Source organism: Odocoileus virginianus, unplaced genomic scaffold (assembly GCF_023699985.2).
Source record: "Odocoileus virginianus isolate 20LAN1187 ecotype Illinois unplaced genomic scaffold, Ovbor_1.2 Unplaced_Scaffold_35, whole genome shotgun sequence".
Taxonomy (NCBI): domain Eukaryota; kingdom Metazoa; phylum Chordata; class Mammalia; order Artiodactyla; family Cervidae; genus Odocoileus; species Odocoileus virginianus.
The window spans coordinates 262,026-323,231 of record NW_027224297.1 but is presented as its reverse complement, the minus strand read 5'-3'; the positions used below and the strand labels follow the sequence as shown (position 1 = coordinate 323,231).

At 42.2% G+C, this 61,206-nt stretch overlaps 1 protein-coding gene, 1 long non-coding RNA gene and 1 other non-coding gene across 3 annotated transcripts; 2 read left to right on the top strand and 1 right to left on the bottom strand.

Moving 5' to 3' along the window:
• Positions 1-8,704: 8,704 nt before the first annotated feature.
• LOC110151246 (serine/threonine-protein kinase DCLK1-like) lies at positions 8,705-36,441 on the bottom strand. Its single transcript, XM_020914571.2, has 3 exons — positions 35,943-36,441; positions 30,043-30,438; positions 8,705-9,780 (listed from the first exon to the last, which is right to left on the bottom strand). The coding sequence occupies exons 1-3, from the start codon at positions 36,424-36,426 to the stop codon at positions 9,236-9,238; spliced, it is 1,425 nt and encodes a 474-aa protein (XP_020770230.2). The 5' UTR covers positions 36,427-36,441; the 3' UTR covers positions 8,705-9,235.
• LOC139033693 (uncharacterized) lies at positions 9,776-11,325 on the top strand. The gene is made up of 2 exons (XR_011486190.1): positions 9,776-10,815; positions 11,147-11,325. It is a non-coding gene; the product is annotated as an uncharacterized lncRNA (long non-coding RNA).
• Positions 33,305-33,378, top strand: TRNAE-UUC (transfer RNA glutamic acid (anticodon UUC)). The gene has a single exon. It is a non-coding gene; the product is annotated as a tRNA-Glu (tRNA).
• Positions 36,442-61,206: the final 24,765 nt, after the last annotated feature.

The window sequence follows — 61,206 nt, the reverse complement described above, 5'->3', positions numbered from 1 at the left end:
ATAAGCCACCACCAACCAGAAGAGTTTGGGAAAGGTCAAAAGGAGACACCGCGTGTCCGTCCACTTCCCAGAATCCCTCTCGCTAGCATCCATCTTGGCTGAGCGATGCGTGCGCCACCAGGAAAGACTCTGAATTAGAATGATTGGCCAAAGACCACCCGGAAACTAATCCCATCACCATAAAACCCAAGACTGCGAGCCACGCAGCAGAGCAGTTCTCCTGGGTTCCCTGTACCCTCCTGCTCTCCACCCGGGTGCCCTTTCCCAATAAAATCTCTTGCTTTGTCAGCACATGTGTCTCCTCGGACAATTCATTTCTGAGTGTTAGACAAGAGCCCAGTTTCAGGCCCTGGAAGGGGTCCCCCTTCCTGCAACACTTCTAGAAAAACCAAAGGATTCATTCCAACAAGTACCGGTCCCAATTAGAGTAAATGAAAGCAGCACTCAATGAGAAGCGTCTGGAATTAGTCAACAAAAAATGCATAATCTTCCATCAGGATAACCAAGACCGCATGTTTCTTTGACGACCAGGCAAAAACTGTCACAGCTTGGCTGGGAAGTTCTGATTCCTCCACCATATTCACCAGACATTGCACCTTTGGATTTCCATTTATTTCAGTCTTTACAGAATTCTCTTAATGGAAAAAAATTCAATTCCCTGGAAGACTGTAAAAGGCACCTGGAACAGTTCTTTGCTCAAAAAGATAAAAAGTTTTGGGAAGATGGAATTATGAAGTTGCCTGAAAAATGGCAGAAGGTAGTGGAACAAAACAGTGAATATGTTGTTCAATAAAGTTCTTGGTGAAAATGAAAAATGTGTCTTTTATTTTTACTTAAAAACCAAAGGAACTTTTTGGCCAAAACCATGGAGCATGTTCATGTGAACAGAAACATTTACAAAGGTAGATAGGATAAGTAATTATTAAAGGGTAATTTTTTATTTTTTTCATTTATTTTTATTAGTTGGAGGCTAATTACTTTACAATACTGTAGTGGTTTTTGCCATACATTGACATGAATCAGCCATGGATTTACATGTGTTCCCCATCCTGAACCCCCCTCCCATCTCCTTCCCCATCCCATCCCTCTGGGTCATCCCAGTGCACCAGCCCCGAGCACTTGTCTCATGCATCCAACCTGGGCTGGCGATCTGTTTCACACTTGATAATATACATGTTTTGATGCTATTCTCTCAGATCATTCCACCCTCGCCTTCTCCCATAAAGTCCAAAAGTCTGTTCTATACATCTGTGTCTCTTTTTCTGTCTTGCATATTAAAGGGTAATTTTAGTTTTTAAAGCAAGTTTTTCTTTGTTCTTTATTTCTCAAATATTTATTCACTCATTTGTTTATTTGGCAGCACCAGGTCCTAGCTGTGGCCTGCGGGACCTTTTTTAGTTGCAGTGCTTGAGCTCTCAGTTGTGGCATGTGGGGTCTAGTTCTCTGACCAAGGATTGAATCTGGGCCCCCTGCACGGAGTTGTAGCTACTGGACCACCAGGGAAGTCCCTAAAGGGTAATTTTAAACAGTGAGTTCCCGCAACACATTTAAAATGTAATTGTTTTTCAAAAACAAAAAACAATTTACCTTTAGCTTTTCAGGGATATAAACTACCAACAGAGGAGTGCCCAAGGCAATGCTAAATTTGCCACACATTGTTTTATTTAATCCTCACAATAACTTATACAGCAGGCATTACCATCAGTCCCGTGATGCAGATGAGAAAAATGGAGGAGTATCAGAGAATTAAACTTCCCAGTGGGAGAGCATATTTCACTGTAACCAGCAGTACTGGGCAGACTTGACCACAGACCACAGTTTAGAACTGTGTGTTTGATATGAGTTTATAAAAACTAATGTTTCTCTTCTATATTATATCACTGCATATATCTACACTTAATGACAACATATGTAAGCAAATTCCCTCATTACAAGTAAATTCAATATATACTACAGGATTTTTAACTAACCACTTAAGTTTCTCATCTAGGCCTGGAAGGAAGGTTTCCAGGCCTGCATGAGAAACTGGATCAAGCTGGATTTTTCAGACTGAAATCTGAGCTCAGGCCCAGCTGATGTGAAAATCTAAGTGCCTTCCCTCATTCCAACATGCTCCCTCAGGGCGAAGGAAGCTCACAGGCCAACTCAGACTCCCAGCCACTGCAAAAGCAGAAGTCAGCATAGGTGATCCCAAAGACCCCTCCCCGACTTGCCAGAGTGCCCCCAACATGCCCAGCACCCCCACCGAGGGAAGGCTTCAGCACATCTTCAGTTCAACAGGGGCCACTGGGGAACTCGGAATTCATTTGACAGCAAACTGGAATTCCATTTCCAGAAAACTGACTTTTGCCCAGACCAACTGAAGTCTTAAAATATACACCACAGCAAGCACCCGTAATTAATTATACACCATCAGAGGAGCTAAGACTGGAAGACAAGGACTTAACTCTTCCCAACTTGGGGGAACTAAAAGCTACACAAGGAGAGATGTAGCTTATAAATCCTGTGATGTAAGTGAAGTGAAAGTCATTCAGTCGTGTCCGACTCTTGCATACCCACGGATGGTAGCCCACCAGGCTCTTCTGTCCATGGGATTCTCCAGGCAAGAACACTGGAAAATCAACCAAAGGTATGGAGCCTAAAAAAAAGCACGCTCCATTTTGGACACTTTAATTCCCTAATGAAGCATCACAATGATTCTTAAGCTCCTTTTTCTGTGAAAACAGCTAAGATTTTCCAGCAGTTCAGACCTCTGCCAAGTCATAAGGATGTCTCAATGCATGCTCTGAGCTTTTATAGGAAATTTTAATTTGACATTAAAATAAGCTAAAATTGACATTGTAATAAGCTAAAATATTTGTATCAACTGTTTTTTTACATCATTTGCAAAAACAAAAAACTAAAAGGTATTACATTTACTTTCATACCACAGATAATATACCAAATCATAACAGTAAAACATCTATTATCAAGGATGAGGATTTAAATATGCTTAAGAAACTTAGAGCTGTCATAGAAGTTTTAATTTAAAAGAAAAAAAAGTTACTATTATCAACAGCATCAGATAAATCTCCGTTTCCAGTTCAACCAAATCCTTTCACATCCTAAATTTGTTGCTTTTCATTCAGAAACCTTTGGTTTTCACATCTTCTAGGCTCATTAGTTGCTACAGCAAGGTGAGATGTGGTAATAATGTATATTGCTTTTTTTACTAATAACTTGTACAGAGAAGAACTAATCTAAGCTCTCTAAACTCAAGAGTGAGCCAAATATTTTTTCCTTCAGATCAGAATTAGGTATTAAAAACCAAAAGGATAAAAAAAAAAAAAAAAACCCAAAAGGAAAAAAAAACAAAGACCACTTTGGAATTTCTGACTGATCAATTCTTATTGATGATATTACCATTTCCTGAATTCCAATAAACTCATATACCAACTACCTAATAAATGGCAGTGGATATTATGACTTTATAAGCATCTTTTGGGCTTTATGTTTGATCTTTCTGATCAAAAGATACAGAAAAGACACATTATTGACAGCAACTGGGATTTCCTTTATAAGGCAGCTGCTTTGGGCAGAATATTTGTGTCCACCCCCACCCCATTCAATTCATATATTGAAATTTAACCCCCAAGGTGACTGTACTGGGAGGGGAAATGCTTGGGGAAGTGATTAGGTCATGTGGCAGAAGCCCTCATGAACTGGGTTAGTGCCCTTTTATAAAAGGACCCCACCGAGTTCTCAGCCCCTTTTTAACATATGAGAACACTGCAAAACCGTAAAAAGTAGCTCCTATCAGACCAACCGTGCTGGCACCTTGATATTGGACTTTCAGCCTGCAAGACTGGGAGAAATAAACTTATTTTGCATATAAGTCATCCTGTCTGTGGTATTTTGTTATTACAGTCCTAATGGACTAAAAGAGGAGCTATGATGTCCGTTCTCAGTTTACCATCTAAATCCATTTATGAGTACCTCTACTTCAGCTGTTGGCCCAATGTTTTCCATGCTAGGAAGAAAATACATTCTTTGCTCACTCCAGCAACATTGGATTTTACAAAGTGCATGACCTATGTGAAATGCCTATAAGATAAAAATACAACATCCCTGAGTAAATTTTTCCTCTGATACTAAACTATATTGTTACTTTATGTAGATCTTCAATGTCAAAGAGTAATAAGATGGGAATGTGCATATATATTCTACTTAAAGAGCAATCTGGTTTCTCATGACTATATTTCAATGGGGAGAGGAGATCATTGGGAAGAGCCTTATCTATGATCTATACAGGATAAACTGCCTGCTTAGGCACTAGCTGTTCTAAGACTCTCAGTTGTTTATGTTTCTAAGCCAGAATCTAGTAATCACAGATGCCGAAGACTTAGCAGTTCAAGACAGCCTGATTAGCTGTTTCAAGAAAGGAATTGGGAGACATGCAAGTGCATCTTTTCAGCAAAGCATGTACGTTTCGGGCTTATTTTAATCATTTAAAAATTAGTCACACTCCAAACGACCTCTGGCTTCCCAGGTGGCGCTAGTGGTAAAGAACCCGCCTGCCAATGCAGGAGACATAAGAGACACGGGTTCAATCTCTGGGTTGGGAAGATCCCCTGGAGGAGGGCATGGCAACCCACTCCAGGATTCTTGCCTGGAGAATCCCATGGACAGGGGAGCCCGGTGGGCTACAGTTCCATCTGGTCACAAAGAGTCAGACACAACTGAAGCAACCTAGTACGCAGTACACAAATGACCTCTGGAAGGAGCTGCCCAGTAGGGTGAGAGAATAACCCACAGAAGAATTCCAACATCCAGACCCTGGACTGAGGCAAGACTCTTGCAGCCTGCACAGCCTCCCTTGAATATGGAGAAAAGGGATGTGATTTTAACCTTCAACTAGAAAATGCCCTCCGTCCTTCTTTGGGAGCCCTTAATCAGGGCCCAGATAAGTAAGGCATGACTGAAAGTAAGATGCAACATAATCTCTGACCTCCCCAGCTATGCCAGCAAAAGTGCCTGATCACCTGGTTAACAGAAGCCCCCTAAAAGGTGTGTGGAGGGGGTGGCAAGGTTGTGGGAACCTTTATTTGGAGCTTCTATGCCGCTGGATAAAGAATGGAGTTGGAATAATTAGAAAAGGTTCACTCACAAACAGGCTGCTCATGAACCACAACAGCCATCCAGGGAAACTGCAGCTTCCTGCAGAATGCCTTCTACACGGGACAGCATTTCCAATATGTTGATTTCCTGATCTCAGCCAAAAAACCTCAAAAAAGCACCACACTGCACAGTGAACTCATGAAAAATGAAAGTGTAAGTTGCTCAGCTGTGTTCAATTCTTTGCGACCCCACAGTCTGTAGCCCTCCAGGCTCCTTCGTCCATGGACTTCTCCAGGCAAGAATACTGGTATGGGTAGCCATTGCCTTCTCCGGGGGAGTCTTCCCAACCCAGGGATCGAACCCAGGTCTTCCACATTGTAGGCAGATTCTTTACTGTCTGAGCCAGTGAACTCATAGGCTAGGGCTTAAAGCAAAGCCAAGAGGCTGATGTGCAAGGAAGCCAAGTGAGAGGGGCATGCGCTCCACGCCTTTCAGTGCCCATCCCTGGGTACCAGCCGCACGGGCTCACCCTGTTCCACAGTCAGAAATCCCAGAGTCCCCAGTTTCCTCCCCACAAATTCATTTGTAGGCTGCCTGATGGCAATCTGAAAAGCCATTCCTGCTTGTATATCTTTCCTTCTACCCGTTTATCCAAAGCACTCAAAGTATTAATTATTTAAACAAATCTATTTCCTTGCTACAAAAAAAAAATTACCTTTAAAAGCTTTACTGGGCATTGGATTTTGATATAAGGGCTCAGATATACTATTTTTAAAAAAAAGGGCGGACAAGCTATCTTAAGGGTGATGTCCCACAGACAGCATGTGGTCCCCGATGCCATGGTGGGCAGGGTGAGACCCTGGCAGCACAGGGTGCCACCCTACTGTGTCAGAGCATCACGTCCTGGGAAGGCTTGGAGGGAAGTGCTTTTTTTCTCAGAGGCTTATCAAGCCCTGATCACAGCGGCATCTGCTGTTAAAGAATCCCTCCCACAAAAGGAGAGGGGAGATCTGCTTGCGGGGGCAGATTCTCTTTTGAACAAAAAGATTCTAAAGACTCCTAGGGTCCATGAGGAAGGAAGCTTTGTTCCTACTGAGAACCCAAGCACAAAGTCTTTATACTCTTTCACTCTTTCCACTTTATCATCCGATTCCTTTGCAGCTTTTCGCCGCTCCTGCTTTGAAGAGAGCATGCCTCAACAGAGGCAACACCACAATGGTGACCAGAATTAGCCCCGTGGGATGACTGGAGCAGGGAAAACTCATAGCAGAACACGTTCAGATGATATTCCTTGTACAGATTACTCACTTGGAAATTTGTTTTCAGTACATTTGCATCTCCGGTTTTACTATCATCTGCTGTGCTACAGTGGCCATGAGGGCAAGCTCTAGACAGAAACTAGTTCAAATCCCAGCTCTGTCATTTACATTTGTCTGGTCTTGGACCTGTTTTTTAATAACAAGCTTTGTGCCTTAATGGCCTTATCTGTTAAATCGGGATAATAACTGAGCTGTTAGCAGTAAACGTGACAAAAGCATGCAAAGCATTTAGAACAATGTTCAATAAAATTATGGTTGCTATTATGATGGGCTTCCCAGGTGGCCCAGTGGTAAAGAATCACCTGCAATGCACAGGAGATGTGGGTTCAATTCCTGGGTCAGGAAGATTCCCCTGGAGAAGGAAACAGCAACTCACTCCAGTATTCTTCCTGGAAAATCCCATGGACAGGAGCCTGGAGGGCTATAGTCCACAGGGTCGCAAAGAGTTGGACACGACGAGCATGCACGCATATTATTACTATAGTTCAAAATAGCTCTCACTTATTTATCAGAGTTGATTCCACCAGCACTCTGTGAAACAGAGGTGATCATTTTATCCATGTTTTATTGATGAATATAGTGGGGCTCAGTTAAGTGATTTGCTAAAAAATAAAAAAATAAAAAAAATCTGTGGCTGAACCAGGATTTGAATCCTGGTCTTTTAACATTAAACTTTGGATTCTTTCCCATTATTTACATGTAAACTACATCAAAAGCCAAAACCCAGCAGGACCCTGCAGGGACTTTTAGGAAGAGACCCCCATGTCCCCTGCCTCTTGCTTTTACAAAAGCTTTAGCCTCTTAGGTCTTCCCCAAGTTTCCAAAGAGAATTTAATCAGAGAAGTGAGAAAACGCAGAAACAAAGGAAAGCAGTCAAGAAAGACAAAATAAGAGTAATTTAGCCATAAAACAACGTCATAAACCTTTAATCCCTCTTCAAAGACTACAGATGATATCCTAAACCATGTTCCTAGAGTTTGTTTGCAGATACTAAAGCCCCCGCCTGGCTGAAGAAGTTACCTGCAAACTTACCACCAGCACATAGACGCCAGACCAGTTGCAATCAGAAAGTTGATGACATGAGCTCCTAAAACACCAACCTGTTACCTCACCACCAACCAATTAGAGGAGTGTACAGGAGCTGGTCCCACTGAGATTCTCTCCCTTACTGTGCCTTTAAAAACACATCCCTAAAAGCCATGGGGGCACTGGGGTCTTTCGAGCATGAGCTGCCCATTCTCCTCGCTTTGCCCTGAAATAAACGCTACACTTCCCTTCACCACAAGCTGGTGTCAGTAGATCGTTTTTGCTTCACATCAGATCAGATCTACATTTGGTGCATTGACAAAACAGCTATTACAAAATACAGACATCAGATAAAAATCCTAAAAAGATGAAAGCTATTCAGAATATCATGATATCTCTTCTAGGAATTCACTTTTGGAATAAATGCTCAGTTGACGGCAGAATTTAGCATAAGTAATTAAAGCTTATTTTTTTGATTCAGTGTGTAACAAATCAGAACCCCAAAGCTCTGAAGCAGGGGGAGAGGAGAAAGATTTATCAATTATGTATTCTTTGTTGTAAATTTTATTTTTATGAAAACAGGTAAACTCCCATGTTGAGAAAAATCACAAAAATGCAGAACTTCAAGACGGTTGAGTAATTCATCATGAAGGAAGGGATTAAATGTTTAAGTGTGAACCCTGCCATCTTACTGCTGCTATAGCTTACAAGGCAGCCACTGACTCTTTGATTCCTGATATATGGTGACATTCAGGCTACACCTTCCTAGATCTAGATGACTGGAGATTTTCTCACTAAGATTCCTTATCCACATGACACTTAGGGGAAGTTTTATGAGACAAGTAGAAGACTGGTGAATATAAATGAACAACTGGCAGATCTTCCTTTTTCTCCTAATGAATTTATAATTTAGAGCATTTAAATGGATCCCTAGGGGAGGAATTTTCTCATGACTAACACTCTCTAGTATTTGCATCTATTTCTAATTCATCAAGTTTGAATGTGTTAGCCTTCAAGAACTTGGAAGAGTCTTCTATTTAATAAGATCAATCTTTTAATTAATTAATCTAGTTTTGACTTTTACTATGTACTCTTTATACAAATCATTTTAATTATATCTCAAAATAATTTCTAAAACAGATGTGGGCAGATCCATGATTAAAAACTAAGTTTCAAGTAAAGACAGTGTACTGAAAATTGTAATCTGAAACAAAAAGACATTGGTAAACTTTGAACGGGCAACAAATTTCTCTGTACATATGTCATATGTCAGTGCTCTTTATTCAGCTCACCATCACAGTTCTGTCAAATCTTTGCAAAAGTCCACACAAGACTTCCTTTAAGTTTATCTCAGCAATGCACATTAACATGTCCACTCACCCAAATCGACCAATGTACATTCCACAGGTAAAGAAACCCCTCTTTCATTTGAATCCTGAAAGTATGTTTTCAATAAAAGATGGATAGTATTCTAGAAATATGCCTCTTAGAGCCATCCAGATGGAAATATTTCATTTCTTAGATATGTACTCAGAATTATAAACTGTAAATAAATCTTGCTTATGAACATTACTGAGACATAAAACTATGAAATATCATTGAGGTCAAAGAAAGGACTTGGGTTTTTCTCTACTGGTCAGAGTTCACCTCTACATGACATGACTATACAACCGAACTGAACACAGATGGCTGAAAAAGCAGCACTATGTTAGGCAATTAATAACAGGAAAAGTAGAAATCTCTGATTAATCATTTAAGCTTCAGGGGTCTATATTTGTACTTCATTACTAAGGTTAATCCTGTGTTAACTCTATCCTTGAACTGGTTGGAGGACAACAGCTATGTATCTGCTGACTGAATGACTCAAGTCCATCAACATCTGTAGAACGTACATCTCGAGTCCCCATTCGATGCCACACAAACCCCTCAACTCCCTGGTTCTTGCCCATAAAGTCAAGGCCATACCACGGTCGCCCCCCCCCCCCACCTACCTGCTTCCCATCCAGGGTGTAGAGACGTTTCACGACTCCCGAGTCCAGCTTGATGGCGTCAGTGATGTCGGTAAGAACCTGCTCAAAGGAGTGAGCGGTCTTCTTGTTGAGGAGAATCCGGACGGCTTTCCGTGGCTTCACCCCACTTCTGATGATGGTGACCAGCTTGGGCCGAATGAAATCCTTATTCTCCCGCACCTCCGAAGGGCTCCCTTTGGCAGTGGCCAGAGAGGACACCGCCCGCGAAGCTGAGGTGGTCTTGACGTTCACCGACCAGTTGGGGTTCACATTCTTGGTGTATTCCAGCTTCTTTAAGGGTTCAATTGAGCCACACACATAACTCTCTCCTAAGGAGGAGAGGGACATATTGAAATATACACTCAGCTAAACTCATTCCCTTTGTCTCAATCTCTGAATTTTCCTTTTCTCTTGATACTTGGAAGCAAGCATGAGTTGTGACTTTTTAAACAATGGGAGCGTGATTAATAATTAATGAAAAAGAAGGATTTCTGACTTCTAATCTAGCTCCCTCAGCAACAGATTGGTATTCAAGGGGGGGAAAATGATCTTTTCTCCCTTTCTTCATCTTCAGTTTGGTGACAGAAATATCAATATTGAACAGCCCTTGGAGACACATGAAATTGAATTCAAGATAGAAAGTATTTGGGGGGATTTAGGTATACTTATATTAGGAGAAAAGTTCAAAATCAGAGGCACCTACATTTTCCACCTGAGATAACTTAAAAACAGAAAATGAATCAGAAAACAGCTTCTAAAAATAGCTGTGTAATTTATAAGTTTGATTGGAGTGTTTGCTTAACATTTTGTAAACTTATGCAAAATTCCAATAACAAGCAGAATACCTCCATTCCTTTTTTTGTTTGTTTGTTTTTGTTTGTTTGTTTTAGAGTACTTTTTTTTTTTTCCTACCTCCATTCCTTTTCTTCCATCTTCACAGAGCCATGCACAGTGATCCACACACAATATCATACTTGTTTACAGATAAAACATTTTGAGGGTGGTCAACGTACAAGCTTTATAAACTGACCTTAAAATAACTATATAAGATGAAAAAGATCTGAGGATCTAATGTACAGCATGATGACTGCACTTGATAACACCTTGCAAACCCATGGACTATAAAGTCCATAGAATTCTTCAGGCCAGAATACTGGAGTGGGTAGCTGTTCCCTTCTCCAAGGGATTTTCCCAGCCCGGGGATCGAACCCAGGTCTCCTGCATTGCAGGCGGATTCTTTACCAGCCAAGGCACCAGGGAAGCCCAAGAACACTGGAGTGGGTAGCCAACCCCTTCTCCAGCGGATCTTCCCGACCCAGGAATCGAACCAGGATCTCCTGCATTGCAGGTGGATTCTTTACCAGGTGAGCTACCAGGGAAGCCCCAACACTGTAGAGTATAATCAAAATTCAATAAGAGAATAAAACTTCAAAGTTCACACTAAGAAAAATATTTGAGGTGACAAATGTGTCAATTAGATAGGAGGAATCCTTCATATACACACACACACACACACACACGTGTAAAACTGTCATAAAGTACACTATATATATCTTACAATTTTGTCAATCATAACCCAACAAAGCTGAAAAAATAAATGTATAAAGTTGAATTTTTATTAAAAATGATTCATTAACAGAGACTCATTTAATGAAGATACTCAGACTGTTGCTTTTTTTTTTTTTTTTTTGGCAGGGTCTTCTACTGCTTGTTCGCTGATATATGCCCAGCACACAGGACAGACCAGTGCCCGGCGCCTTGGGGTACCCAATGTTTGTTTAATGAATAAAAGAACTGGGAACACTCAGACTATTAAATAGATATGTATCACATAAAAAGGTAATACACATACCAAGCAATGACGAATTATAAAATGACTAATTCTACATATATTTTCATAAACTTAGGTCAAAGCATTTTGAAATTAAAGACTTCATAATGGCCTTTTTTCTGGGTAAGTCTTTGTAACTGGGAATATGTAAAAATGCTAAAAAGCCTTCCTAATTGCAGGTAAAGTAAGCTAGGACTAATCCTACACAGCCCATTTACTTTTATCTAAATCCTTGTCCTATTTTTAAATTAACAGTGCAAGCATCCAAGGCTATGGAATAGGTATTCACATAAAAATAACTGAACCAGGGTTCCAAAAATAGAAAAGCACAATTACGCATGTTATCAAACATTTACTTTGCCAATGTTTTTAAAACATACTCCAATGTGTGTTTATGCATTATGTCTCACTAGTAGTGGTACAAATAGTACAAATTTAGTAAACCACGTTTCTAGTCACTGAGCAGATTATTACTGGCTCCAACTATGCTTTCTCAAAATCTATGTGGATATCATGGAGAAGTAGACCGCAAACCAGTCCAGTATTGTCACCTGGGAAATCTCATGGACAGAGGAACCTGGCTGACTACAGTTCACTGGTGCACAGAGTCACATACAACTTAGCAACTAAAACAACAATGACGTGGATATCAACACCACCTCCATGGAGGCTGCAACTGGAGCACTGCTTCTGCACGCCTGGTGGAGAGACACTGTGAGTGTAATGGTGGGGAGGGAACTGGAACTCTAGGCTGGGGACCTGGCCTCTCAGCATGTGACTGGGGCATGTCTGTCCCCTAGTCTTCTCAGCGGGAACCTGTCCACCAGGCAGATGAAGGCTATGCTAGTGGCCACTTTCATCTCACCAGGTTTTAGTGACAATCAAGTTAGATAGGAAAGGTCAAAGCGACCTCAAACCAAGATTGCTACACAAGTGAGAATCACCCGAGGCTGCCTTACACTGACTGTGCCGGAAGCAGGTATTATATTGTTGCTATGGTCACCAGTAGACACAACTTGGGAGCCATCTCAATGTAACGATGCCCCAAGGGTACCCCAACAAGGCACACAGGCCTTAGCTTACAAAATCAGTCTTTGCCGGAATTCTGTGCTAATTGGAGATATGAAATTATCCGATTATTTGTAAGTTTACGTATTAAGCTAATAACTAAAATCAAAACAAAACGGGGCTTCCTTTGGTGGCTCCAGTGGTTAGGACTCCACTATTCCAATACAGAGGCTGCAGGTTTGATCCCCACCAGGGGAACTAAGACACATACCACACAGCACAGTCAAATTACAAAAACAAAAAATCGAAACAAAAATATGGAATGGTTTACATTTCAACAAAGGATAATTTTTAACTTTAGGAAAAAAAAATAATGTTAAAAGGGAGGAATTTTAAAGTATTCACATAATAGTATGGAATGGACATGTTGAAAGAGAAAATACTTTTTTTTTTAATATATCTTCTTAAACAAAACACTTCAAAAATTTCTGAAAGCATGGCACCTTTGAGAAGGTAATGCTGAAGGAAGGCAGATGCAGATGTAGAGAATGGATTTGTGGACACAGTCGGGGAGGGAGAGAGTGGGATGAATGGAGAAAGTAGCATCAACAAACACACTCTCGGGTGCAAGATGGACAGCTGGTGAGACACTGTTGTGTAGCACAGGGAGCCCAGTCTGTGATGACCGAGAGGGACAGAATGGGGAAGAGGAGGGAGGCTAGGAAGGAGAGGAAGTATGTAAAATTATGGCTGCCTTGTGCTGTTTTATGGAGGAAACCAACACAACATTGTAAAAAAAAAAGAATTTTTAAAGAAGGTAACACGGGCGTGGGTCAAGCAACAACAGGGAGAGGAAACCTGTGCTTAACCAGCTCTGTCACTCTGGGGCTTCTCTGGCTCATCAAAGACTGGAACAAAATCTTGGGAAAGCGTGTGAGACTCAAACAAAGATGAAAGAAGAAAGTGACAGCTAAAGGGAGAGAAAGGAGTGAGCACCAAACCCAAAGTCACACACTACCCAGCGATGTCATTTAGAACCTATTTCATGATTCAGGAATTCAGGAAACGCCAAGACGGTTTTCTGTATATTAATAAACTTCTATTAAATTATACAAATATATTTACATTAAATCTACTTGACTCACATTTTGACTCCTTTTATTTTAATCATAACTCCAAACTTCTCCCCAATAGAAGACGTAGTCTCTGTCACAATGCAGTTAAATTAAGTTTGATTGTGCCTTCTGATTTTGTAAAAAGAAAAAAAAAAAGCTTTTTACTTAATGTATTAATTAATGTATTAATATCATTGATAATGGGAAATTAACAAATGCAACTGTTCTGAATAGGTAAAACAGTCTTGATTTGATTAAATGGCTTTGGATAGACAGGGTTTAATCTCTTCCTTAACTGGGAATAGAGTCAAGAGAGAGATTATATTTCTTGATTAGTGAATCATCAACAGCTTTAGTTTAAGACTAACATAAAGTATGTGTGTTAAAGGCCATTCAAAAATAGCAAGATATTGGGGTGTATGTATCTTTTTGAATTATGGTTTTCTCTGACTATATCCCAGGAATGGGATACATACACCTCAACGTTCATGGCAGCACCATTTACAACAGCCAAGACAAGGAAGCAAACTAAATGTCCATCAACAAATGAATGAATAAAAAAAAAGTGGTATATTTACACAATGGGATACTACTCAGCCATAAAAAAGAATGAAATAATGCCATTTGCAGCAACATGAATGGACCTAGAGATTATCATACTAAGTAAGCCAGAGAGACAAAATGTTAGTTGCTCAGTCACGACCAACTCTTTGTGGCCCCATAGACTGTATCCTGCCAGGCTCCTCTGGCCAAGGAATTTTCCAGGAAGAAAATTGGAGTGGGTAGCCATTTCCTTCTCCAGGGAATCTTTCTGACCCAGGGATCAAACCTGGGTCTCCTGCACTACAGGTAGGTAAGTCACCAGGAAAGCTCCAGAGAGAAAAAGACAAATATCATATGATACCACTTATATATGAAATCTAAAAAAAAAAATTTTTTTAAATTACACAAATGAAGTTAAATACAAAACAGAAACAGAAGCACAAATATCAAAAAGAAACTTGTTATTATCAAGGGAGAAAGAAAGAAGGAAGGATAAATTAGGAGTTTGGGAATAACAAACACATACATTCAGTTCAGTCGTTCAGTTGTGTCTGACTCTTTGCGACCACATGGACTGTAGCACGCCAGGCATCCCTGTCCGTCACCAACTCCTGGACCTTGCTCAAACTCACGTCCATCAAGTCAGTGATGCTACAGAACCATCTCATCCTCTGTCGTCCCCTTCTCCTCCCACCTTCAATCTTTCCCAGCATCAGGGTCTTTTCCAATGAGTCAGTTCTTCGCATCAGGTGGCCAAAGTACTGGAGCTTCAGCTTTCAGCATTAGTCCTTCCAATGAATATTCAGGACTGATTTCCTTTAGGATTGACTGGTTTGACTTCCTTGCAGTCCAAGGGACTCTCAAGAGTCTCCTCCAACACCACAGTTCAAAAGCATCAATTCTTTGGCCCTCAGTTTTCTTTATAGTACAACTCTCACATTCATACATGACTACTGGAAAAACCATAGCTTTGACTAGACAGATCTTTGTTGGCAAAGTAATGTCTCTGCTTTTTAATATGCTCTCTAGGTTGTCATAGCTTTTCTTCCAAGGAGCAAGTGTCTTTTAATTTCATGGTGCAGTTACTATCTGCAGTGATATTGGAGCCCCCAAAAATAAAGTCTCTCACTGTTTCCACTTTTGCCCATCTATTTGTCATGAAGTGATGGGACCAGATTCCATGATCTTTGTTTTTTGAATGTTGAGTTTTAAGCCAGCTTTTTCACTCTCCTCTTTCATTTCATCAAGAGGCTTTTTAGTTCCTGTTTGCTTTCTGCTATAAGGGTGGTACTATCTGCATATCTGAGGTTACTGATATTTCTCCCAGCAATCTTTTTTGATTCCAGCTTGTGCTTCATCCAGCCTGGCATTCTGCATGATGTACTCTGCATAGAAGTTAAATAAGCAGGGTGACAATATACAGCTTTCACGTACTTCCTTCCCAATTTGGAACCAGTCTGCTGTTCCATGTCTGGTTCTAACTGTTGCTTCTTGACCTGCATACAGATTTCTCAGGAGGCAGGTCAGGTGGTCTGGTATTCCCATCTCTTTAAGAATTTTCCACAGTTTGTTGTGATCCACACAGTCAAAGGCTTTGATAATCAATAAAGCAGAAGTATATGTTTTTCTGGAATTCTGTTTTTTTTGTGATGTTGGCAATTTAATCTCTGGTTCATCTGCCTTTTCCAAATCCAGCTTGAACATCTGGAAGTTCACAGTTCACGTACTGTTGAAGCTGGACTTGGAGAATTTTGAGCATTACTTTCCTAGCGTGTGAAATGAGTGCAACTGTGCAATAGTTTGAACATTCTCTGGCATTGCCTTTCTTTGGGATTGGAATGAAAACTGACCTTTTTCAGTCCTGTGGCCACTGCTGAGTTTTCCAAATTTGCTGGCATATTGAGTGCAGCACTTTCACAGCATCATCTTTTAGGATTTGAAATAGCTCAGCTGGAATTCCATCACCTCCACTAGCTTTGTTCATAGTGATGCTTCCTAAGGCCCACTTGACTTTGCATTCCAGGATGTCTAGCTCTAAGAAAGCGATCATACCATTGTGGTTATCTGGGTCATGAAGATCTTTTTTGTATAGCTCTTCTGTATATTCTTGCCACCTCTTCTTAATATCTTTTACTTCTGTTAGGTCCATACCATTTCTGTCCTTTTTTTTTTTTTTTCATTTCTGTCCTTTATTGTGCCCATCTTTGCATGAAATGTTCCCTTGGTATCTCTTAATTTTCTTGAAGAGATCTCTAGTCTTTCCCATTCTGTTGTTTTCCTCTATTTCTTTGCACTGATCACTGAGGAAGACTTTCTTATCTCTCCTTACTATTCTTTGGAACTCTGCATTCAGATGGGTATATCTTTCCTTTTCTCCTTTGCCTTTCGCTTCTCTTTTCTCAGCTATTAGTAAGGCCTCCTCAGGAAACCATTTGGCCTTTTTGCATTTCTTTTTCTTGGGGATGATCTTGATCACTGCCTCCTGTACAATGTCATGAACCTCTGTCCGTAGTTCTTCAGGCACTGTCTATCACATATAATCCCTTGAATCTATTTGTTACTCCCACTGTATAATCATAAGGGATTTGATTCAGGTCATACCTGAATGGTCTAGTGGTTTTCCCTACTTTCTTCAATATAAGTATGAATTTGGCAATAAGGAGTTTATGATCTCAGCCGCAGTCAGCTCCCAGTCTTGTTTTTGCTGACTCTATAGACTTCTCCATCTTTGGCTACAAATAATATAATCAATCTGATTTCGGTGTTGACCATCTGGTGATGTCCATGTGTAGAGTCTTCTCTTGTGTTGTTGGAAGAGTGTGTTTGCTATGACCAGTGTGTTCTCTTGGCAAAACTCTATGAGCCTTTGCCCTGCTTCATTCTGTACTCCAAGGCCAAACTTGCCTGTTACTCTAGGTATTTCTTGACTTCCTACTTTTGCATTCCAGTCCCCTATGATGAAAAGGATATCTTTTTTTGGTGTTAGTTCTAGAAGGTCTTGTAGGTCATCATAGAACCATTCAAAGTCAGCTTCTTTGGCATTACTTGTTGGGGCACAGACCTGGATTATCATGATACTGAATGGTTTGCCTTGGAAATGAACAGAGATCATTCTGTCATTTTTGAGACTGCACCCAAGTATTGCATTTTGGACTCTTTTGTTGACTATGAGGGCCACTCCATTTCTTCTAAGAGACTCTTGCCCACAGTAGTAGATACAAGAGCAGTGACCCCACAAGAGACTGACCCAGACTTGCCTGTGAGTGTCCAGGAGTCTCCAGTGGAGGCATGGGTTGGCAGTGGCCTGCTACAGGGTCGGGGGCACTGAGTGTAGCAGTGCCCTCACGGGCCCTTTTGAAGGAAGTCGCCATTGTCTTCATTACCTCCACCATAGTTTGGTCTGAGGTCAGACAACAGGGAGGTACCACAGCCCCGCCCGTCAACAGAAAATTGGATTAAAGATCTACTGAGCATAGCCCCATCCATCAGACCCAGTTTTCCCCTCAGTCAGCCTCTCCCATCAGGAAGCTTCCATAAGCCTCTTATCCTTATTCATCAGAGGGAACAGAATGAAAACCACAATCACAGAAAACTAATCAAACTGATCACATGGACCACAGCCTTGTCTAACTCAATGAAACTATGAGCCATGCTGTGTAGGGCCACCCAAGACAGACGGGTCATGGTGGAGAGTTCTGACAAAATGTGGTCCACTGGAGAAGGGAATGGCAAACCACTTCAGTATTCTTGCCTTGAGAACCCCATGAACAGTATATTGAAAAGGCAAAAAGATAGGACACTGAAAGATGAACTCCCAGGTTGGTAGGTGCCCAGTACACTACTGGAGAAGAGTGGAAAAATAACTCCAGAAAGAATGAAGAGACAAAGCCAAAGCAAAAGCAATGCCCAGGTGTGGATGTGACTGGTGATGGAAGTAAAGTCCAAGGCTGTAAAGAGCATTATCGCATAGGAACCTGGAACATTGGGTCCATGAATCAAGGTGATTAGAAGTGGTTAAAAGGAGGTGCAAGAGTGAACATTAACATACACACATTACTATATATAAAACGGACAACCAACAAGGACCTACTACATAGCACAGAGAACTCTCCTCAGTGCCTGGTGATAGACATAAGGGAACTGCAGAAGCAGCATCCATCTGAACAGATATGGTATTTTTAAAGGCCCAAAAGACAAATATTTTCTGTTAAGCAAAGAAAGAAAGAAAATGACAGTTAAACAAAAAAAAGGTAAGGAAATGAAGCATTAAATTATGTTTGGATCTGACTAATATCTCCTAAAATATCAGAACATAGTAACTTTTCCCTGAAAGTCTTAAGTATTTTGGGACTTTGGAAAACAGAATAATTTCTGTGTAAGCATATTAGATTATCGTAAAGGTACCAAAGAGTCCTTGTTTGTTTTCAAAAAAAAACCACACATGCATTTTAAAAATTATTATATTTTGTTATTCTTTAAAGAATGGAAATAAATTTTCTCTAACAAAATTTATTAGTAAAAAATCTCCAGAGTTAATGCTACTTGGCCACTGGCTCCCATTATAAGATTAAAGAATTTGCACATAAGAGAAATTCTCAAAGTCACTATGGACAACTTACAGTAATATGGGTAACCAGGCCTATGAAGTCAGCTAGGAAGGTCTTTATAAGAGTCCATATTAGGAGATACTAGATGTTTGCCCTGTTTTTCCTCACTGGTAGAAGTTTTTCACTGGCTCAGGGTTGAGACTTGTAAATTCCAACTATGACATCACTTGACCTCAGTCTGAAAATGACCTAATCTCCATTTTTCACATTATTGAAGCTGCTTGCCACCTCCTTTAGGATTCCTTTAAGCTCTAATGTGGCATATTCAAAAGTATCTTAAGTGAGGGCTTTGTGTAATACATGCCATTTTTCCAGAGTAAAAACTTCCTTATTGAAAACTCTGGAAATTAAAATTCACTATTGTGAGTTACAGTAAAATCTGGGACAGATTCAACTGTATATTGAAATCTCTGAAGTCGAACTGAGTTAAATTACATGAAATGCATAATGTATGAAATAAAATATCATAAAGTGCCTTCTGGACATTATATTTTATAAACCTATCTCAGATGTACACAAAAACATTTCATAATCTACCTGGAAGGTGCAGGTTTAAGAAGATGATTTTGACAGTGCTATCAAAGGCAAGAAAAAAAGATTCCCAAAGGCACTTACAGATCATTCTTCCATGCAAGTCTTTCATAATATGATAGTACATAAAAATAAGCTTACTGAAAATAAAATGTGAATGTGTATATCAGGTCTATGGAAAATGTCAACTTCTCAAATATAAAGTAGCAAAAAAATAACATAAAGGAAAAGTTAAGGGACCCATTTTTTAATTTAAAACTGATACAGCTGAAAACTAGAGAAGCTAAAAAGGGGAAAACAGACTGATGACCTATAATACAACAGTGGGTTAATATGCTATGCAAAGCCTTTTATAATTTACAAAATACAAGGTACTAAAATATATGACAAAGGATAAAAACAAAATATAGAAAATGCCACTAGAGACACTATAAATTGATATCAACCCTTTTGGAAAGCAACATGGCAAACTGTATTTGGAACCATGAAAATATTCTCATTGCTAAAAATTTTTCCTGAGTAAATAACAGAGCAACAAATAACAACACTGCAACAAATACAAGGAGCATTAACCATGACATCAAAAAATTTTAAGCAACCTCCTAAATTCTCAATGATGGGCATAATACCCGAACAGAATTTTAAGTCATAACCTTATGTTCAAAGAGCTTTGCGAGCAAGATGTATATATGAAAAGATTCCACCACAAGACAGTAAGTGATAATTGGTAAAGAAGTGGTCCAGGCAACTCTAATTCAGAGGAGAAAGAAATCATTTCCCACTTCCCACTGAGTGATCAATGAAGAAAAAATGGAATTCATGCTGGCCCTGGAAGTGGGTGTAAGATTCTCATTAGCAGAAAAGAGGACAGCACTTCAGATAAAAATAAAATAATAATATGCTCTACTGAACAGTACAATAAAGGGGATCATCCGTTGGATATTAACATGTCTTTTTCAAAAAATAATATAAAAATCGTTCCAGGGACAAACAAGTTAGGCTAAGACTGCAGTAGGCTACAGCACCAAAGTTCTTATGCATGATCAGAATCCAGGTTCTATTTTAAAGTCTTTACTGAATTTGTTACAATATTGCTTCTGTTGTTTATGTTCTATCAGGGATAGAACCTGCACCCCTGGGCTGGAAGGCCAAGTCCTAACCACTGGACCTCCAGGGAAGGCCGGAGACCCAGGTTTTAGAAAGACCACGCTGGCTGTAGTGTGAAGGCAGGGCTGCAGGTAGGACATGGGAAGACAGAAATCAAGATGCCTTTTAGAAGGCTATTCTAAAAGCCCAGGCGAGAGGCTGGACAGCTAAACTTTACACATCCCCATTAGGAACAAAGAGGAACGGCTGCTGTGAGGAGTACTCACCAGACAGAACCAACTGATTGGATTGAAGAACTGGCAATTGACTGGATGCCAGCCACATGGGAATACAGTCACTGAATTGATGCCATTGAAACTTCTATTTTGGCCAACTCCCCATATATTACAATAGGTCAAACGAGAAGGGAAACACGTTTGGGTTAGACGGTAAGGAATAAAATGAATTTGGCTGTGCACAAATCGAACATGAAGTTCCTAAGAGCCAACTGGTTGGAGATTTTCCAGCAAGAAGTTAGAAATATACATCCAGGGTATGAGAAGTGGCTGCATAGGGTAGCTGCGGTTTTGGGAACTGAAGGAAATGTCCAGAAAGACCCCACTCTCTTGGACAGGGTGAAGTCCAGGGCAATGCCAGTACTGAGAGAGTGCCCAGAGATGGAGGGGCCATTGAAGGGAACTGAGAGAAATCAGGTGCCTGGAGCCATGGAAACCAAGGAGTGGTGAGGATGCGGCTGGGAGAGACCCAGAAATCAGCATCCGAAGCCCCAGGAACGGCAGAGAAAATGAAGCTTCCTAACAGATCACCGGCTGGGCCAGGAGGAAGCCACATGGGCCTTGGGACGGCCACTTCAGTTGGGCAGTGATGCCAGGCTGCTCTCATTCATTTATTTATCCATTCGGCCTCCCTTTCCTCTTTCTTCCAGTGATATTTACTGCGTTCCTGCCACTACCATGTTAACACCGAGGACTCCAACAAGCTCCCTGAAGTCCAGAAACACTGATATAAGTGTAATGATGCTAACTAAGCGGCTGAGGTTTGATTGGAAGTAGAGACAGCAAATGCAGATATTTCTCATGGAGGAAGAGCTCGTGGTTGAGAGGTAAGCAGGACAAAGCCAAGGATTGTTCAGACTGTAAGAGACTTGCGTGTCTGTTGGCTGAGAGGTCGAGCGGGGAGATGCTAATGGCAGAACAGGTTGAGTGTTTGCCATCAGCAGATCCTGTTGAAACCCATGCGATGCGACCTGCAATCCTCACCGTGACTCAATGAGCTAAGAACGAACAGACCTCTTCTCCCAGGGCAGACGGACACACCAGGAGTGAGGCAGCTTGCTCAGGTTAACCTTGGCACAGCCATGCGCCCACAGGAGGACACCCACCAGAGCCATCCTCACAGGGAGCGGGGAGGCCCGGGGTGGGCTGCACGGGGAAAGAGAGCAGCGGAGCCCAGGGTCAGTGGGTCCCGGGAGACAAGCCAGAAGAGACGGAAGGGCAGGGGCAGGCACCGCAGAGAGAAACACGATAAAGGTCGTGGGCTGTATCCTCGGCGGACGCAAAGCAAAGTGCGACACAAAATGCTTTGCCTGTAGCCTGGCTTCTAGGCAAGAAAACTGGCTTGAAGCCTGTGGTGTGGGACACATGTCCGAAATAAAGGACCTCACCTAAGATGGATAAAGAAGATGTAGTACATACATACAGTGGAATATTTCTCAGCCATAAAAGTGCACAAAATTGGGTCATTTGCAGAGGTGTGGATAGACTTAAGAGACTCATACAGAGTGAGGGCAGTCAGGAAGAGAAAAACAAGTATTGCATATTAACGCGTGCATGTGGAATCCAGGGAAATGGTACCATAAACCTACCCACAGGGCAGGAATAGAGGCGCAGACACAGATAATGGACATGTGGACACAGAGGGGAAAGCGGAAGGTGGGGCAAACTGGGGATGAGGATTAACAGACGCACAGGACCACGTGTCAAAGAGACAGCTAGTAGGACGCGGCTGTATAGCATAGGGAACGTGTGTGTGTGTGTGTAGCTGATTCACGTTGCTGAGTGGGAGGGAGGCTCAAGAGAGAGGGGATGTGTGTGTGTGTGTGTGTGTGTGTGTAGCTGATTCATGTTGTTTTACAGCAGAAACTAACACAACATTGTAAAGCAATTATTCTCTAAGAAAAAAATAGAGGTTGTAACAGTAACGGAAAGCAGGGGCAAATACAGATGCTATAAAAAGAAAAGAGAAAACAAACTGGAAAAGAGAAAACAAACTGAAAAAGAAAAACTAAGATGCATGTTTTTAGCTTAGGAGCCTAACAGTACAGGGAAGAGATGACAGGAGTCAGTGGCAGGAATATGAGGAGTTATTATTTACTTTTTAAAAAACTTTTTTGCATCTTCCAAAGCTTTCTATAATGCTCACTGCATAAAAATGTTACTCCTTCAGTTTAAAAAAAAAAAAAAGGTAACATCTTTAAAACAGTATTGAGAACTCAAAAACTATAATAATGTTGGTAAAAAAGGAACAAGCAAGCTGAAGAGGTGTCTTAAGCAGGATGAACAGTAAATGACGACAGCTTAGATCTGTGGGATGAAGGAAAGGAGAAGTCAAGGGTGATGCTGAGTTAGATGGTGACACCATTTAACAGGATCCAGAGACTAGAAGAAGGTGCAATTCCGAATAACCTTAAAGAAGGGGATTATATCTGTATGTGACAGGATGAAAGGACTCAGGATTAGAGGGCCACCTGATGCAGAGCTGACTCACCGGAAAAGACATTGATGCTGGGAAAGATTGAAGGCAGGAGAAGGAGGTGACAGAGGATGAGATGGTTGGATGGCATCATTGACTCAACAGACATGAGTCTGAGCAAACTCTGGGGGACAGTGAAGGACAGGGAAGCATGGCGTGCTCCAGTCCACGGGGTCACAGAGAATCCAACAGGACATAGCGAAAGAACAACCACAAATAGGGTGAATATACGCAGGTTACTGAAGTGATGAAGAAAGGTCTGATCTGGGGCTAACTGGCCTTAAAAGAGTGGTAAAAATGATGGATTTGATGATGTCACAGTAGATGATCCAAAGACAGGAGAGTGAAGGAAGTGTTTAAAGGTAAGGCAAGTCAAGAGGAAAATAGAAAGTCAGTCTTTGAACACCTTAATAATCACTGGTACAGGCAAAGTCTAACAAGAAACACCAAAATTCAGAGGCAAAAGTTATTTAAAAAGCCACAAAGTTCCTCCTCAAAATATTTGTTAATTACAAAGGGGAAGAGAGGAACTTTAGAGTGAAGATAACTGGCAGACACTCCTTAACCAACAGGTTAACCTCACCAGCAACAAGACACAGCAACATCAGGCACTCCTGCAAGGATGCCCCAAGGACACAGCTTCACTTCTATGGCATCCTTGCCACAAATGCGTAACTTGAACCTAAACACCAGGTACACCCAAGTTGAGGGACACTTTATGAAATAACTGACCAGCACTCTTCCAACTGTCAAGTCATTAAAGACAGACTTAAGAACTGTTGGAGCTTGAAGGAGATGGAGGAGGCAGAATAGCTAAATGCAAAGTTTGGAAACTCAAAAAAGAGGGGATATATGTAAACATGTAGCTGATTCACTTTGCACACAGCAGAAACTAACACAGCACTGAAAAGCAACTGTATTCCAATAAAAAAGTTTTAAAGATTTTTCACCAAAAAAAAAAACAAAAAATAATAAAGATGAATGCAATGTGTGATTCTGAAACAACAACAACAAAAGGCCAATGGTGGAGAAATTGATGGAAGTCAAATAAAGCCCACAGTTCAGTTGCCAGTATTGTTCTCATATTAGTTTTTACTTTGATAATTGTGCCTTGGCTGTGCAAGATGGTCCCTCGTGGGAAGCTGGGTCAAGGGCATGTGGGAACCTTCCATCTCTGTGACACTCTTATTAAGTCCAAATTAATTTAAAAATTAAAACTCTTAAAAATGAGGCAGATATCCTGCAAAAAATAAAACTGAAGCCTTTCTTCAAATATTATATTAGTACAACTTCCATGAGAATATTTTTAATGAAAACATAAAAATGTTAGAAGAAAAGAAGAGCAACAATTTTATAATCTGAGTCCAGAGGACAAGAAGCATGAAATTCAAGCCATAAATGAAAAGACTGATCCATTTTGATTATATAATTTTGTTAAATCTGGCCAAAAAAAAAAAACCCACGATAAACAAAATCACTAAAGGACAATCTGGAAAAAAACATACTTGAAATTAGTATCACAAAGGGCTAATATCTTAAAAAATCCTAGAAGTCCAAAAAAAAAAAAAAAGACCCCCAACCTGGTAGAAAAATGGACAAAAGCTATGGAGAAAAAAATAGATAAGGAAAGAAGAAATTTAAAACTGTAAGAGGGTACATGCTTTTCTTAACAGATTGGCAAATGACAAAACATTTGGTAACACACGGTCTCACAGAAAAACAGCCACTCTCATACATTACTAATGGGGAGGACAAACTTGTACCACTTCTATGAAGAGAAATTTTCCAATAACTCTTAAAAATTTAATGCCTGCATTTCTCTCTCCAGCAATATTACTTCCAGGAATTGATCCTGAGCATATTCCCCTACACGAGTGGAAAACTTAATATCCAAGAATTTTCCCGTTAAAACTGTTCTAATAACAAAGGATCGGACATAACCCAAACGCCCATAGATAAAAGACTGGTTAAATTAAAAAACAGTACATTGTGTAAGGCATACTCTGAAGTCAGGAAAAAGGCTGCAGTGGTTCTACACCCATGTTATGGTACATTGTTAAGTGTATAAAGCATAGTGCCAATGTGTGAGCAAAGAACATTAACTTATAGGCAAATGATATGTATATTCTTGACAAACACTGGTGTCTCTGAGAGGATGGATATTCAAGAAACTAGTGAACTACTGGCCACAGCAGTGTTTTAGAGAGGCATGTTTTATAGTTTTTCAAAACTTAAATTTAAAAAATCTTTAAATAGAGCAGAGAGAGGCATATAGTCAGGTAGTAAATTAGAGGGAAAAAGTACTGATAGATGATGACAACATGTCAGGGGGAAAGTTGCCAAGAGAGGTGGGGGCCCTGGAAATCATGACTGGAGAGATTCCCTGACTTTGGGGTGAAGTATGGGTTTATTCCTGAGAGGTTAATTCTGATGCGGACTTGGGAAAAGCCGTTAGGCTGTGGATCTGGAATCAAGCAGTGTCCATGGGAGGGTGGGCGGGGGGCATGTCACAGCATGTCACAGCTTGGTTGCCCAGGAACCCAGGGACTGTTTCTATGCAGATCTCACAGACATATTAACTTACTCGTATCCAGAAGACAGCGTACTTGCATGTTTCTACCCTACTGCTTAAAGGAAACTCCGGCTCTTTCAGACCGACATTCACACAGATATTAAAGGATGTTACTGAGACAGTAAAAAGGTCAGTGGATACCAGGGACTGGGGCATGGAGGGATGAATAGGCAGGTTAGAGAGGACTTTTAGGGCAGTGAAACTATCCTGTATGATACCACAGTCATGGATATACATGATTATACCTTTGTCCAAACCCACAGAATGTACAATACCAAGAGTGAGCGCCTGAGTCAACTATGGACTTGGGGTGATAATGACCTGACAATGTAGGCTCATCAACTCTAACAAACGTACCTCTCTGGTGATAATGGGAAAGGCTGTTCATGGGTGGATGCAGGGGGATATGGGAAGGGAAAGCTGCCCATTTGTGTCTGACTCTTTGCGACCCCATAGACTATACAGTCCATGCAATTCTCCAGGCCAGAATACTGGAGTGGGTAGCCCTTCCCTTCTTCAGGGGATCTTCCCGACCCAGGAATCGAACCAGGGTCTCCTGCATTCCAGGCAGATTCTTTACCAGCTGAGCTACCAGGGAGTTCCCCAGGATACGGGAAAACTTTGTACTTTCTGCTCAGTTTTGCCCCCAACTTAAAACTGCACTAATAACAAAGTCTATTTAAAAGTGTGGGGGAGGGGTACACCTATTCTTCAACACACAACCCTGATGCTTGAGCATCTGATAAAGAACAATTAATCAGTGCTTGGGATTTATATATCATGTTGTATATAATATTACATCTTTCTCCTAAGAGTTCAAAGGTTTTAAATGTTCCTCCTTCATTTATCCTTATAACATCCTCACACCTACAGTGGAATATAAACAGTGTAAAATTGGGTAGAAAGAGGCAATCTCGGGAGAATGAGGCCAAGTCTCAAGATGAATCACTTGCAGAAATAGACCTGCAGTTCAACTTTCCTTACTGAGCATCACGATTTTTTCAAACATATAAAAGGCCATGTTGAAAGCAAACAATTGGGAGTGTTATCTATGGTCTACCCTGAAGTGTATGTGTGTCATGTGTGTATACATAAACATACATGCACAGAGAGATACACAATCATGCATTCATGAATACACACCGCCTTACTCATATAATTTCTCTCTCTCTCTCTCACACACACACACACACACACACACACACACACACACCCTGACTCATATAATCATACTGCAGCCTAAAAGCCAGCTTTATCCTGGCTGGCTAAAGTTGGGCATTTTTTAAGCCAAACTTAGGCACAATAATAGTAAAATAGTGAAACTGGCTATTAGCCATTATAAATAAAGAAACTCACATATGTCATTGTCAGAATTTCTAGTCTGAGATAAGTGAGAACAAACAAACTTACAAAAGACAATTACAAGTCAAATATACTTGTCACTGCCCCACTAAAAGGATTTAATTTAAAACATCATCATATTGGAAGGAAAAATGAGAAGCTAACAACATGCATTGACTTTTACATAAAATTAGTATGTAAAGTGGGAGCTAGGAACCTAGTGGTGAATATGAAGCAACGGCTTGCATTTTATCAGACTAAGCAAAAATGTAATTGACAGAGGCAAATCTAAATGAACTTCCAGCTATTTCAACACTAAGTGCAGCTGCATGCTAATTGTCAGTATTATAGACGAAAAAAATGCATTTAAACTGAAAAAAATTTTAAAGGCAGCCAATAAGCAAACTTACCTACTTTAGTGATGTTACCATTTATTTAATCAGAAAAAGATATTTTTTTCCAAAAAGGAATTTTTAACATCAGATTATTCCATCTGCAGTTACTCAAACTGATTGAGGAGAAAAGTGTTTGGAGGCAAATGAAAATATTAAAATGTTTCTGGGAGCAGTATCTGCTACTCTTGAAATTAAGTCGAGGTTAAAAAACACTTGTTTTCAAGAAGCCAATAAAATAATATTTCATTTAAGAGCCACTAAGAATATTTCATATGTGTGTGTGTATATATATATGTACATACATAGGTACACACACACACACATATATATATGTAACAATCAGTTTTCTGTATACCAGAAACAAACACAATATTGTAAATCAACTGTACTTCAATTTTAAAAGGCCACTAAGAATACCCAACTCGGTATCTTATATTGGTGGCAGTTATGAGATCAAGCTCTGGCATCAGCCTTCTTGAGTTCAAATCCCGACTCTTTCTTGCTGCGTGACCCTGGCAGATCACTTAACCACACTGTGCCTCATTTTTCTCATCTACTATGAGGGTGATTAACAGTACCTACCTCCTAGGATCATTGTAAGAATGAAATATGTTCACATATGCCACACACATGCCCCATATCTGTGAGCGATCATTATTATCACCACTCAGGACAGCAGTCTCTTAGGGCAGGTATTCTTTTGTACTAAAAAACTGACCAAGAAGATGGTAGCAACATGCCATGATTCTGCTGGTCCCCTGGATTATAAGTACTGTAATGTCCCACCTCTCATACCCTCTCCCTGGTCAATGGGAATCATGGGAATATCTTTGCTACTTCTGAGTATAGATCGATCCTTGATGATAAACTGACTGAGGTACCACTCTCCCAGGAAATATTGCACAAGTGACTCTAGACCAGAGGCTGCCAAGCCCAGGATATCTGAGAAGGTGCTCTGAGATTCTGGCATATCTTCCCTACAACAACATCAGTCCTTAAAGCGACGATTATAGGTGACTGGGCACACACCTGACTTTGCACTTGATCTTTATCCAGATCCCTTGGAATATCTCACTGAATTATTTATCCTGCATTTTCCAAGGTCATGAAAAGGACAGGGCACAAAAATCAAAGCTGATAACAGAAAGGTTTTATGTTCATTCTTCCCCTTTAATTTACTGGAAGTTCCAGCATCTGAATAGAAGGAAAAAGGCCAAGTCTACAGGCATCTTGGCAGGGTGACGAGTCACCGAAAAGAGAAGTGAATTCCCACAAAATAAACACACCGAACCCAGGCTTCTCTCAACTGCAGTCAAACTGTGAGTGGACTGGCACCCCTGCCAAGGGGTCAAGGGAAGAGAAATGGGAGAAAGACAGAGGAAGCCCTGAGCCTTGAATCACATACAAATTCTGATTTCAAAGGAGGACCAGAGTGCTTGCCTGTGCGCGGTCAGGGCATGGCATTCATCCAGGGTCCAGACAGACCACAGGGCCTGGCAAATATACCTGGAGTAGGGATAAATTCAGGGTGAAATCAAGCTCTCCCCACCTTCTCAACGTCCTTTTCCATGTTCCTTTGTGCTATTACTTCATCAGGACCTTGAGACTTCAACTTAGAAAAATCTACTCCTCAAAGAGGATCGTTTACCTCTCAGCATGAATTTAATCCCAGTATTTTTCTCCAAATTATTTGCTTCACTTATGATTTCTAAGGTGATCAGAGACTTCCTGCCATTCAAATGGGGTCGGGTCCTGAAATAAGACTACTCCAGAGGAGGAAATCTACTCTGCTTGCATAAGATACCAGGTCTCATCTGTGGACCCAGATAGTCCTATTTTCACTGTGTGAGTGGTCAGTCACTAAGTCAAGTCCAGCTCTCTGTGACACTAGGACTGTAGCCCACCAGGCTCCTCTCTCCATGGGATTTTTCAGGCAAGAATACTGGAGTGGGTTGCCACGCCCTCCTCCAGGGGATCTTCCTGACCCAGGGATGGAACTTGAGTCTCCTGCATTGGCAGATGGGTTCTTTACCACTGAGCCACCTGGGAAGACTTATTTCCACATGAAATGTCTAAAATAGATAATGACTGTTAACCACAGTTAAACTTTAAAAATAAACCGAGCAGATTAATTCCTCAAATACCATAGAAAGACAGCAATCCTTTAAATTTAGAACTAGTCAAATTTCAGAATAATTTTAAAATTTAAATGTATCATATTGGAAAGAATAGCCAACAAGCCTAATTTTTTGATCCAACATCACCACTATCTTATCATGGAACCATAGAGATATGTTACTTGAATTTTCAGGCCTCAGTCTCCAGTGATCAAAATTAATAGTTTTGGTATCTATCTAAGATTCCTTTCAACTCAAAATTTTCATGAATCATTAGTTATTTCCAGTTCACATACTGGCAGACATGTGGGAGCAAAAGTTCACTTTGCAGCTGGCAATGAATATGAACCATCTGAATAAAGATACAGAAAATGGACTTTTAAAATTAATGTAGAATGGGTGTGAGAAAAAACAGAGAATGCTGTAGAATTAAGACAGTTTTTCCTTCAGTCCATTATATAAGTTACCTGATCTAATATTACTAGGTCTTGTTTTGTTTTACACTACTGTAAAGTCACATGAATTTCCAAATGTGTAACAAACAAGGACCACACCCACAAGACTAGATGCTAGCTCTTGGAGTTCAAGCAAGAAATGCTGAGAATAATACGAACTTCTGGGAACCGAGGCCATGCCCTCCAGGGTCTCTTGGGAGGTCTCTCCCAGTGCTCACCTTCCAGCAGTTGGTCCAGGCTGGAAATCTTCTTGAGTCCATCAATGGTGTAGATTGTTCTCACTCCCTGGGGCAAATTCACGTTATCCGACAGAGTTTGGGTCAAATCAGCCAGGAGGGCCTCAAAAGAGCGGAACCGGTCCGGGGAGATGGCATACACAATCCCTTTGAAGTAGCGATCTCCGTTTCGATAGAAACGCACTTTCTTGGCCGCCTTCTCGGAGCTAAGGGTCTGCAGCGTGCGGGTGCGGTAGAAGCTGCAGTGGGCGCTGTGCGTGGGGCTGGGCAGCCCGTTCACCCGCGACCCTCGGCTGTACCTCTGGGCCTTGTCCCGCTCGTCGAAGTGCTCCAGCTCCATGTCTCTGCCGAAGGACATGACTGCGGCTAGAGCTGAACCTGGGAGGCACAGAAACACAAACAGCCGCACACAGGTGTTATTTTAGCATCCAGATGGAAGGCTCAACTTGAGAGCAGCTGATGGGAGCACTGCTATAAACAGATGATATGTTTCATATGAGTGATCAACTTGGGAGAGAAAAGACAAATATTCAGGAGAGGCAGACCAATGGAAACAGATTACTAATCAACCCCAGTTTTTTTTAGAATACGGCTGGTATGCGTTGACCATCTAGAACATGTCCGGCTTTGAACTGCTCTTATTTCTGACAGTCACAACAAAACTTTAAAAGTTTATTTATTATTAACCCCATAAACAGATAAAGAAACTGAGGCACAGAAAAATTTCTCCCAAATTTCTCCAAATAATACAGTTGAGAAATGCTTGCGCCAAGAACTCTGACCCAGGTTTGTCTGACTCCAAGGATCCCTGCAGGTTAATCCTGATGGTAGGTAGCACATGAGCCTTCACATCAGTCCAGGGCTAAATATAAAAGATATAGCAGTGGGGGTGGGCCAGGAATCAAAAGAGGGCAGGTAACATTTAACAGTCAGATTTTAGGGATCTCCCTGGTGGTTCAGTGGTTGTGAATCCACCTTCCAATGCAGGGGATGCGGGTTCGATCCCTGGTCAGGTAATTAAGATCCCACAAACTGGGGAGCAACTAGGCTCACACACAGCAACTACAGAGCCCATGGGCTCCAGGTGCCACGCGCCACCAGAAAGAAGCCTGCGGGCCGCAAGGAAGATCCCCCACACTGCAGCTAGGACCCGATACAGCCAAAAATAAATGAATGAATAAATATATTTTTTTGAGTCAGATTGTAAACATTTTATCCAGTGTTTGTAGTCTCCATGGCCAGACCAAGAGCAAAAAAAAATCAATGGGTTCTACCAATTTAAAAGAGATTTTCCTACATGGTGGTTTAGTTGCTAAGTCGTGTCCAACTCTTGAGACCCCATGGACTGTAGCCCGCCAGGCTCCTCTGTCCATGGAATTTTCCAAGCAAGAATACTGGAGTGGGTTGCCATTTCCTTCTCCAGGGGATCTTCCTGACCCAGGGATTGAACCCGTGTCTCCTGCATCACAGGCAGATTCTTCACCACTGTGCCACCTGGGAATTTCCTACGTAGTCAGTTGAAATTTACTTGAAAAGTGGACTCACAGTAACTCATTTACTTATACTTAATGCTTCAGATAAGGTGGATTTTTAAAAAGGGGGGAAAAAAGGAAGGGATGGGGAGAAAGGGAAGGAGGGAGGGATGGAAGAGGAAAAAGAAAAGGAAAAGCAACAACAAAATAAAACCAAAAAGGGATCAAAGTTACTTCTTCTTTGGGGCACTTGGCCCTTCTTTCCACTAAGACTCTTTGTGTGGAGGTTTAAACACACTGATCCAGACTTGATCCAGGACCAACTATGTAACCGGGAGAAATCTACTTGTTCATCATCATTAAGCCCCGGTTTCCTCCGTCACACGTGGGAAACCCGATAGTACCTACCTCACAGTTAATATCAGCTTAAGTGAATACACGTGAAACACTTGGGGTAATGTCTAGACTGTGATAAGTATTAATATTTTTAATTAATAAATTTGCTTCTCTGTTCCTGACTCTGTCACAGAAAAAACTAGTAGGAAGAAAATCTCCCCTGTCCAGTAAGGGGGGATCCGGGTGAGTGCCCACTTCCTACCCTCCACCATTTCCATGTCAGGACCTTCTGGAAGGCACACCTGTGCCCCCACGGTTCCATTTGACTTTGGACGGAGCTGGGTCGTGGGCAGGCTGCCCATGGGATTATTTCACCCTTGCTCAGGAGTTAGCTGACAAAGGCTCGTGCTATTGCCCTTCACAGGTGACCTGTGTTTTAATAGGACAATCTAGAAGATGGGAAAACCTCAGCATTCAAAGAAAGAAGTCTTAATGACAAAATTTCAGGCACTCTGAAACAGAATATAAGGGAACTGAAAACTGGGGGCAAGAACTTTATGTTGTTGTTCAATCGCTCAGCTGTGTCTGACTCTTTGCGACCCCATGGACCACAGCACACCAGGCTTCCCTGTCCTCCACCACCTCCTAGAGTTAGGACTTTATCAGTGCCCCCCAAACCCCACCATGAAGACCATGTTGCCGTTCTGAAGGTCAGTCCAAACCAACCCAAATGCCAAAGCCCTGCCAAGCCTCCCTGGCCTTTCCTTCACCCTCCATAAACTGACCTCTGATCCACTCAGAGCAACTAAAAATTCATGCTCAAAAGCTTCATGCACTGCCAGAGACTGTGCTCTCCTGAAATGCATGGAGTGGAAAAAGCTCACATCTATCGGATGTCTGTGATGTGCCTGACACTATTAGGTGGCGATCAATTGCTGTGTAACATGCTAAAAATGCCCTCTAGACCTCATGACAGTCCAGTGAGGGAGGGGATATATTGTGACCAAGGGTGAGTATGGGTTGTATCCACGTGCTGAAGTCATAACTGAGGGCCTTGGGACTTGACCCCGGATTTATTCCAGCTGACCCTGAAGCTGGCACCCCCGGCCCCTCCTTTCTGACACGAGCTCTGTGTTTTAGAGGCCGAGACCCCCTGCCAGTGGCTGCTCATCACATGTAAAGCAGGCTCTTGAAAGCCTCTGCTCCCCTTGGGCAGACCACTTAAACTGCCAGAGAGACTCCGCTGCACAGAGGAGGCAGGTCATCAGGCCTCCAATGTCTCCACCTGCGCACCCTGAGGGGGTGTGGGGGGAAGAGCAGTGCAGTGGGACTCAATCTGGAGTGAGGAGCTCAGGGCACGTTTTTCCTCCAGACATGAAAACTACCCCATGCCACTTAATACCCCGGACAGCCTAAACTGGCATTTTCCAGGGACTTCCCTGGTGGTCCAGTGGTTAAGACTCTGCACTTTCAATGCAGGGGGGCGAGGGTTCAATCCCTGCTCAAGGAACTGAGATGCTACATACAGTGAGGCAAGGCCAATAAATTAACAATAAGAATAATAAACTAACTTTATTAAAATAAAAACAAATTTGCATTTTCCGGAAAAAAATTTACCATATGTATGAATTGGTGTCACTGATTCTGAAGTTAGATAAGTTCAAAACAATTATCAGTTGAGATTCAGTCCTTCAGATAGCTAGTAACTGAGTAAACAGAACAAATATTTTGCCCATGATATCATAACTGCTCCTACACTTATTATTTGTTTTTAAAAGGCGTTCTTTGTCTTCCAAAAGGGAGTATGTGTTGGGGCGATGACGCTGCCAGTACTCAAACAGCCATGCCAATTCACTAGGTTCCTCAAACTTCGTGAAGTATAAAGGCCGGATTGGCTGTTGAAGATTTTATTTTTAAAGGCAGTGATAATTCTTCCTACCCTAGGCATTTCCTCTCAAATCCAAATAAACTGCAACACACAGGACATGCGAAAAGGATGGTACAATTGTATTGCTAGAGTGCAAATCTAATTCCAAGGGGCTCTTGTTGATTTGTAATTGGCAAGGGTCAAATGATTTAGCAATTGTTGGAATCCCCTTGAGGGAAAGGCTTCTAGAACCAAGAATCCCACACCAGACCCCCCAAAAAAGATCGATTTAGAACAGAAAAGTTGATTTTGTTTTATTTGTATATTTCCCAAACTGGATCAGGCGTTCAACCACAACAGGGCCAAGATCTTTTACTTCCCTTCACTGAGCCTGCTCCAAAGTAGGCAATGATGTTGGTGACAAAGAAAAACCACACTCCAGGTGAAATCATTCTGGAGGCTGCAGCAACCACTAAATGAATGTCAAAAACCACACTACACATCCTCGTGTTCCAGATATTATGTGTGGCATTAAAATAGATGTTCTCTCCCTCGCTCAGGAATTCCAATGGATTAGTCATTTATTTGAATCAAGAGCACCTGGGGAAGATTCACCAGACTTCCACGGCTCCCTTGCTTTCTGTGGAAGACAGCTATGGAGCACGGCCACGGTCACAGACCATAGGTGGCCAAGGGCCCGGGCACAGGTATGTCCTGACACCACGAAGGTAACTGCATGGCCTGAGCCAGGCAGCTCATAGACGCCCGGGTGGGGAAGACCCCGGCCTGGTTCTTATCAAGAGATTTTCCTATAAATACTGCCAGACTGAGAAATAGCGTTTTAGGTGGTTCTCTGTGGGATTTCTCACCATCATGAAGAACCTCTGTGTCCATCCTTCTCTAGATGAGCACATGAGTTCCTGTTCACAGATTATACTCATACACTCACTCACTCACTCACACACACACACACACACACACACACACACACACACACTAAGAAATAATCTGGTATTAAGACTACCGTGTTTATAAATGTTTATAAATAGATTTATATAAAATCTATATAGATGCTGGACCTAGAGATTCCAAGGCACATTTTGCCAGTAGAACTAGAATGTGCGGGAATGGACAGGCATGCAATACGAGGCGCACACACATCTTCAGAGTGCATGCACCACCCTGGACACAGCTGTATCACAGGATGTGATCCTACCTTTCACAATGTTCTACACATAACCTCTCTCAGAATCCTCTCTGACCCGCATTCATGCGACATTTCATACTTAAAAAAACGCTGTCCTACTTTCCCGGGGAAAGGAGATATATTTAGGAACATTCATAAAACGTATTCACAGGACACCCTGCGGCGTGGCCACTGAACGCGTGTGCTCCGTAATCTGGACACACGTTCACAGGTGCGGAGAGGGGAAGCCGGTCTGAACGAGACCTTTCATCTGCTCCATCTCCCACAAGCATCTCCCCGCCCAATCCAGCAGCGATTCGGAGCAAACCTGGTTTTCCACCGCCGCCCCTTTTGTGGGCAATGCGGGGCTGTGCGTGCGCTCCCACTAGGAGGAGAATGCCATTTCCTCTCCGCAGGCTTTTTAGCACTGCGGGCACTAATTTGTACAGGGGGCTGCCTCGCAGTCCCCGAAGGAACTTGAGATCCCGCAAATGTACTCGCTACATTTGCCCTCCACCCCGCCCCCCCAAATGCACGGACCCCCGTCCTCCACCCTCCGGGCCCACGGGAGAGCGCACACACAATAAGAGGCCTGGCCCGGCCACTCCTTCTGGGCGCAGACTTGGTCCCCGTTCCGCGGCCAGTTCTGACAATGATCAGCACCTCGCCCGGCCCCTGCGCCCTGGTTCTCCACTAACAACGCGGCGGCCGGGAGCCTTGGCGCCCCGCTCGCCCGACTCCCCGTTTCCAGCGCGGCGGTGGCACCAGACAAAAGAGGCAGGTGCCGCGGCTCCGGGGCCGCCCGCACACAGCGCCCCCGGCCGGGGCAGGACCGGGCAGCGCCTTTCGAGGAACGGCGGGCTGGGCGGCGGCGGCCAAGGGTGCGCCCACCGGCCTTCCGCGCCCGCGCTTCCCCGGCGCCCCGCGGCTGCGGGAGGAGCGAGCTCGACCCGGCCCCCGGCGGGACCCCTGGTCGGCCCTCCCCACTGCTCCCTTCCCCGGGTGAAGGCAAACCACGCACCGGTCCGCGGAGAGACGCCGCCGGGGGTCTTTGTGGCCGCGCTCGGGCCGCCTCGTGCGCTGTCCTCGCCGGGCTGGGCGCGGCCGGGCCGCGGGGCTGCGGGGCCGGGGCTGGGCGGCGGCGGCAGGAGCGCGGGCGTCTGGGCTGCAGCCGCTAGAGCAGGGATGCGCCTCGGCCGGTCCTCATTGAAATGCGGCGCTTCGCACAGCCTCACTCCTGCCTCTCTCCGGAGGAGGGCGGCGGCGGCGGCGGCGGCGGGCTCGCTCCCTTTTCTTGTGGCTGGCTCGCTCGCCCGCCCCGCTCCTCCTGCTCCTCCTCCGCGTGCGCGCCCCGCGCCCCCGCCCCTCCAGGCCGGGCGCACCCACCACGTCTGCGCCCCGGGCCCCCGCCTCCCGCGCGCTAGCCTGCCTCGGCGACCTCGGTGCGACTGGCTGGACAAACCCCCTGACCTCCCCGGGCCCCGGGAGTGGTTGTCTGGAGACATGGGGCGGTCGGTGGTGGACCTGGGGGCCGGAAGAGAGAACGTGGACCGGGTCTGAACCGGCAAACGTGCACGGCGGAGACGTGAGGTGTGTCCTCCTCAGGGCAGGCCGGGGGTGGGGGGCGGAGGGACATTTCTCCTCTCAGGGTACACACACTTACTTGTGACCTCATGGTTTGACGCCATTCCCAGACCTGTGGAAGCCAACGTGAAGGCTTTGTCATCAGTTCTCACCCAGGACACATCCATGCAGCATCTCTCTCGAGGACCATCCCCACACCCTCCCTACCTACCGACACGAGTGTCCCCCTCTGGCCCCCTAATTGGGAAGGGCCAGATCTGTGCATAGATCCCACCCATCAACTCCACTGGAACCCGGGACTTGAGTCATCCTTTAAACTGTGACCTCTGCATGGAGCTGAATATGTCACAGCAGGCCTTTGATAACTTAGAGGCCACGTTTCGCTACTGGACACCTCGTGGCTGCCAAGGCTGGCGGTCAGCGCTGGAAAGCCCCATGAACTCACATAAGCCTTCCCTCCCGGAGCAGGAATATTCTCGGAGCCCAGACTGCTCACAGCTTCCTCCCGATTTTGCACAAAAGTCCAAGGACTGGGATCAGGTCGCAGACTTCCGTGAAACCTTAGCCTGGTTCAGTGGGCTGCCTGAATTCCTCTCCAGTTAATCTCCTGACTGTGGGCCATGTCCCTTGAGACGTGTGTGTGTGTGTGTGTGTGTGTGTGTGTGTGTGTGTGCCATGTCCCTCGTGTGTGTGTGTGTGTGTGTGCCATGTCCCTTGAGACGTGTGTGTGTGTGTGTGTGTGTCATGTCCCTTGAGACGTGTGTGTGTGTGTGTGTGTGTGCCATGTCCCTTGAGACGTGTGTGTGTGTGTGCCATGTCCCTTGAGACATGTGTGTGTGTGTGTGCCATGTCCCTTGAGACGTGTGTGTGTGTGTGTGTGTGTGTGCCATGTCCCTTGAGACGTGTGTGTGTGTGTGTGTGTGCCCCATGTCCCTTGAGACGTGTGTGTGTGTGTGTGCCATGTCCCTTGAGACGTGTGTGTGTGTGTGTGTGTGTGCCATGTCCCTTGAGACGTGTGTGTGTGTGTGTGTGTGTCATGTCCCTTGAGACGTGTGTGTGTGTGTGCGCCATGTCCCTTGAGACGTGTGTGTGTGTGTGTGCGCGCGCGCGCGCGCGCGCTAAGTCACTTCAGTCATGTCCCACTCTTTGCGACCCCATGGACTGTAGCCCACCAGACTCCTCTGTCCATGGGATTCTCCAGGCAAGAATACTGGAGTGGGTTGCCATGCCCTCCTGCAGGGGATCTTTCCAACCCAAGGATTGAACCTGGGTCTCTTATGTCTCCTGCATTGGCAGGCAGGTTACCACTAGCACCACCTGGGAAGCCCCTTGAGACATGTATTTGTCCCAAATATTCACATACACAAATACACAGGTATTTCTCTCTTTTCCTTTTAATGGAAAATCATTTTTTTCTATCAGCTGAGCCCATTATGTATATTTGACTAGTTATTATTAATAAGAGCTATTCTGAATTACTTTCGAAGTATTATGTAAATACTAAATAATTACCGTTTGTTATAAAATGCAACTCAAATGAGATGCATGTTACATATTCAACAAGTGCTGCATATTTATTTTTGAACTCCTGAATAGCCCAGGGATGAGTACAATAAACTCACCAAATTAACTGCATGCAAAGTACTGAGACTGTTCCTTCAAATTCTAATCAAAACGAGGCCAAGGGGTAAGTGCGAAGAAAGTAAGGAGCCAAGTGTATTATGAGAAGAGAAATAAGAGTTTCTGTTTATCTTTCCTATGACAGATGCCAAGTGATTTCTGCCAAAATGCTAAACCAAGAAATATATTCCATCTCCTAACCCCTATGGGTATTCTGTCAGGGTCATTTCTTAAGCACTTTAAGTAACTCAACCATATCTTCCTCTTTCCTAGCTCTTCAACCTGGGATATGCAGATAATGTCCAAAGAAACACCTTTGAGTTTGATCCTCGCAGTTGTGATGTGCTCTCACTAGAAACTGTTGGGCATTATTAACCCTTTCACGACACCAAAGGGTAACTGATAAGTAAATAGATGGGCGCACTGAATAGTACCCACCAGCCACCATACTTTGGTCCTGCCATTTAGTCAGGATAGCAGGCTGGCACTAGATGGTACCCAGTAACCTAATGGAAGTAGCTATGTGTGCTGTGCTTACTCACTCAGTCATGTCTGACTCTTGCGACCCCACAGACTAGCCTGCCATGCTTCTCCGTCCATGGGATTCTCCAGGCAAGAGACCCACTGGAGTGGGTTTGCCTGTGTCCTCAGTCGCCTCAGTCATGTCTGACTCTGCAGCACTATGGACCTAGCCCACCAGGATCCTCTGTCCATGGGATTCTCTAGGCAAGAATACTGGAGTGGGTTGCTATGGCCTTCTCCAGGGGATCTTCCTGACCCAGAGATCGAACCCATGTCTCTTGTGTCCCCTGCATTGGAAGGCAGGTTCTTTACCACTAGTATCACCCGGGAAGTCCCCAAGTAACTATAGAAGTGCCTAAATTATTCCAGTGTGGCATATCTAACTCCTATTCAATAATAATTCCTGATTGAAATGAAATTTACCCAGGAAACTCCTTGTTCAAATAATTTTCAAAAACTGATGTTACTTTCTATACATCACCAGGGTACTGATCAAAGACGTGACTGGAATCAATCCATCCTTTCCTCCATGAAAATCTGAAGGCTACAGAGATCTCACTGGAACTCCCTAAAACTAATGCTGTTTAAGCTGTGTACCCCAGCTGCTGCTCCAAGCAGCTACAGCGCTGCACCCCGAAAGATGACAATGGCGTGGACATTGTTCTGTCGACGGCACCTCTTAATTGAGTGCTTGCTTTTTGCTGTGCTGGGGGGCTTTCGTACATTTTCTTCTTCCATCCTCCTAAGAACCATTCAAGGTAGGCGTCACTATCCTCATCTAAGAGATGAAGGAATTTAGGCAGAGGGAGGTTACGTCATTTGCCCAAAGTCATGTAGCTAATAAATCTCAAGTCCAACTCCATTTTTTAAAAGTTCCTATGTTTAAGATTCAAGTCAATTTTCCAATTGCTATGGCCTAAAAAGCAATACCAAATTCTAATGTGAAGTGTAATCTCTTCTGGAAAAATGCAGTCTTTTAACCAGTGGATTTCTTATTTCATAACAGAGAGCGAGAACAACTCTTGCTTTTGTGAACACTGCTTTCTGTAGTGATGGGTACCATCAGCTTGTCCTCTCTGAGCAAGACTTTTCATGAGAACATTTGCCCTTCATGCCCATTCACAAAGTTGATGGACATCTGATCTAAATGTACTTTTTCATTTTCTTTCTTGAAGTTAAGTTTTCAGGTGAGGCTAGGACAGATAAAGAGAACTAAAGAATAATAATTTTTAGTTGACACATACCTCTTTTTTCAGGCACTTTTTATTGACTTCTTCATAGAAAATGTGCTTAATCATGCAGATTCAAAGAGGCTTACACAATAAGGGATATTAGCAATGAGATGCACTTCCTGTTTTTCCCTCTAGGAGGGGGAATTCACCCTGGCCTGGTCATCATCTCTCTTCAGCCCTCCTCTGGGACCATGCAGCCTCTACATGTCCACTGGGACATCCATGCTCCTGGGTTGGGATACCCAGCATATTCAGTGCCCACCACAACAGCGGGAAATAGTTTTATAGAATATGATCGTCATTTTAATTGTCCTTTGTATTTCTTCCCATCTGGTAAAGGCTCTTTACGGCATTTCCCACAGCGTTCCCTAATCGCCTCTAATTACAGAACGCTTGCTTCTGCCTTCTTCCTGAATGAAAGCAACTCCCTGACGAGGGACCCTGTGGCAGCCAGTCGGTGTTCACCACCCTGCGCGTGAATCCCCGCCACAAGGGGCCTTTCCGCCTCCCTTCGGCTGCTTCTGAACATGGCACATTCAGAAGAGAAATGAGATTCTCCCCTGAGAGTTAGGATAGATCAGGGGATTCTAGATATGATGGACAAAAATCTCTAAAACTAGTTTTTTAACTGGCCGTTTCTCTCTGGCTTGGCCCGTCAGACATGATGATGTGGGTCCCAACTACACAAGTTCTGGATCTGTACAAAGGAGCCAGGGACTCTGCCACCCCGAGAGGCCCTCCCAAAGCAGACAGAGAGCCTCCCAAAGCTCACATCCCACTTGCCGATGTGTGACTTCCTTTAGGAAAGGGGCGCTATGCACCACCCACTCCCCTGCTGGCAGAGCTTCAAGCTAAAACCCAGAGTCACTTCCCTCAAATTTGCCTGGTGGTTCCGGCTCTTCTCTTTGGATCCAGAGAGGACAGATCTAATGGTCCTGCCTCTCCTTAACAGCCCTACTGTATTCTACCAAGTTCTGCTCCACTTTCACTAGGAACCCCGAGCCCCTCAACTGTTTCCCAGACAACATGGTTTGGAAGAGTCAGTGGTGGGCAGATGTCAGGACCTCTCCCGACACCTGCCTCTGGACCCGGGTGGTGACGGGCGTCTGCCACGACTTCAGCTGTCCTTCACACGCTGAAGTCTCTTAAAGCAGCCAGAGGCCACATGAGTGTGACTGCAGGCCTGCTGCACTGTTAGCCCATCCAGTTAATGAAGATCTCCATGTGTCTCACACGTTTGGCTCTTAAGGGCCCTCAATTCGTATTTGTTCAGTTAGATTCACAGGACCTAAGTCCAGTGTTCTGTATCTTCCTTGTTAAACTGTGTGTTGTTATTGGATCCACCTTTCTAACCTGTTGAACGGGATCCTTCTGGACACATCATGTCACCATCACACGCCAGTGACCACTCCAGCCTCCCGTCAACCTGATCAACACCACACCAACATCCTCCTCTTGTGTGAATAAAAGCTTTCAACAGATGATGGTCACAGTAGGCCACATTAGCTACAGTGAATAAGAATATGTTCTCTACAGCAAATAAGTATCTAGAGAACCAGTGATGGCTGAAATTCCCATTTTTATATTTAGGATTATATCCTTGACTCTTGATATTTTGAGGTCCTGGGTATTTATAGATATCACTATAAATCACTCAGATGTTTCCATTGCTTCATCCATTCATTCAATAAATAATTTTTGAGTGTCTCCAGTGTGCCAGACACTGTGCTAGGAAGGAGCAGTACAACCATGAGATACATTTGCAAGTCCCCTGCTGATGACTTTGACAGTCTCTGGAGAGTAGGATGGCATGTACACCTTACATAAATAATTCTTTAATTCCAATATCGCTAAGTACCATGAGGGAAAAGAACAAAGAGCTTCATAGAGAGCTTCTCTTCCCTGAGGAAGTAACATTTAAGAAGAGACCTGAAGTTAGCTAGCAACAGGTGAAGACTGTGATTCCACGAAGAAATAGTCTTTTGAAAACTAAGTGGGAAGCGACTTTTCAAGGAGCAAGAGATGGGCCAAGGACAGGGGAGGAAACGATTCTCTAAGAATTTAGATACACAAGCTGGGCCTCGTGTAGGTTTGCGGCCTAAAGTCAAATTTCCTAAGGGCCCCCAAAGCCTTCGAGTTCTCAATTAAAAATGGTCCCCAGGCACTTAAGAGAAGCAGACTAGGTCCTCATTGAAGAAATCCATCTTTAACGTCAGCCTCAAAGATCACCACTGATAAACTTGCAAAGAATATAGGCTTAGGGTTAAAAGAAAAATCACACAATATATCAGTTAAGAAGGCATTGTGAGTATGAACTAGAAAAAGAAGAAAAAATAGAATCAGAATCAAAATGATTTCTGACAGAATCAAAGTAATTATCTAACATGGGTTATAAAAATATATGTATGTAGAAGAAAGGATACAGCTTGCAAGCAAAGAGTGGAGTATTATTAAAAAATGACCAAGAGTATTTGAAAAAAAGTATTAAAACAAGTTGTGAAAATTATAAATAAAATAACTGAAATTAAAAAGTGAGCAACAGCTTGTTTAGCAAATTTGTACAACTACAGAAAGATTTAACAAACTGGAAATGAGATCCAAAGAATTAGCTCACAATGCAACACAGAGAAATGAAGAGACGAAAGTTACTAAGTAATAGTTGAGTTATAAATAATAATTTAGTAAAAAGTTTAAAGAAAAAACATCTAAATAGAGTCTCAGAAAGAGAATGGGAAAAGGAATATCCAAAGAAGATGTTTTGTTATTGTTGTTGTTCAGTTGCTAAGTTATGACTGACTGTTCGCGACCCCATGGATTGTAGCATGCCAGGCCCCTCTGGCCTCTACTATCTCCTGGAGTTTGCTCAAATTCATGTCTATTGAGTCAGTGATGCTATCTAACCATCTTATCCTCTGCCAATATGGCAGTTATGCCTATATGGCAGAAGATATGGCTTAGCTTTTTGAAGAACTGATTAGAGACATGAAGCCCAGATTTATGAAGCCAACAGTGTCAAAAACTTAAATAAATTAAATTAATTTATTTAGTTAATTTAAACTAAATAAATTAAATCCACATGTAAACCAAAAAAAAAAAAATGACCAACTACAGTTCATCCTCAATGTTCATGAATTCATATTTGCATATTTGCCTACCTCCTAAAATTTATTTGTAACCCAAAATCAATATTTGTAGCAATTTCATGGTCATTCATAGCCATGCACAGAGTGGCAAAATATTTGAGTTTCTGCACAGATGTTCCCAGCTGAGGTCAAGTATAATGACCCTCCATCAAATTTCAGCTCTCATAATTTAAACACGTGTCCTTTCACAGTCTATTTAGTACCACATTTTCCCCATCTTTGTGCTTCTTGCTGGTGACTTTGCTATTGAAAATGTCCTCCAAGCTTAGTCACTAAGTGCTGTCTAGTGTCCCTGAGAGCACGAAGGCCGTGATGTGCCTTTGGAGAAAATCCATGTGTTAAGGAAGCTTCATTCAGTCCTGGATTACAGTGCTGTTGGCTTGAGTTCAATGTTAATGTTTCAACAATATGCATTAAATAAGGTATATTTTAACACAAACATGTATAAAATAAGATTATACATTGGTCATTGATGAAAATATTTTAGCTAAAAATTTCTAGTGATGAAGAGATCTTACATAGTGATAGAAGATTCAATTGATCAAGAACATACATTAGTTGTGAGTTGGTATAAACAAAATATGATCTCAATGATATAAGTCAAGAATTGACAGAATTATAATACGAAAATGGAAAAAATTAACAAATTCCCAAGTATTGATATCATATAGTCACTATTCTCTCCTATAATGCATTTAAGACAGAAATGAATTATAGGGAAATTAATTTTAAAAACCCATACATTTAAAACTTTCCAAATATACTTTCAATAATACACTGTTCAAAGAAAAAATTATATGGATTTTAGAAAAGACAGGGGCTTCCCTGGTGGCTCAGATGGTAAAGAATCTGCCCGCAACGCAGAACATCTGAGTTCTATCCCTGGGTTGGGACGATCCCCTGGAGAAGGAAATGGCAACCCACTCCAGTATCCTTGTCTGGAGAATTCCATGGACAGAGGAGCCTGGTGGGCTACAGTCAATGGGGTTGCAAAGAGTTGGACATGACTGAGCGACTAACACTCACTTAGAAAATACATTAGAAAGCCAATGAACTAAACATCTAATATCAAACGTTAAAAAGAAAACAACAAAATAAAACTAACCTAAGTTTTTGAAAAGGTAAATACAAGAACTTCTGGTAGGAAAAATTCTCAGATGCCACTCAAGATTTCTGCTTCTCTGTGCACACACTCAATATAATCCCCACTTGTTGAGTATGGGTTGGCTTGACCTAATCAGGTTAGGTTCCTTTTAAAGAGGATCTAGGGGTCATAGACAGGCTTCCGTGGTGGCTCAGGCAGTAAAGAATCCACCTGCAACGGAGGAGATCCAGGTTCGATCCCTGGGTTGGGAAGATCCCCTGGAGAAGGGAATAGCAACCCACTCCTGTATGCTTGCCTAGAAGACCCCATACAGTGAGTAGCTTGGGCTACAGTCCATGGGATCACCTAGGGTTGGACAGGACTAAGTGACTAACATTTTGACTTTGAGAAGTCACAGACAGAAGTCAAAGAGATCTAGAGCTTCAGCAGGGCTCTCCTACCAGCCTGGAACAAAGCAAATAGCCCTGTTGTGAATTACCTGTGGATCCACATTGCAAAGAACTGTGGCTTTTCAAAGTTGAGAGTGGTCCCCAGTCACATGCTAGCAAGAAAATATGTACTTCATGTAACCACAGGAAATGTTCTGCCAAAACCAGTGAGCTTGTAACTGACTGTCAACAAAATAGCTACAAAAAGAGATGGGAAGTACAAGATTTCTGGTGGCTTGGGTGTCTAATTCAGATGTTCAATAAAGGATGGATGATGAAAAGATGCTCAACATCACTCATCAGAGAAATGCAAATCAAAACCTCAATGAGGTACCATTACACGCCAGTCAGGATGGCTGCTATCCAAACGTCTACAAGCAATAAATGCTGGAGAGGGTGTGGAGAAAAGGGAACCCTCTTACACTGTTGGTGGGAATGCAAACTAGTACAGCCACTATGGAGAACAGTGTGGAGATTCCTTAAAAAACTGGAAATAGAACTGCCATATGACCCAGCAATCCCACTCCTGGGCATACACACCAAGGAAACCAGATCTGAAAGAGACACGTGTGCCCCAATGTTCATTGCAGCACTGTTTATAATAGCCAGGACATGGAAGCAACCTAGATGCCCATCAGCAGACGAATGGATAAGGAAGCTGTGGTATATATACACCATGGAATATTACTCAGTCATTAAAAAGAATTCATTTGAATCAGTTCTAATGAGATGGATGAAACTGGAGCCCATTATACAGAGTGAAGTAAGCCAGAAAGATAAAAACCATTAGAGTATACTAACGCATATATATGGAATTTAGAAAGATGGTAATGATAACCCTATATGCAAGACAGAAAAGGAGACACCGAAGTATAAAACAGACTTTTAGACTCTATGGGAGAAGGCGATGGTGGGGTGATCTGAGAGAACAGCATCGAAACATGTATATTATCTAGGGTGAAACAGATCACCAGCCCAGGTTGGATGCATGAGACAAGTGCCCGGGCCGTGTGCACTGGGAAGACCCAGAGGGATCGGGTGGAGAGGGAGGTGGGAGGGAGGTTTAGGATGGGGAACACATGTAAATCCATGGCTGATTCATGTCAATGTATGACAAAAACTACTGTAATGATGTAAAGTAATTAGCCTCCAACTAATAAAAATAAATGGAAAAAATAAAAAAATAAAAATAAATAAAAAATATAGTCACGTCTCCCTCTTTAAAAAAAAAAAAAAAAAGGATGGATGAAGACAACTGAAATGATGTAATAGCTAGAATTTAGGTTTAAAGTTATTTGGGAAGTGACCACAGGAAGCAAGAGTGAAGGACTGGCAAAAGAGTATATTCTATTTCCATTCTACCTCCAAGTTATGGAGCATGTAATATAAAAGTAAATGTCATGTTCCCCCTTTCTATTTTTCCATATTTGAAATAATTGTACAAATACAATTAGGAAGGCATAATTCACCAACTGTATTGGCTCCATATCAGTCTACTTATACATTAAATTCTTTCTTTGCAACAAGTATGAGGAAGCATCTCAGGATTTCAACTTTAAGTGTGAATTATCAGTTTCAAAGAGGTTGAAATTAACAAAAGCATTGACATTTAATGATGGAAGCTACATTTATTAGAAAAGAGTAGATCTAAGCTTCTAAATCTATTGTATCATAGCTTCAAATCAAAATATTGTATTAATGTATTTTCATCATTACACAATGAAAAAGAGCATTACATTTACTGAGAATCTACTATATCACACCACTTAATATGTATTCTACCATTCACAACAATTCTTTTGACATAAGCTTTTCAGTTCCATTTTTATTTATTAAGATAATTGGACTCATTATGAAATAAAGTAACTTTCCAAAGTTCTCATAATTATAAGGTGGCAGATTAAGAATTTGGGGGCAAATCTGTCTCAAAAGTCAGAGTTCCTTCTACTAAACCATTAAGCCTAGAAAATACTTAGAAAGCAAATGCAGTTCAGGAAAGATGAATGAAAAGCAAGTGGGTAGGAAAAACAAGAAAGAAATGTTCTCAAGGGTAGAGTCACATAATGTAATAATTCACAGTTAGAATTGAACTAATATGTCAACATGACAAATAATTTTTCCTACAATGCTTATTGTATTTGTAAAGAAATTACCAAAACCCTGAAATCAATTTGTTCTTTATTTCCTTTTTTCTTAGTGTCAGCTATTGTTGAAATTATATGATTCATCACATTGGTAAAAGGCAGATCTAAAGAATCAGGATGCTAAATATGGAAGGTATGCATAGCCTTTACACAACTCTAGAACAAGCTATACAAACTGCAATGCTATGCTTCTTCTTGTTATTTCTTCTCAATATAGCAATTAATAAAGTAGCAAATAGCCCTATTCTCTAAGAAGTCAATGTTATTCCTAAAACCATATACACAAAAAGAATTAATTTTCATTACAAATTCTACATATGATATCCCTGGTCTTTCTAGTTAGTTTCCCAAAATAAAACCTAAGGAAATAAATAATGAAGATGAGAAAATTAATAGAAATAAAGTTTATTTATTTATTTTTAATAAAATAGAAAACCAAAACAATAGAGAAAATCAATGAAACCAGAGCTGGTTCTTTGAGAAGATCAATAAAATGGTAAACATCTAAAGAAACCATGAGAAAAAAGGGAGAAGATACATACAAATTACCAGTATCAGGAATGCAAAAGGTTATAGCAATACAGATTTTACAGGTACTGTAGTATTAAAAAGAGACTCTTACTAACAACTTTATGTCCACAAATCCTAGAGTTGAGAAGAGAAGGACAATTTTTTTAAAGACATAAACTACCAAAGCTTTGTCAAGAAGAGATAACTTAAATAGCCATTTACCTATGAAGGAAATGGAATTTGCACTTTAAAAAATTTCCCACAAAGAAACCCCAGAGCTAGATGGCTTCACTGGTGTATTATACCAGATAAAGAAGAAATAACATTAATACGACACAAACTCTCAGAAAATTGAAAAGAAGGGAATAATTCCCAACTCAATCTAGAGACCAGCATCACTCTATACTAATTTCTGTCTGACAAAGCATCAAAAAAAAGAAAACTTTACACCAATGGAATTCTATTCAGTTGTAAAAAGAATGAAATCTTGCCGTTTGCAACAATAGCGATGGACTTTGAGGGATTATGCTAAGTGAAATAAGTAGACAGAAAAAGACAAATACCATATGATTTCAATCAGATGTGGAATCTAAGAAAGAAGACAAATGAACACATGTTAGAGAAACAGAATCACAGAGAAAAACAAGTGGCTGCCAAAGGGGAGAGGGGTGGGAAGATGAGTGAGGTAGGTGAGGGAGATTAAGAGATACAGACTTCCAGTTATGCAATAAATGAGTCACAAGGATGAAGTGTACGGCATGGCAGCATGGGGAAGACAGTCAGTGATATTGCAATAATTTTTTATGGTGACAGATGGTAAGTAGACTTACCATGGTCATCATTCTGTAATGTATAGAAATAATGAATTACTATGTTGCTCATCTGGAACTAACATAACGTTGTAGGTCAATTATGCTTCAATTAAAAAAAAATTAGAGCTGGTAATTTTGAAAGAAAAGTATAGGTGATAATATAAAATAAAATAGTGGTGAGGCTAAAACAATAAAATAATGACATGCATTTGTTTCCAATGGAGATACTAGTGGCAAAGCTTCCCAAGAGTCATACTTAACTGTAAGATGAAAATTAACACATTACTCAAAAAACATAAAATTATTCTGAGAATAAAAGCAAGGCAGGAATGTCCCCCATGGGGCTCTATAATAAGGATACTGTGGGATTTAAAAAAAATCTTAAATATTTCTAGGAGATGCTGCAATAAATACCACAGCATATTTCAGCATCTCTCAGTATGTTTAGGGACCTGCAAACTTCAGTCTGAGTAATTCTACAAGGGACCATCATAGTGAGTGGAGTCTAAACAGCCCAGTCCACAAGTTTGGCTTAAAACTCAGGTGCTCTAGCTATGTTCCTTATAAATAGTATAGGGTTTGGCTCTGCTTTAGGAGCCAATTTGAATTTTTTTCTTTTAATCGGTAAGTTAAACCCACTCACATTTATTGATATGATTGATTTGTTGGATCTCAATTCTGTTATATTATTTTTATGTGTGTTATGTTACATTTACCTTGCTTTATTCTTTATTTGGTGTGTCTTCCTTGCTTCTTTTAAATGCTTGTTTTGGTGTTTGGAAAGATCTAAATTTTTGTTCTAGTAGGCATTTTGCATTTTTATCATTTCCAGTGCCATTAAGCTCCCTTTTCTCCTGTTTAACCTTTTACTGTTTTGTCTGCCAGTTTAAAATGGTATACTTTGATACTTCCAATCACCTATAAGAGAGTCAAATTCTCAAACTGAAAAGTGAATAAAAGTCTGAAGATTGACTAAGTATGGACAGATAAACAGCAGCATTCAAATTTCAGATAACGAATTCTGATCCTGAATAAGAATTAAACCTATCCATGTCAATTACACATAGAATGCATTCAAATACCAGACTCACTGGTGCTAAAATTTTGGAAAACTTATAGGAATCTTGTTTTGTCTCACTTGTGAAATGAAAGTGATAATACTTCTCACACAGCTGTGTTAAGCATTACATAAGAAAAATGCATGGAAAATACTTAACAGAGGGAGAAAAAAAGATGGTAAAATTTTTACCAAAATAGATAGATACTGGCAAATTGACCACAGTTAATTTTCCTTGACACTGAAGAGGACATTGCTGTTTGGAAACTGCAGATGGAATTGCTACTGATCTCGGTCTGAGAAACTTCCTCAATTTTTGGAATTTGGTAGGTGTTCAGAAAGGGACTCAAACTTCAACAGCTTATTTAAATGTTTCCTTTAAAACTGATGACTACCCTGGTGGTTCAGACAGTAAAAGTGTCTGTCTACAATGCAGTAGACCCGGGTTCGATCCCTAGCTCGGGAAGATTCCCTGGAGAAGGAAATTGCAACCCACTCCAGTACTCTTGCCTAGAAAATCCCATGGATGGAGGAACCACTAGGCTACAGTCCATGGGGTCACAAAGAGTCGGATACGACTGAGCGACTTCACTTTCTTTCTTTTCCAACTGAGGAAGCTGAAGATTGCTGGCCTACGGCATTCAGCCTGTTGGTAGTAACTAACATGGAAGTCTCCCCAGTCTGGCCATAATCAGCCACTACAGTCGTATTTCTGTCATAGCCTCCTTGTTCAGGAAAACAAAAACAGAGAGAATGACATTACAGCCCAGGTGGCAGAGAAAGAAATGATTCTTGCCTAGACCACTGTTTTGTGCTGTGCTTAAGTCGCTCGCTCGTATCCGAGCCTTTGCAACCCCATGGACTGTAGGCCTGCCAGGCTCCTCTGTCCATGGGATTCTCCAGGCACAAATACTGGAGTGGGTTGCCATTTCCTTCTCTGAGGATCTTCCCAACCCAGGGATCGAACCCAGGTCTCGCGCATTGCAGGCGGGTCCTTTACTGTGAGCCACCAGGGAAGCCTGGAGCACTGGCTTACTGAGTTATAACACTATCCCCAGGCCCAGGGGCAGGAATTGAACCTATGACTCTAATAACCATTGGTTTCTAGATGCAAAAGCAGACTGTAAAGGGAATCTCCAGTAGATTCGCAGGCTGCCTGGAGAGCTGGGTCGTGTGCCTCCCACGTGGGCAATGAACTCAATAGTAATCAGAGGTGGCAGGGGAATGGGAGGGCTGGGAGCCTGGCTGTCAGGCCCAAGGGCAGAGGTCACGACACATTAGAAGGGTCACACTTCCTCCCCACCCCCAGCAGAGCCGGCCAGGGAGCCACACCCTGGAGGTGGGAGGCACTGCAATGACCACGAGCTACACTTTCCCCCAGGCTCCCCATGTGGAAACAGCTTCTGTGTCTTCCCTCCATCCCCACCAGGGCCTCTTCCGGGCTCTTTTCACCCAGACCTGGGCTCATCAGACTCCACAACAGCTGCTCATCCCCCTTGAGACGCAAAAGGTCTGTGAGAAACACAAGAAGGGGATGCGTGGTCATGCGGATATTCACACCCGAGCATAATTTTCACCACGTGATTGAGTGAGGTGCATACAAAATGTCTAAAGCCTCATAAATAAATAGCCCTGGGAGTTTAAACTGTCAGAATAAGTTAAGACTTTCCCGACTCCACATAACATTACACCTACCTATGTTTTTAAAGTGGGGAGGAAAAAAAACCTTCTTGAATATCTTAGACTCCAAATCATTAGGTCTATTAATTTGCTGTTTTCTTTCTCATCAATACAATTGGCTTCACCTTGTGCTTCCCTGGGTAGCTTTTGTAATTAAAGGTCTCTGGAACTAAGAGTGGATAAAAATACAATCAAGGCCACCGTGGAAGACCTTAGTTACAAGAATACATACCTATGTGAAAAAGTGGGATTTAAATTCCAAATTTCCCAAGTTAATTTCCCAAATTACCATTCTTTAAAACGATGAAGAAGGAAGTTGAAGTGGAGAAGGAACAATGTACTTACTGATGACAATGAATGAATATTTGATCTTTAATCTCTGAGACAGAAGCTTTCCATTTTAGGTCCTGATAAAACACCTTCTAGAAATTTTGACATTGCCCATTTTCTCACAGGCATTGGCTGCTGAAGGAATGCCTAGGATTGAGGCGCCCATAAAGAAGGGCCAGCGCTCTTTGGTGATGGAACTTTTGAGCAGTGACCTGAACGAAATAAGTTAGCCAAGCAAATCTGGGGAAGAAAACACTTCATTCAAAAAGAACTGGAAACATGGAGTTCCCTTGGTGGGCTTGTTCAAGGCAAACTCAGGTGACCCCGAGACCGGAGCAGGGTGATAGAGAGGAAGAGCTGTCCAAGAAGATGCTGGAAAGGGTGCAAGGGCCACAGTTACACAAGGTCTCTCGACTAGAGATAAAGCCTTTTGTTTTTACTGAATGAGATGAGAAACTGTTGGATGTTTGCAAAGGGATGACAGCTAAACTAAATATTTACAAGGTCATCTGGCTATTCTATTAAAAAAAAAACAAACAGATTGTATGCAGGCAAGAGTGGAAGCAAGGAGACCAGTTAGGGGGCTGGTTGCAATAACCCAGGTGAGAGATACTGGTGGCTGGACCATGATGGGTGCAGGGGAGCTGGGGTGAAGTGGTCAGGTTCTAGTAAGCTTGTGAAACTCAGATAGGATTTGCTCATCAATTAGATGGAAGGTATGAGAGAAAGTGGAGTTAGGGATGACTCAGCGTTTTCTGGCTTGGTGAGGAACAGACTTGTCATTTACTAAGAGAGAGGAAGAGGAATGGTTGGTGGAGTTCAGCTTTTGTAATCTAAGAGTCCAGCAATAGAGGAGTGGATAAAGAAGATGTGGTACTTACATACAATGGGACAATACCCAGCTATAAAAGAGAAAGAAATAATGCCATTTGCAGCAACATGGATGGACCGAGAGATCATCTCATCATGCTGAGTGAAGTAAGTCAAACAGAGAAAGACAGATACCATATGATGTCACTTACATATGGAATCTAAAATGTGATACAAATGAACCTATCTACAAATCAGAAAGTGAAAATGTTAGTTGCTCAGTCATTTCTGACTTTGCGACCCCATGGACTGTACTCCATCAGGCTCCTCTGTCCATGGGATTCTCCAGGCAAGGATATTGGAATGGGTTGTCATTCCCTTCTCCAGGGGATCTTCCTGACCCAGGGATAGAACCTGGATCTCCCGCATTGCGGGCAGATTCTTTACCATCTGAGGCACCAGGGAAGAGCTACAAATCAGAAAGGGAGTCCCAGACACAGAAAACAGTTACCAAAAGGGGGAAAGGGTTGAGGGGGGGATAAATTAGGAATTTGGTATGAATAGTTACAAACTACTACATGTGCGATAGATAAGCCAGGTCCTATTGTATAGTTTATATCTTGTTATAAACTATAATGTAAAAGGAAAAGAGTTGAACTTTTGTTTTACTTTAACCCTGAGTCCTCTTTTTAGCCCTGTGTTCTTTTACACAGTATGTTCATTGATCTTCAACCCCTTTCACCATCTTCTTCTTGACTTGATATAGCTCCTTCCCCCAAACCTCCCCCTTTCAGCATCTGCTTCATATCCCAATTATGCAGGAAAATTTCATCAAACATTATTTTCAAAAGTTGGCATCATGAAGACATTGGGACTATTCTCTATCTTGGACTCCAGCCATTGAGAGCACTGCTCTCACCCGAACATCATCTTCCATGTAGTTGTGATGTGCTAAAGAGACAAACCAAGACCTTTAAGCCCTCTTTGGCATAAAACTTTTTGCTCCTGCAGGAGGGTCAAGCTGGAAAGAAAGGACCCATAAGACTTGCTGGGAAACATGAATAAACATCACTCTTCTCCTCTGATCTTGTAGCTCCCTGGCATCACTGTTCTATCAGATCGCACCCAGAAAGTTGCTTGTTAAAATGGTGGAGGTGATCAGTGTGGACTGTCCAAAGTAACTTACTACGAACAGTGAAGGTAGGCTTGCATACTATCTATTTTTTTAAAACGTGAATTGGAGCCAACTAAACTGTCCTCCTATCTTATTGTCACTCTCCCTTGCATTCTAGCAAGAGAACAGGATGAAACTACCACTTGCTCCAGTGTTGAGAATTCCACTGAATCTTGAGCATCCCCTTGAGAGTCGACGTGCACGGCAGCCATTGTGTGATTTGACAGAAAAGAGATTGAGGGTTGCTGACCTAGCTGCCTAAGGATGGCGGTGTGCAGGGGGCTCAGAAGAAATACAGGACACCCTCACTGCCTTTGCAAAGCTTAAAATGTTCTTACGGACTCCAAACGGAAGGCCAATCTAATGGTAGCATTTTTCAGTGATTACCCTCCCTCTCTTAAAGCCACCTTCCCCTGCCTCATCTCACACAGTTATTGATTGGTGCCCCAAGAAGCAAGGAATGGCACAAGGCAGCCTGAGGAGGAAGCAGTGGCAGTGGCTCAACTAGTAGGGTTCGTGGGCTGCAATCTATTGGCACAGGTCTTCTTTGCGCCCACTGGCCTCAGATGAGAACAACGATAGCATCATCACCACCAACAATAATAATACGGCTAACACATAATGCACAGTTCCTGTGTGCCAGGCCTGTCTTCTCATTTAATTTTACCACAACCTGGAGAGGCTGGTTCTCTGACTCCTCACTTTAACAGACGAGGAAACCAAGACGCAGAGAGGGAAGGGTAACCTGTTCATAGTTCCCCACCAGGAAATAATGGAGGCTGGGTTTCATGTGCAGCCTGGCTTGAGACTCTTGTCTGAATCACTGTTCTTGATCAGAAGATACAGGCAAAGGAATTGTCTTCAGTAGGCAAGTAGAAAAAATATTCTCAACAGTTGCTATAGAGACAGCAACACTGAGGCTCTCGATTACCTTGACAAGACCATTCTGGGGGGCAAAAGCTTGCAGAAGTGGGTTTAAGAGAGAATTCAAGAGAGAAATTTGGGACAAAAAGTAAAACTTTTTAAAAGAGTTTTGCCTCAAAGGGGAGCATTTCCTCACAGGTGGTAGAAGCTGAAAGTAAAATGCCCAGATATATGCATTAGAAATAAGTTTTTAATAGGTAGATGAGCGAGAAAACTGCATTTGGTACAACTCTAATCTTTAATGTTGATATATGAGGCAGGCACCCAGGCTACCCCACAAAAATAAATCTTGGTGCTACTACTCCGGACAGATTATCTGCAGTGGACAGAAAATGGTCTGGTATTATCTGCCATGTTCCTAGATATCCTTATTTTCACATATTTACCTTTTTTTTAGAGGGAAGTTTTAAGTTCTCTCTTAACAAATTTCAGTTATACAATATGGTGATACACATAGGGCTTCCCTGATGGCTCAGTGATAAAGAATTCACCTGCCAGTGCAAGAGATGACAGTTCGATCCCTGGGATGGGAAGATCCCCTGGAGAAGGAAATGGCAACCCACTCCAGTATTCTTGCCTGGAAAACCCTATGGACAGAGGAGCCTGGGGCGGGAGAGGGGGGCGACAGTCCATGGGGTCACAGAGTTGGAATGATTTAGTGACTGAACAACAAAATATTTCATATTTTCTTTATCTGTTCACTGTTGACACTTAGACACTTAGGCTATTTCCATACCTTGGCTATTGTAAATGCTTCTGAAAGGAACATGAAAATACAGCTATCTCTTTCTGATAATGAATTAATTTCCTTTGGATGTATACCTAGAAGTGGGGTTGCTGGATCACATGGTGGTCCAAGTTTTAAGTTTTTGAGGAACCAAAATGTTGTTTTCCATAGTGACGGCACCAGTTTCCATTCCCACCAACAGTGTACATGGATTCCCTTTTCTCTATATCTTTGCCAGCATTTGTTGACTCTTGTCTTTTTGATAATGGTATCCTAACCAGTGTAAGTGTATATCTCACTGTGGTTTTGACCTGCATTTCCCTGATGGTTAGTGATATGGAACATTTTTTCATGTATCTGACCATTTGTGTATATCTTCCTTGGGATATTTTGACCATCTTTTAATTGGGGTATTTGTTTATTTGCTATTGAGCTTTGAGTTCCTTGTATATTTTGGACATTACCCTTTATCAGATGTGGTTTGTGAATATTTTCTCCCATTTCATAGGATGCCTTTTCAGTTAATTGATGGTTTTCTCTACTGTGCAGAAGCTTTTTAATTTGATGTAATCCCATTTGTTTATTGTAGCTTTTGTTGTCAAATCCAAAAGCTCATACATAGCAAAAACCAATACTGAGTTGTTCATCCATACGTATCTTCCAGGGTGTTACAGTGTCAGGTCTTATGTTCAAGTCTTTAAAGCATTTTGAGTACATTTTTGTATACAGTTTAAGATAGGGGTCTGTCATGTTCCTAGATTTGAAACTGACGAAGACCAATCCCATTTTCTGCCCAGAGTGCTGTGAAAACTAACACAGAATCAAATATTTGAATCCAAGTAAAAATGTTAAAACTTCCATTTCAAAAGATGAGGATTATCAGCACCAAGAAAAAATGTGCAGTTATAGCTGAGAATCCAACCGCAGGTAATCCTTGATTTCAACTGAGTCATTTGAAAACATGTTACCTAGAAGACAAACTTTTGTGATACCGTAAGTGCTAAGAATAGCAAGAATAAATGTAAATCACATGCAAAACCTTACAGCTGGACAGGGTGTTACTGTATCTCCAATTATATATGTTTAGGCAATCCATAGCTTTAATACTGCCTATCAATCTGCTTTTGATGAGTCATTACTATCCCATCCTTCCCCCTTGGAGTTGAAATTAGATTGATTTTTCTAGCCTGGAGTTTGTTCTACGTTTGATGAAGTATTTACTTTTAAGACCCACTGTTTCAAAATATCAATGCTTCTATTTATTCTCAGCCATAAATTATCCTATTTTAACTTTGAAGATTACAGTTGCTTCTGGTGGCTATTTTTGTTGTGAAGGTGTTAATTATTTTCTGGGCCTCGATTGTGACAGCTGGCCTCATTATCGCAGGTCCAGCACTGAGCCCCGTTTATCACTGCTTTGATTTAGCTCCTCTGAGGGACTGACCTAAAATGCCTTTTATTTTTAAAGCTGAAGAATTTAATAGTGTGATTGGGTCGTTGCAACAGCTTCCTAACCAGTGTCTCTGGTTTTCATGTTCACTCTCCAGCCAACAGTCTGTTCTTAGGGTAGCAGTCAAGTGAAGCTTCTGGTGCAAACATCATATCATGCCACTCCTCTATTAAAACCTTCCAAGGGCTTCATTTCCCTTTGAAAAAAAATTTTTTTTTATTCTTACCTGAATTTCTTAGGCCCTATGTGATCTAACTCACCTCCACTCCACGGCTTGAGTGAATCTCACAGATACAATGTTGGGCAAAAGAAAACATGGCAAAGAAATACGCATGGCATTACTCCAAAACACTTTTTCAAAAATAGGCAAAACGATGTGTTAAAAATAGAAATAGTAGTTATTTTGGAGGAGGAGGGGATGGTAGTGAGAAGAAACAGGAACATGATTTCTGACAAGAGCACAGTGTTCTATCTCTTGCTCAGGGGGTTGGTACGTAGTGTGTTCACTTTATGATAATTCATTGAGTTGTACACCTCCTATGTGTGCACCTCCCAGTAGGTTAACTCTACTTCACTAAAAATACTGAAGTACATGCCAGAGAGGACTTCTCTGGGGGTCCAGTAAGACCCTGCACTTCCACTGTGGAGGGCGAAGGTTTGAACCCTGGTCTGGGAACTAAGATACCACGTGCCGTATGGCGTGGCCAAAAAAAGACACTTGCCAGAGAGAGAACAGGAGGTGAGGAAGTGAAGACGGAAAGCATGAAACAGTTCTCTCAAGCAGCTTTACTCTAACAGAGATAGAGAAACGGAGCACTAACTGAAAGAATGTGAGGTCAAGACAAAGGATTTTTTGAGTTGGTTTGTTAAGATGAGAGATATTAAAGTATGTTCACTGTTGCTATGGGATCTACCCTGACTGAAGCACTATCCAGTGTTCAAGAGCAAGAGGGGTATTTGCTAAAGGGACTTCGCATCTCATCCTCATCGAGAGGGGATGAGACCCAGGATCCAGGAGTAGAAGGTGAGTCTAGAAAGTAGCATAGCAGAGTACAAAGGATCCGACAATGACTGAATTCTATTAAGAAGAGCCTGGGTTCAGGGTAAGGGAGTGCCAGGATCCCCATAGGGGATGTCAAAACGGTGGGAAAGGAACATGGGAAGCTTAGGCTTCTGGTGGTGAATGTATTAAATGACATGGAAAACTCTTTAGGAGTTGGTTTCAATTTATAGAGAAGGGGTAATTCTGTGATGTAATAGGAGGAAGAAAATTGTATTTTTGTGCCCTTCCCCTGTCTTGTATGGCCCCTCTGGAGGGGGAGAAAGTCTTGAACTTACAATGCATTCCTAGATATAGAACTGTGGGATTAAAAGTATGTACATTTGAAATTTTCATGGACATTGCCAAGGAAGTGATGCAAATTCAAGCTCCTTTCCACACCTAGGGCAGTTTTCTCCAACCTTCTTGACAACCTTGTGTTAACGTTTATAATCTTTGCTAAATCTTGTAGGTGAGAAATAGCTCACTGTTATCAATGACTAGTGAAAACATTTGTTCATATATTCACCTCCTTTATGTTTCATCTTTATGAAATGCTGTACATGACTTTCGCCCATTTTTCTCTACTTGTGTTTTTCTTATTGATTTAAAGGTTTGTTTGTTTTTTTTTTTTTTTGGATGTTAGGGAAACCTGCCACTTGTCAGTCATAATAATTGAAAATTTACAGTGTTCAACAATATGAAAAATTACACAGTGTATGTGTGTTTGTTTAATCACATGGGTCTGGACCTCACTGCCATTCTTTAAAATAAGTCATCACTACAGCAGAAACCAATACAACATTGTAAAGTAATTATCATCCAATTAGAAATAAGTTAAAAAAACAAAGAAGTCATCACTTCAAATTTACAAAAACATTCATCTGTTTTCTTTAATGACTTTTGGGTTGAGTTTTTAAATTCCTAAATCTTTATTAGAAATTACTTTTGTTGAGTGAAGTAGGAATGAAGATTTACTGCTGTTTTTTTCCTTCCAAAGAGCTAGCAGTGGTCCCATCATCGCTTCTGGGGTAATCTGCCTTCCCTTAACATACTTGAAATGCCAACTTATCCTCCCTGATTTTGAGAGCACTCACCACTCAGCTCTAGAGGAGGCTCATCTGGATCCAGTCACAGGCTATCAACCTAAGGACTTCCCTCCCTCCTTCTTGCCGCAGACACGACTTGGCGTTGACTCCTCGGCTCTGAGCTCTAAATCTGGGGCTACATTAATTTGAGTGTCTCACTGTGTTTCTGGGTCTTTCAGACATTAGTTTCTGCTTATGGCTATTGAGTGGAAGTAAACAAGATCAGCGAATAATTGACTCCCCTTCCTACATTTATTAAAATAACATTTTTTACCTTGTGAACTTTATTAACTCCCTGGAAATGGCTGGTTTTTGAGAATATTGGCTGATGGTAAATTATTCCTTAATGTGCTCATGTACTTTCTATCTCACCCTCTCTGTCTCTCGCTCCCTGCCCGTATTCTATTCAAGTACTGAATACAATATCCCTCAGCAACATGACCGAAGCCACTCAGTTAAGTGGCCATTAGAAAGAGTCCTATCAGAATTCTTAAAATAAAACATATGCTTTACGTATTTGCTTTCTGTAAAGTTCATATGAATGGGATTCTCAATTGCTGACAAGGCTGGAGAACTGAGGTCTTGCAGTTATTGGTGTGTGTGTTCTCTCAATAACCTTTCATAATCACACTTGACTTTTCCACAAACGAGAAAGCACGCTTGTCATTACACCAATAACAGCACCCTCTCCCCACCCAGGACCCTGAGTAACCCCTCTCTCAGCTCTATATCTGCTCTCACTCCCACCTTATCCTTAGTCTTGCTGCTATCTGGTGCCTGGTTCCAATGATTTTTTTAACCAGACAGGACCAAGACCTGGATCCATGGGTCCCTTTAAGGTATACTTCCTGTCCTCCTTCCTGGCCAGAATTCTCTGGTTCTTTGTCTGAGTGATTCTGGCATGTTCCCCCAACTCCCCAGCCCCCACCTTCTCTGCTGCTCAGGGCAACACTCCAGGTATATCTCTGCCAGCTCGAATGGCCGCCAGGTAGCTGGATCTGCTGGAGAACACGCAAACACATGCTGACTCTCGATTCACGACTGTGTCCCCGAGTGAACACTGTGCACAGCAACCCCACCCTGCAGGGTTTACTCCCTCTCCTGCTCTCCTGGAAAATCATTTCAAACTCCCTCCTCTCCTCTCCACCTTCCGCGAGCCCCACCATCACATCTGTCATCACTCCTGCACCTGAGCCCGCTGGGCAGCCTCCCCTCCATCACCCACAACGGGCTGCACTGCTCTCAAGCTGAACCACCCTCTGGCCACTCCAGAACATTTGTTCCAGCAATTACCCTTCATTCTTTGTAGTCTAAGTCTTTCATCCTTTACAGGGTCATTTCTATCAGCATATGGTCATGCAGAAATTTCTCCTGTTCGGGGGGTGGGAGGGAAGGGAGGCTCAAGAGGGAGGGGTGTATATGTATACATATAGCTGATTCACATTGTTCTGCAGCAGAAATACAACACTGTAAAGCAATTATCTTCCAATTAAAAATAAATTTAAAAAATTCTCCTGCTTTAAAAAACCCTATTCTAACTCCACATGCCCCCAGCAACCACCCCAGGCCTCAACACCCACTTTGGAGAGCTGTCTGCTCTTGCCTTCTCTCCATCTTCCCCCGTTTTCTCATAGAACCCTCCAATCAGAGGGCTTCCCCGGTGGCTCAGCAGTAAAGAATCTTTTTGCAATGCAGGAGACCCTGGTTCAATCCCTGGGTAGGAAAGATCTGCAGATGGTGACTGCAGTCATGAAATTAAAAGATACTTGCTCCTTGGAAGAAAAGCTATGACCAACCTAGACAGCATATTAAAAAGCAGAGACATTACTTTACCAACAAAGGTCCATCTAGTCAAAGCTATGGTTTTTTCCAGTAGTCATGTATGGATGTGAGAGTTGGACTATCGAAAGTAAGCTCCGAGCCAAAGAATTGATGCTTTTGAACTATGGTGTTGGAGGAGACTCTTGAGAGTTCCTTGGACAGCAAGGAGATCCAACCAGTCCATCCTAAAGGAGATCAGTCTTGGGTGTTCATTGGAAGGACTGATGCTAAAGCTGAAACTCCAATCCTTCAGCCACCTGATGTGAAGAACCAACTCATTGGAAAAGACCCTGATGCTGGGAAAGGTTGAAGGTGGGAAGAGAAGGGGACGACAGAGGATGAGATGGTTGGATGGCATCACTGATGCAATGGACATGAGTTTGAGTAAACTCCAGGAACTGATGATAGACAGGGAGGCCTGGCGTGCTGCAGTCCATGGAGTCACAAGGAGTTGGATACAACTGAGCGACTGAACTGACTGACTGAGGGAAGATCCCCTGGAGAAGGAAATGGCAACCCACTCCAGTATTCTTACCTGGAGAATCCCATGGACAGAGGAGCCTCACGGGCTACAGTCCACAGGGTTGCAAAACGTTGGATACAACTGAGTGACTAAAACCACCAACCACCACCCCAGTCCGGCTTATGCTCACCAGTCCTCCCAAAGCAGGATTTTCATTAACTACTTTTCACCACCCAAGATAAAGCACCATCCTCAGTTGCCTAAAGAGTGTCTCACTGATCTTCTCCGGCTCTTGTTCCCGGTCTCTGCTCTACCCAGTGCTCAGATTGGTCGAATGCACATTGGGTTCCATGCCTCCTCTGCTCTCCCATTCTTTGGGAAGAAACTGAATTCCTAACAGTGGACTTTGAGGACGGACACCGCGCTGCTCTCCACCCACCCCTCCTTCGCCCCACGCCAGCCTCGTGGGCCTCTCTTGCTGCTCGTCACACACAACAAGCCTGTTCCCACCTGAAGCCTTAGTGATCCGGGTGCCTTCTACCTTAAACAGTCTCGTCTTAGATCATAGAATGGCTTGCTCATCTCCCAAGTGATGGCAACTTCTCAGAGAGTCTCCCGTGCC

Coding starts and splice junctions, on each gene's coding strand:
- LOC110151246 (XM_020914571.2), bottom strand. CDS start 36,426: ATGTCTCCAGACAACCACTCCCGGGGCCCGGGGAGGTCAGGGGGTTTG. Junction 30,439..35,942: donor CGGCGTCTCTCCGCGGACCG/GTGCGTGGTTTG, acceptor TGTGCCTCCCAG/GTTCAGCTCTAGCCGCAGTC. Junction 9,781..30,042: donor CCTGGACCAACTGCTGGAAG/GTGAGCACTGGG, acceptor TCTCCTCCTTAG/GAGAGAGTTATGTGTGTGGC.